Source organism: Papaver somniferum, chromosome 1, assembly GCF_003573695.1.
Source record: "Papaver somniferum cultivar HN1 chromosome 1, ASM357369v1, whole genome shotgun sequence".
Taxonomy (NCBI): domain Eukaryota; kingdom Viridiplantae; phylum Streptophyta; class Magnoliopsida; order Ranunculales; family Papaveraceae; genus Papaver; species Papaver somniferum.
In genome coordinates this window covers 234981864-235053952 of record NC_039358.1, presented here as the reverse complement: position 1 = coordinate 235053952, position 72089 = coordinate 234981864, and the positions used below count along the sequence as shown (strand labels likewise).

At 35.0% G+C, this 72089-nt stretch overlaps 3 protein-coding genes and 1 long non-coding RNA gene across 28 annotated transcripts; 3 read left to right on the top strand and 1 right to left on the bottom strand.

The window, feature by feature from the left end:
• Positions 1 to 15703: 15703 nt before the first annotated feature.
• Positions 15704 to 20234, top strand: LOC113319554. 11 transcript variants are annotated; one of them, XM_026567836.1, is made up of 10 exons: positions 15704 to 16005; positions 16289 to 16351; positions 16461 to 16546; positions 16747 to 16844; positions 16949 to 17013; positions 18013 to 18122; positions 18315 to 18351; positions 18524 to 18637; positions 18827 to 18959; positions 19091 to 19419. In XM_026567836.1, exons 6-10 carry the CDS (start codon positions 18109 to 18111, stop codon positions 19174 to 19176), a joined length of 384 nt encoding a protein of 127 aa, XP_026423621.1. In that variant the 5' UTR covers positions 15704 to 16005; positions 16289 to 16351; positions 16461 to 16546; positions 16747 to 16844; positions 16949 to 17013; positions 18013 to 18108; the 3' UTR covers positions 19177 to 19419. The 11 variants fall into 11 exon arrangements, 7 of the variants coding, with proteins under 7 accessions (XP_026423621.1, XP_026423608.1, XP_026423596.1 ...); XM_026567823.1 differs by having other exon boundaries at positions 17437 to 18122; XM_026567811.1 differs by having other exon boundaries at positions 16949 to 17613; positions 17709 to 18122.
• Positions 20235 to 31479: 11245 nt separating this feature from the next.
• LOC113319521 lies at positions 31480 to 41115 on the top strand. 14 transcript variants are annotated; one of them, XR_003345614.1, is made up of 12 exons: positions 31480 to 31713; positions 32081 to 32207; positions 33576 to 33706; positions 33916 to 34076; positions 34210 to 34252; positions 34965 to 35045; positions 35513 to 35797; positions 36015 to 36104; positions 36259 to 36356; positions 36442 to 36597; positions 36730 to 36876; positions 37609 to 41115. It is a non-coding gene; the product is annotated as an uncharacterized LOC113319521 (long non-coding RNA). The 14 variants fall into 14 exon arrangements; XR_003345596.1 differs by having other exon boundaries at positions 35513 to 35917; XR_003345574.1 differs by adding an exon at positions 34375 to 34803 and having other exon boundaries at positions 33916 to 34040; positions 35513 to 36356.
• A 7477-nt stretch (positions 41116 to 48592) lies between these two features.
• Positions 48593 to 52516, bottom strand: LOC113319512 (probable LRR receptor-like serine/threonine-protein kinase At3g47570). Of its 2 annotated transcripts, none has more exons than XM_026567763.1 (3): positions 52389 to 52516; positions 49671 to 50607; positions 48593 to 49531 (listed from the first exon to the last, which is right to left on the bottom strand). In XM_026567763.1, the coding sequence occupies exons 2-3, from the start codon at positions 50452 to 50454 to the stop codon at positions 49119 to 49121; spliced, it is 1197 nt and encodes a 398-aa protein (XP_026423548.1). In that variant the 5' UTR covers positions 50455 to 50607; positions 52389 to 52516; the 3' UTR covers positions 48593 to 49118. The 2 variants fall into 2 exon arrangements, with proteins under 2 accessions (XP_026423548.1, XP_026423543.1); XM_026567758.1 differs by having other exon boundaries at positions 49671 to 50877; positions 52389 to 52415.
• A 6315-nt stretch (positions 52517 to 58831) lies between these two features.
• LOC113272918 (pathogenesis-related protein 1-like) lies at positions 58832 to 59344 on the top strand. Its single transcript, XM_026522706.1, has one exon. The coding sequence runs from the start codon at positions 58832 to 58834 to the stop codon at positions 59342 to 59344; it is 513 nt and encodes a 170-aa protein (XP_026378491.1).
• Positions 59345 to 72089: the final 12745 nt, after the last annotated feature.

Genomic DNA, 72089 nt, shown 5'->3' with positions numbered 1-72089 from the left:
TCAGTTTTGGGTTCCTACTCAATTGTTCAATTGAAAGTTTTTGTTCAAATTCAATGGTTCAATTTAGGTCAGTCATGTCACGAAGCCAATGAGCCTCTAATCATGTTGGTATCTCAGTTTCAAGCGATCCATCAAGTTCGGCGGCATCACACTTACAAGAACTAGAAGCAAGTATCATGTTGGTATCTCTGTGAGTCGTCCCAAAGGAGAAGCAGAAGATCCACTTGTAGCTGAAGCACAAAAGAAATCATGCATAACAATGTCAGATGTATGGATTGAATTGTTACCACAAAGATTGGATCAGATAGGAAGAAGGTGGTTGAAATTATAAGGGAATGCAAGCATTTTAGAAAGAAAATTGAAGCAGCAAGTGCACAAGGAACTAGCCGCTTGAGATCCCATCTAAATACATTCAACAAGAAACCGGAGAATTAGCCTGGACAAAGAAAGATAACTGCAATCAAAACACATAATACACAATCTAAGATAGCTAATTGGAAATATACCTAATGCTACTAGATTACTTGTTGCTAAGATGATTGCTAAGCATGATTATACAATCAATATGGTTGAGCATCCATATTTTAGAGAGTTTGTTCTGAATCCTTCAGCCAAGTATTACAATAGGAATACAACTAAGGAAGATATCATGAAATTGTATGCCGAGTTCAAAGTGAAATTACAAGAACAACTTAACTTAATTTCATCTAAATGTAGTTTAACAACATATATATATATGTGTGTGTGTGTGGACTTGTAAATATACAAAAGATGGTTATTGTTGTGTGACAATGCATTATATATATGAAGAATATGGAAACTGATTAAGAAAACAATAGCATACATTTTAGTGTCATCACCACATACTGGAGAAGTTCTGTAGATTTTGTGAAAGCAGTAGCTCTAGATTCGAATATAAATACTAAGTTTTTTCCTCAATTGCTGACAATGCTAGAACCGATGATATTATGATGGAAAATCTGACGATTTGACTTGGAAGTAAGGATTGTCTAGTTCTTGAGTGTGATTTGTTGAAAATGAGGTGTAACAATCTTATACTGCATTTAGTTGTATTATGTGGGATGAAAGTAGTTCCTGCATTTATAGAAAGTATTAGAGAGTGTGTGAAATATTTCAAGTCAAGTCAGGCTAGAAAAGAGAGGTTTGCAAATGCTATAACATAAGTTAAGAATCCTGCAAGGTCTGGTTGTTTAGATGTGGACAAAAGATGGAACTCAACCTTTAAGATGCTTAAGAATGAAATTTATTTGAGACAAGGAGTTGTTAGGTTAGTCGAATTAGATTCTGATTTCACAATACTACCAAGTTAAAAGGAGTGGCAACAGGGAATACAAGTTTGTGGATATTTGGAAATATTTGATGTGATTTCAAATAAATTTGAAGGGATTAAGTACCCAAAGCAAATATGTATTATAATGGGGTATGTCAGATTAATAAGAGTATTAAGCAATGGGAATCTAGTCCTTATGTATATTAGAGAAATGGGATTGAAATGATAGTTATTGAATTTTGTATAAGTACGAGAGTGGTTTTACATCCTAGGTATAAGGCTAGATAGATTGAGTTTTTTTATAAGAAATTACATGGTGTGCAGAACTATTGTACTCGTTATATCAAATCTCAAATAACATTGAATGCAATTTTTTCTTCATATTAATGTGAAAGAAACTCAACAACTCCAAATTATTTTGGAAATTCAGCTGGTGTAATGAGTTCAGATGGAATTGATAATTGTACAATAACTAGATGTGAATTTGAGTATGATTAGTTTATGATGGAAAACAATGAGATTGAGGTTCAAAATTCAGAGTTGGATAAATAATTAGGAGAACCAATGCTTAATAAATACAAACCCAAAGAAGAATTTATGTTTGATATATTGAGTGGGTAAAATAATCATGCTCCTAAGTACCCAACTCTTGCAATGACTGTGAGAGATGTGTTGGTTGTTTTAGTGACGAGTGTAGCACCAGAATCCACGTTAAGCGCTGGTGGTAGAGTTCTTTCAACACACATAAGTTCATTAGCTCCATAAGTTGTTCAAGCATATTTCTTTGCTTATGTTATTGGTTGCCAGATCTCAATGATAATGCTAGTATTGTCTAGTAACTTTCCTTTTCATATTTCTTGCACTGCCAACTAACACATTTCACTTTCTTTGAAATGCATATGCACAAATACTTTGAATTTTGCATGTATAAGGACTAAGGAAGGAGGAAAGCATCTTCCGGCTGCTTACAAGTTATGAAAACTCACATTTAAGTCCAACAATCCAACTTTTTTTGAATTTCTTTGTGTTTTCTTTTGCAAGAACATGTAACTAAGAAATTTTGAACATTTGTATGTGTTTACTTTGTGTTTGATATGGATTTTAAACTAAAAACTGAATATTTTAAGTTGAATTTGGAACTGAAAAAATGGTTTTTCTGTTTTCTGTCAGATACCGGAAACTATCAAAATATTATCCGATATCTGATAACTTAAACGTTATGGAATTGGTATTGAATTTCAGATTTCCGTCGGAATTTATTGATATTGGATATCCGATAACTATTATCGTAATGGAAGCGGCTGAGCCACTATCTATTACGATAAGTTCCTTTACCATCCCTAGGTAGGGGAGAGACATTGCATACTTATTAAAGGAACCCACAGTATTCACATCTTGTTGCGTCATACTTGATTTAGAATGATTCTTTTATAATTTAGGCCTGAGAAAAACGCTCGAATCTGCGAGTTTCACTCGACCTAATCTGTATTTCGACAGATGGACACCTGATTCGTCAATTAGAAGACTGGATGTAGATGCATCTATAAAACTCTATTTTAGTGTGATAGATTTCAGTGAGACATCCAAAGTCCATTGGACACCCGCCCACTCACTGGTTGGGCCCGGGAAAGCGTATAAAATTGAAGTGAAATGAAACGCGGGCCTACAGTAATACCGCAAGTGCACGGTCGTCAGTTGTAGCTCGTGCAAGTACGGGTCGATCCACAGAGACTGGGTGTGTTTGGAGTTCTCTAGCTATTTTGGGCTCTAATTTGCTATTGGGCTATGAATAATCAATGGGCTTTTGAGTGCTAATGGGTTATGAATACCCTTGGAATGAGTTGGGCTTTCAGTGGTTTTGATGGGCTGAACTTGGGTTCAGTTGGTTTCTGATGTGAATTGAACTGGGCTTCAGTTTGTACAAACAATGGACAGTGGGGTTAGAGAGTTTTTGGTCAAGAAGAAAAGAAGTGACCATGAGAGACAGGTAACAGTGAGCAACAATGGCTCTGGGCCAAAACAGCAAAGATAGAGGAAGAAGGCAGTGAGGCAATAATACAAAGGCAGTTAGCCTAAGGCAAAGACAATGAAGAAAATTAAACAAGACAATGACTAAACAGCAAAGAACTAAACAACAATGCACTAAACAAAGCAGTGACAAAAGATTGTGAAAGTGATGAAGATAGTAGTGAAATAATGAGGCAATGGATGATAAAACAATAAACACAAGGTAATAGTGAAGTAAATGTGACAGTACAATGAAACTACAAGAACAATGGAAGTAAACCAAGGCCTAAGCCAAGGTCAGGGGAGATGGTGAATGTGAAATGGTGAAGGTGAGCCTAGGCATACTACTAGAGTGGGAAGAGAACTAGTTTGCTCACAGTCACTAGTGAGCACTAGTTTCTCCCCACTGCTCAATCAACACAATGCTCTAAGGCTTCTAGCCTAACATTCCATCACTTCTTGACAGTGAATTGAACCTAACATTTGAGAAGCTAACAGTTGACAAAACAAGAGAGCCTAGGCATACAACTAGAGTGGGAAGAGAACCAGTTTGCTCACAGTCACTAGTGAGCACTAGTTTCTCCCCACTGCTCAATCAATACAATGCCTCAAAGCTAAACTTCTACCACTAACAGTGAACAAAACATGAATTTAAACACAATAACATAACATGGGAAGCACATAACAGTGGATAAACTTAGAACAATTGAGGAACTAAACATTAACATCACATAGTATTAAACATAAAACATCACAGTGAACATAAATGGAACAGCACAAAAAAATTGGAGAGACTGGCTAATCCAGCTCTCCCAAAATCAGACCAAATGACACTGGTTATTCCAGCATAACTTCACATCACACCCACAGTCCCCTTTTTATAGTTATAATCAATTCCCCCAAGACAGGACCAAAACAGTCCCCATTAGGGTTTGGTGAAAATCAAAATTAAATCACAATAATCCTACCTAATGTTGATAACAACCCTAATAGACTAACCCATACCTCAATTTAACATTCAATTGATTTCCCCCAAAAAATTCCCAAATCAGAAAAATTAGGGTTTTAGAAATTAAAATTAGAAATTTACCTAATCTCTGACTCCAATCAAACTTCAACCCATGCTTAGGATTAGTCTTCTCTTGCTTCCCATACCTCCAATTGCTCTCCTAACTCACCTAATTTACCAATTTTTCACACGTTAGGGTTTTGAGAAAAACGTGTATAAAAATGGGAAATTAGGTGGCTAGATAGGTTGTAATGATGGTAGTGGAGATGGGTTATGGTGTTTGGTTGATTTGAGAGGAGATGGTGGTGGTTGAGGTGGTGGTTGAGCGGGGCAGGGTAAGGTGGCGGACATGGCAGGAGCAGAGCTCGACTGCTCGAAGGAGGAAGATGAGAATTTGGGTAAGGTGCGTTTGGCTGAAGGGTATAGGTGTTCGATACTTGGGTGTTAGGCGGGATATCAAAGTTCGATGTTGGCGAATCTGAGTCACTAGATGCGAAGCTGGTAGGTGAATCGGATGGCTACCCCTGAAGAGTCTGGTAGCGACCGTCGGATGTCTTGATACAACGAAGTTAACGGCGAAGATCGAGGTTAGGTGCTGTAGTGTTTAGCGGAAGTATCTAATTTTGATGCACAGGCATAGGAGCGACCGTTGGATTCAAATACAATCTAATCTGAAGGCTTGGAATTTAAGCGCTGTGGTGTTTGGCAGAGACTTCAGATTTTGATGCTCTATGAATGAGCGACCGTAGGATGATGAGTTGGATCCAATCTAACGGTTGAGAATGGAGGCGGGTAAGGATATAGAAAATGGGTTTGGGTAAGGGTTTTGGGCCTTGGATATGCCAAGCCCATATCTTCTTTAAGAACAATTCTTCCTTCTTGAGCCCATTCCTAGCTTTTTGGACGTGCGCTCCATTCTTTGCGGCTTCCTTGCGTAATTTCTTCCGGCTTTTCACCACTCTTCAGCTCTTTTCCGCTCAGCAAGTCATCCAGACTTTATTTATTACCTAAAAATGCAAAATTAAGTAAGAAAAATATTTATTCTTGAAAACAATGAAAATACAGAATATGGGATAAAATGTAGAATTACTGCACAAAAGATGAGTTAAATGCCAACAAAAAGGGATAAATATATACAATATTAGGCACTCATCACTCACTAATAAATGCCAAATTCAAAGTCGTAGCTCTTTTGATCTCTATTATCAAGTTGTTTGTTCGGGAATTTTAGGCAAATAAGTGTTGTAATTAAACTTTGATTCGCAATAAATGTAAAATAAACTTATTTCCGAAGGTATTTACTACCTTTAGGCAACTTTCCTAGTTTATCAAAACTCTTAAAATAAACTTCTAGACTATGTGGAAATTAATAATTTATACTAATATATCACCAGGGAAACACCTATATACTATAATAAAAAAAAGGTCTTTTTGGTAAGAGCCCCCTAAATTACCAAGTTACCCTCATCTGAAATACCCGGCTCTATCAAAATGTGTAAGTTCGTTAAAAAGAAAGGGTAAAACGGTAAATCAGGATTTCAATATATCTTTTCTCTCGATTCTTCGTCTCTAAAGGACCCAATATCAACCGCAACCTCTTCTCTTTCTTCTACCTCACTTTTCCACTGGACCACCATTGCCTGACTTCATTAACACCATCAAAATTATCACCACCGCAATTACCGAGCACAAAAGTAAACCCCTTCTCTTTCTCGCATAATATCAAATCATGAAACAGTTGAAATTTGACTAGAGTTATTTGAGGATACTACAGGTCCAATTTGCGTCATATTGACTTTACATCTCAATCAAAATTTTTTGTTTCTCAATAGATATGAAAGCTCACTTGTTAAATTTGACCCAGAACATGCTCATTGATGATTGTTTCACAAACATTGGTAAGAACTAAGAACTACTTAAATATTATTTGATGGGTTCTATTCCACACCCTAATTCAAAGGTGGGTTAAATTTTACTTAGCTAGTTCTTCAAAAATGGTGTATGTTTTTTTCTTTATTATTTGATTCTTATGGTATTAACGGTATAAATTGGATGAGAATTTAGTCAAGTTTATGGTTCTAATTCTGTGAACATTGGATGTTTGCGTAAATGCCTATGAAAATATTATTGTTTACTGAATTCCGTTTTACGTATGAATCCCTAAATTTGAGAAGAATGGTTGTTTTTGAGTGATTGTTTAATTTAGTCATAATTTTTTTTGGCATCATTTCAGTCTTACAGTATATTTGAGATTCTGGAGTTTGTTTCGCTACCTTATCTTATCTCAGTTTTTTACTAAATAATGAATATTTTTGGTTAATTGTTGTTCACATGTAAAAGTTGTTAACGAAATAGTAAGAGAGAAGCTTACCATGGAATATAGAAATACTTGTTATTTCCGGTGGTCCGAAATTGGAAATAAAGCATGAAAGATGAAACAGAAACAAATAATAGAAATAGGAAGAAAAAAACTAAGTTAAGTTAGTTACGCTTGAATATCAAACAACATAAGTGAAAACAAACGGCATTACATATCTTTATCCAGGTCATGTATTTTTCTAAACATTGATTTAATTAGGAGTTATGTGACTATGTGTACGAAAGAAATTAAATGTGTTCATTTGCACAACCGTTTTGTTGCCATTTTCTTTGCACTTCTTGGTTTTGTTTTGTTCCATATCTTGGTCGGTTTATTATAGGGCGTACATAATTGATAAAAAGCTTAGTAAGGGAGGTTTTGGTCAAGTAGACGTTGGTCATCTCTCCTTCTTGGTTAATCCAGGATAGATGGTTGTTGACTTATGTAAATCTATATGCATTACACGTACTTTCATTAATGTTGATTGTATTCTAGGCGACATCACTCTTGATTTGTTAGTATATGTTGGGAGTTAAGAGTTGTTTGTTCTTTGCTATAGATATTTTTGATCAATGAAATCCTGTGGTTCTTATTGCAGAATAAGTAATAATCGTATTTGTATAATCTTTTAACAGAGGTTCATGTTTATTGTTAAAAGATAGTTTCAGCTCCTTATCATGTTCAAGCATCTCATAAATTTTTTATTCGAATGAGCGTACATATGCATGTTAAATGTATTACATAAACCTGACATAGTTCTTACCATTCGTCATTATATTTAGATTTCCATGTGGTAGGTTCAAGCGGCAGGTGTATCGCGCGTGCGATTTTGCTAGTAATAACAATAACATAATATATTTATTTTCCATATATCTCCCTCTATCATTCTACCGGTGTTAAAATATATTCATCCTCGAATTGATATCGTAAGAAAATAATTCGTTGCTGACAATCTTCATACACATGAATTGATGTTGTAAGAAAATAATTCATGCACACACTGTATAAAAACATGAGGTACGACGGAAACCCATAACAGATTTTTAATTATAAGGTTAATCAACAAATTCCCCTTTGTTAGGGTAGACATGGGACATCATTTATGAATAACAATAATCAACAACTAGTTTATTCTCAGGCAAAGACAACGCATCAATTTCAGGATTTACCAAATCAATAAGTTTATCAGGTTTAGATAACTCACCATAGAACCCTGATAAATCATTGGAAACCTCAATGATTTTTTTTATTTGTTGACAATGGTATATTCTTCAACTTTTTGAGAAGTAAATACTCCTTGAAGATCAAAATTATATGCTAATCAAAAATGTATAACTTTATTTTTGTTCACCTTCGTGACAGCAAACCAAATGATCTTCAACATCGACATATTCTTCGTTATTTATTCCTAGGCAAACATTGATTAGCAAGAAACTGATTGACTTCTTCGAGTAGACTTGTTGGATATTTTCACGAATCTCTTCCACAATCTGCTTCTTTACTTTAATCAGATCTTCATATCTTATCGCATCTCTTCTTGGTGACAATTTATTAACCCTGAACATTTGTCTTAGTAATTTCTTATTATCCCAATAATCGAATTGATCTCTTAGCACTGATCTAACAAGTCGGAATATAAAAACGTTATTCGACTATGATTTTATTGATAAATGCAGTTGTCAAAACATCCTTCACGTATCATCTTTCTTTGATATCATCAAGGCCGGTACTGAACATGGGCTAACACTTTTTCGGATCAATCCCTTTTGTTACAACTCTTCTACTTGACGAAGTTCTTCATGCTCTTTAGAACTTATTCTGTAATGGGCGTTGTTTGGCAATCTTGACTAGGAATTAGATCAATACGATGCTATTAGGAAATACATCCACCAATACTTCAATTAAAGGTTGAGCATTAACGGGGATAATACTTTCAGCATGTTATTCTTGGCCAATTAATACATACAATTTACTTGCATCTTCTACCTAATCTTCAAACTTCTTGGACGACAATGGATTGGTATTTTCTCTGATAGATAGTATGAAGAACAGTATACTTAATGGGTACAAGTACTATTCTACTAAAAACTTTACGTGTTTTTAAAACCCATCATGACGACTTTCCTATCACACTGTCATAGACGACCCAATGACTTCTGACATGCATCCATACAAGTAACCCATCACATACTTTATATGTGTCCACTGAATATATAGATTGCTCACATGAAAATAAAAACATTTGTTTTTTTCTCTTGGCATGTTGTATCGTCCGAACGATTGTGTATGTATTCACCAAAAAAAGGATACATGGAGTCTATGCATCAAAAATTGGATACGTAGTGTATCGGATGCAATTATTTAAAGTGAAGGCATGTTGCATGATGCACTTATTTTTCGTATAATAGATGCATGCACGTTACATGCGTCATGCACACAACGAGATAATATTTATAAAATTTTGGCATACATGTTGGTAAATATGTAATATTATAGTTTTTATGACTATTAAATCCCCAATGAATATATATGAGATTTATATAATATAAAGATATGTCTAAGGACACAATCTAAAATAAAATAAAATAAAATGAGTTGATAGATGCGGAATCCCCTTGAAATCCGAATATTTATAGCACTAATTTGAAAAATCAAAATGAGTTACTAATTATCCATGTTCTTTGTTCACTTGAACTAACTACAATGTTTAGCTCTAGCAGCATGTTATAATAGAGCAATTTCTTCCACTTCATTTAATTTTAAATTCATGTTAGAATTCATATTTTTTGTCCTTATAAATGACCAAAGGTACCATATTTTTAACGGTAGCATCTTTGTATTTGCGAAGTATGAATATAACTGGAAAATTCTTAGCCATCCACATGATGTATTTTTATATATGGCTACAAAAGCAACAAATTCTTGTTACTTAATTTGTTTCTCTATGATGTAGTCATGAATATATGATGACATTAGGTTTACTTAGAGTAATAAAAAGCACAACCGTTAATAATAAAGGATGTTGATCAACTTAACATACTATTTTTTATCATCATATATATATTCATACATTTCTTGGTACTCATATGTGATGCATGTGATACTTTTTGTATTTGAAAATATAAAATAAATGGGATTTATACATACGACAGTATACAAAGACATAAAATACTACATATATTTTGTATTTGAATATGTTGTTCATTTGGTATACAATATGATTTAATCATGTAATTATTTCAAGAATGCAGTCTGTTTTAAAGTTTTTTTGTATTTCAAGTTGCTACCTAGCTGACACTCATTTTTTTAATAGGAAAGAAAATACATTAAGAACTTAAACTTTAAATTACATAAGGGGAGTTTTTCATGAGATCTCCAAACTCTTGAGCGGAAACTCGATCTACTGACCTCCTATTGTGGAGGAACATAGTAACATGATTCTTAGTGATTTCTCATTGGTGGTGGCCGCATCTTTACGCAAATTGGGGGACAATTGGTACTGTTGATAGAAAACTATGCCATTTCATCAAAAATACGGAGATTCGTTTCCCTTGCATGTTCATCACAGAGCTGCTTCCATTCTAGAAGACGGAAAGATATACTCCTGCACGAAGGGTTGGATTTGGCGCAACTCCACCAAACCAAACCCTCACAATCTCACAGGAGCGCTCGTTGGGGGCCCTGACGAGGGTGACCACTTCACGACGCCCGGAAAGAAAGGCTTTTTACCTTACCGACTTTGACAGGAAATGTTTTCCTTATGGCTTCCACTACACCAAAACCAGGATTTTGTATCAGTGCAACCCGTCACAGTTTATTTTCCAGTCACAGATACACTTGTAATAAGTCCTGCAACAGTTATAACTGTTATTACATTTTGTATTCGTGATAATAATTAGGAATATTAAATTCTTTTATTAGTCACAATAATATTTGTTGACAATTTTACAGACAACCACAATTATAATTTAAAGTGATAATTCCACTCAAATATTTCACCACATCTAAAGCAACCCCAAAATTATAACACTTTGAATTTTACTTGTCACTAATTTTTCCACATTTGTACAAACTAACAATTAAATTTTATTTCTATAAATCAAAATACATTTTTCTTTTTCTTTTTAATTTTCTTAATATTAGAAAACAGGATCAAGACCAAGTCAACAAGTCATGACTTTATAGAAATTTGACTTTGACATATCAGCTTATTCTGAAGACGGTGAAAATTACCAGACTACCCTTATCGGAATAAGTGCAATAAATATTCTGAAGATTGTGAATATGACCAGACTACCTTTATCGGAAATAAGTAAAGTAAATATTACAGACTGTTAAAATGACCATATTACCCTTAATGGAAAAATCACAACAAAATATTATGCAGACTGTGAAAATGACCAGACTACCCTTATCAGAAATAAGTGAAGTAAATATTACAGACTGTGAAAATGACCATATTACCCTTAATGGAAATTAGTGCAATAAATGTTATGGAAACTGTGAAAATGACCAGACTACCCTTATCGGAAATAAGTAAATATTACAGACTGTGAAAATAACCATACAACCCTTATAAGAATTAAGTAAAGAAAATATTACAGACTGTGAAAATGACCATTTTACCCTTACTAGAAATAAGTGCAATAAATATTATGGAGACTGTGAAAATGACCAAACTACCCTTATCGGAAATAAGTAAAGGAAATATTACATATTTTGATACGACCATATTACCCTTACCGTGAAAATGACCATGTTACCCTTACTAGAAATAAGTGCAATAAATATCATGGAGACTATGAAAATGACTATATTACCCTTACAAGAAATAAGTGCAATAAATATCATGGAGACTATGAAAATGACCAAACTAACCTAATCAGAAATAAGTAAAGTAAATATTACATACTATGAAAATGACTATTTTACCCTTACTGGAAATAAGTGTAATAAATATTCTGGAGACTATGAAAATGACAAGACTGTCCTTATCAGAAATAAATAAAGTAAATATTACAGACTGTGAAAATGACCATATTACCCACCCTTACTGGAAATAAATGCAATAAATATCATGGAGACTATGAAAATGACCAAACTACCCTTATCAAAAATAAGTAAAGTAAATATTACAGATTGTGAAAATGACCATATTACCCTTACTGGAAATAAATGCAATAAATATCATGGAAACTATGAAAATGACCAAACTACCCTTATCAAAAATAAGTAAAGTAAATATTACAGACGGAAAATGACCATATTACCCTTACTGGAAATAAGTGCAATAAATACTATGAAAATGATCACTTTACCCTTATTGGAAACATATGCAATAAATATTATGGACACCGTGAAAATGACAAGTCTATCCATCGGAAATAAGTAAAGCAAATATTACAGACTGTTAAAATGACCATATTACCCTTACTGGAAATTAGTGCAAGAAATATTATTGAGAGTGTGAAAATGACCAGATTAACCTTATTAAAAATAAGTAAAGTTAATATTTCAGACTGTGAAAATGACCATATTACCCTTACTAGAAATTAATGCAATAAACATCATGGAGACTATAAAATGACCAAACTGCCCTTATCAAAAATAAGTCAAGTAAATATTATAGTCTGTGAAATGGTCATTTTCACGGTCTCCGTAACATTTATTGCACTTATTTCCCCTAAGGGTAAAATGGTCATTTTCACAGACTATAATATTTACTTTACTCATATCCCAAAAGGGGTGGTCTAGTCATTTTCACAGTCTCCATAATATTTATTGCACTTATTTCTAGTAAGGGTAGTATGGTCATTTTCACTGTCTATAATATTCACTTTATTTATTTCCGATAATGATAGTCTGGTCATTTTGACAGTCTCCGTAATATTTATTGCACTTATTTCCAGTAAGGGTAAAATAGTCATTTTCACAGTCTGTAAAATTAAATGTATTTATTTTTGATAAGGGTAGTCTGGTCATTTTTACAGTCTCCATAATATTTATTTCACTAATTTCCAGTAAGGGTTGTATGGTCATTTTCACCGTCTGTGTGATATTTATTGCACTTATTTCCAATAAGGATAGTTTGGTCATTTTGACATTCTCCATAACATTTATTGCACTTATTTCCCCTAAGTGTAAAATGGTCATTTTAGCAGACTGTAATATTTACTTTACTCATATCCGATAAGGGTGGTCTGGTCATTTTCACAGTCTCCATAATATTTATTGCACTTATTTCCAGTAAGGGTAGTATGGTCATTTTCACTGTCTATAATATTCACTTTACTTATTTCCGTAAGGATAGTCTGGTCATTTTGACAGTCTCCATAATATTTATTGCACTTATTTGTAGTAAGGGTAAAATAGTCATTTTCACAGTCTGTAATATTTACTTTACTTATTTCCGATAAGGGTAGTATGGTCATTTTAACTGTCTCCATGATATTTATTGCACTAATTCCTAGTAAGGGTAATATGGTCATTTTCACTATCTGTGTGATATTTATTGCACTTATTTCTAGTAAGAGTAATATGGTCATTTTCATAATCTGTAATATTTATTTCACTTATTTCCGATAAGGGTATTATGATCATTTTCACTGTCCCCATGATATTTATTGCACTAATTCCTAGTAAGGGTAATATGGTCATTTTCACTGTCTGTGTGATATTTATTGCACTTATTTCTAATAAGGGTAATATGGTCATTTTCACTGTCTGTAATATTTATTTCACTTATTTCCGATAAGGTTCGTATGGTCATTTTCACTATCTCCATGATATTTATTGCACTAACGAATCTGATATATTTCGTCTCAGTTCATCCGAACGAGAAATTCAGGTCTAACTCTAGTAATCTTTGAACCTGTGATGTTCGATTCTAATATATTTCGTCTTCAGTTCATCCGAACGAGAAACTCAGGTTTAAATCTAGTAATCTTTGAACATGTGTTGTTCCATTTTGATATATTTCGTCTTCAGTTCACCCGAACGAGAAACTCAGGTTTAACTCTAGTAATCTTTGAACTTGTGTTGTTCCATTCTGATATATTTCGTCTCCAGTTCATCCGAACGAGAAACTCATGTCTAATTCTAGTAATGTTTTAACCTGTGATGTTCAATTCTGATATATTTCGTTTGTAGTTCATCTGAACGAGAAACTCAGGTCTAACTCTATTAATTAGGGCTGTCAATGGGTACCATTACCCGGATCCGGAACCGGACCCGGTATATTAGGGTCCGGTTCCGGGTCCTAACGTTGGACCCATTAGCTACTTAGGACCCGGCGGGTAATTACCCGATTGGACCCGAATTTAAACGGGTCCAAACGGGTAATACCCATTGGGTACCCGCGGGTATCGGGTACCCGTTTATTCATTCTTTTATTCATGTTTTTAGCAAAATTATAAGTATTTTTTCTAGTTTTAGCTTTGATATTTTACTCATTTAAATTTTTTCTCTTACATTTAATATTTATTTAGTACATTCATAAGAAATAATAATAATTTTTTATAATTACTTAAATCCAAGCTAAAAAGAGAAATATATTAAGTTTTTGAGATTTTTTAAATAGTTTTCTTTAGACCCAATGGGTACCCGGAACCGACGGGTACCCGGGTATTTAAACGGGTCCAGTTCTGGGTCCACAAATTTAGGAACCGGACCCGGAACCGTTAGGAACCGGACCCGACCTTTATAAGTAGGGTTCGGGTCCGGGTCTAGTGATACCCGGGAGGACCCGGACCCGTTGACACCCCTACTATTAATGTTTTAACCTGCGTTGTTCGATTCTGATATATTTCGTCTTCAGTTCATCCGAACGAGAAACTCAGGTGTAACTCTAGTAATCTTTGAACATGTGTTGTTCGATTCTGATATATTTCGTCTCTAGTTCATCCGAACGAGAAACTCAGGTCTAATTCCAGTAATCTTTGAACCTGTGATGTTCCATTCTGATATATTTCGTCTCCAGTTCATCCGAACGAGAAACTCATGTCTAACTCTGGTAATGTTTTAACCTGTGATGTTCAATTCTGATATATTTCGTTTGTAGTTCATCCGAACGAGAAACTCAGGTCTAACTCTAGTAATGTTTTAACCTGCGATGTTCGATTTTGATAAATTTCATCTTCAGTTCATCCAAACGAGAAACTCAGGTGTAACTCTAGTAATCTTTGAACCTGTGCTGTTCCATTCTGATATATTTCGCCTCCAGTTCATCCGAACGAGAAACTCATGTCTAACTCTAGTAATCTTTAAACCGGTGATGTTCAATTCAGATATATTTCATCTCCAATTCATCCGAACGAGAAACACAGGTCTAACTCTAATAATCTTTGTACCTGTGATTAGGTTTTTCGTTTGTTTTTTGTATCAAACAACGTTAAATACAATGTGAAAGATTCTGTTGGTAATGGGTGTCTACATCATACAAAGGAAATTGATCTTTAGTGGGAATTACTACAAGTGAACTGAATTACATGTGCAAAAAAACAAGCAGGTGCATCAGAATCCCATTTTTAGTTTGAAGTAATGGTCGAATACATCAACACGCTCAGCACTACAGAACTCCTAATTTGCTAAATGTGGACATCGGAAATAAAACCATTTTTCACATTCCAAGACGCGTAATTCTTACTGGTGAGACTATAAATGAAGAGGGTTTTGTTCATATGTTTCTGCTAAAGAAATTGAGAACAGGTGATCAGAAAATACCAACTGGTAGCGGAACCGTACCTAGTACCATACTGGTCCCAAATAGTACCGGAACCGAGATACAGGTACATGTATCGGTCCAAAAAATTGGAACCGAAATTAGGGAGGTACAGATACTCGGTCTCGGCAAGAATCGAGCCGAACCGTAGCGTGTGCACCCTTAAACTAAACCATATAATTTATGGTTTTGAAACCATAAGAAAAGTTTTAATAAAAAATTAGTTCCAAAACCCCATTTTCAGTCTTCTCGTTCCTACTTCCTATTAGACTAGAAGTAAAGAAAGGAAACCTTATCACGTCACTTTTTCCTTTTTCTCTCTCTCCTTTTTCTTCTTTTCTTTTCTTTCCTCTCCTCCCTCTTTCTTTTTCTCTCCTCTTCTGTTAAATCTGGATCTGTAGAAATCAAATAAAATTTACCGAAAAATCAGAAACTATCTTCTCATAGATCAAAACCATCTTTCAAGAAATCAAACCCAATCTTCACTAACCCAAAATTCGTTTGCAACCCTAGATATGTGATTTTCTCCTTCATAAATTCTAGCAAACTAAACTATTCTCTCTAATCGCTACTCGAATTCTATCCAATCGAAGGAGATGAGTTTATCAAGTACAGATGCAGTGAGTTAAAACCCTAATTTGTTTTTTCTTTCTATGGATTTTTTTGAGTCCATCTTTTTTTTTTTTTTGTAGAGTGAAATTTCCCTGAGAATATACAATTTTTATATTTCTTCGTTCGATATCATGGAGTTTTAGCGCATGGGTTTGTTTTCAATTTCCGTTTCGTAGATTGAGTTTTGAGTTTTCTTACTATATGTAATCACATCTGGTTGTATTGATTAATTCGATTTTGGTTTTCGTTCCTATGAAATTGCTAAGTTCAGGTTGAGTTTTGTGTAAACAGGAATGAAATGAATGATGAAGATACAAGAGAAGAAAAAGACGCTTGCCAAATTTTGATTTCAGGGTTTGTTGTTATGTCTCTTTCTTTACAGCAAAAAGGGTAAAATTATTTCACTCAATCTCGATCATATTTAGGGATTTTAATTATTTTAGGGATTTTTTTATTATTTCAGGGTTCACTGTTAAGGTTATTCTCCATCTCTACAACAAAAACGTTAAATCTCCTTTACTCAAAGTGTGTATTTTTTGTTTAAAGTTTGTAAGTCCTCTTCATTGACTGTGATTTTGATTGGGTTTGTATTTTTTGATCTATATATACAGAGAAGGCTTATGAAGCAATTTAAGGTTTTCTAATGTTGAGAAGAACTAAAATCTTTCATTCAGGTCTTTCATTCAGTGATGTTTCCTCTTTGATATGTATATTTGTGTTCTTACCGATTCTATGATTTGTTTATGTAGCTTGGGAGTATCTAGAAAGGGAAAGCCCCTTGTAAAGGGAGAAACCATGCTGCAAGAAAAATTAGTTTGGATTCAAGGCTCCCAGACAAGCTATCAAGGTTTGTGAACCCTTGAATGCTGAAAAGTGTTATGTATCCTCCAAAGTTGTTATGCTAGTGGGAATTGGTGATACATTTAACATAAATTGTTATGTTTTTTTCAGCGCAAACTCGATTGGGGTCAAATCTCTAATGTTTGGCTTTCATAGGATACTTATAACACAATAAGGTCCCTCTCATTCCACCAAAGTTGTTCCATTTCTTGTTTGTTTATGTATGTAACTTGTAGTTAATGAAATCCTTCCTTGTGGAATTTCCTCTACAAAGAACTCATCTCCTCAAGAACAAAGTTCAGTGGAGAATTCAAGTTATAAACTTTGTTGAACCTATTTGTGGAAACTTTCAAGTGAATAGATGGTTTTGTGACTGAATATGCGCTTGATGATTTGGAATCTTTTAAAACTGGAAAGTGGGTATTAAGTAAACAGCTGGGTCTTATGATTCATCCTCATAGAGTTCGAAATTTTGAGATTATGTCATGCCTCTTAATTGGACTTGTGAATTAGTCATTTTCTGAAAGCTGCGCAAACGACCATTTTGGGGCCTATTTCTGCATCCTAATGAAATTGTTCTTACTTCTTTTTGCTCAAAGGTGTTGAGCAAACTCTTGGATGATGCATCAAAGTTTTTGAATGACAAAGGATGCTGGAAACTTCTGATATTGGTGTTTACAGTTTAGTGTATCATCTCAGCGGTTCATTGTGTTTACAGATAACTGAAAATTTATCTCACTGTTAATTCCTTATTCGCCTTCCTGGATACTATCCGAGTATGTTTGCTTACAGTCAATACAATTTTCATATTTGGTGTATTTAGTTCCTAAATCCTTGTGGTCAGATCCAACTCTTTGTCTTCATTTTGCAGTGTCTGCTTTTCGTGATGTTATTGACGTACCACTTGTTGTTAGGAGGCTACACAAATCCCAGAAAGAGCTATAAATGTATCAAACTTAACAAGTGTTTTCTATGAGATGTTAATGCTTTACACATCATTAACATCTCATTACTCTTAATCTATGAGATGTTAATGTTATTTCCGTGCTCCCTCTCATTACCCTTATGTGGGTGTGTGCCCCTACTTCAGTCTTTAACAAAGTGGTATTATTCTCAATGATGAAGACAATTGCAGATTTTCTTAATTTTGTTTTTAATGATATTTGATTGTGCAGACAAGAAAGGTTTCAAAGGTGTTTGTTCGTGATAGGAACAAATGCCTTCCAGCAATATTTCAACTATTGTATCTGTAAAGCTTGGGTCTCTGTGAGATGGGGTGGCATTGGTAATTGAAGGTCTTCCTAATATCAGATAAAGACGCATGTTTTGAAGACGTATTACTTATAGTAACTAAGCAAATCAAATCAAATCGTTTTTGGTTTCATATCGGTTGTTAGAATAATTTGATTTTGCTATGCTTTTTTATTTTTGGTGTTACATATTTCTTACATATTGCTTTCTTGTGAAATTTTTTCAGTGAATGGGACCAACCTGCTGTATCTGTTCATGTCAAGGTAATAATTGTAGATTACTTGGTTATGGATTGCCACTCTATTAGAAATAATTATCTTTTGTTCACAAAAAATAGATTGATAGAGCTAATATGATAAGTATATCATTGCTTTCAAATGTTGTTATTGCGTGGAACATCAAGATTATGAGAAGTATGCATTCTGTCTATTGCAGATATCTTATTCATTGGGGTTCCTTGACATGTTCAAGTATGCCATTTCAACCAAGATGGAAGTGCTGAATTTGAGTCTAGGAGGCCCTAATTACTCAGCTTTTCCTTTTGTTAAGGTAAACATTTTATGGATAGTTTACTTGGATGCTTAAAATTGTAGAATTATCGTTTCAGAAAGATCTTTATTTTGTTTCTTTGTATTCCTGTGGGTGTTGTTAAATTGTTATGTGAACTAATCTCTCAAACATGTTATGTTCTGCCATTTTCTTAGTTCTAATTTTCTGTAACTGTCCACATTTTTGCAGGTGCTGATGGCAAGAAAGGTGGTGTTGTTCGTCAAGGTACTCCTTACCCAAGGGAGGAAAGACCCCTGCAAGTGGAGGCAAGTCAAACAAATCTCTAAAATTTGGGGTCAGTTCCATGCGATTCTTGTACCAAGTAAGATACTATCTTTGAATTTAATTTTTTTACTTAAATCTTTGTGATGTCCATATATTGGCTGTCCGCTAATTGGTCAGTTGTTTCTGCATTTGTTCTCGTACTTTTGGTTATTTTGTTTATCTGTGTAGGGCATTCGGTACAGTTCACAGTCAAGAACTGCAATAGGTTGTTGGTGTCTATTAGTTTGTTCAGACACTTATTTTTTGGTGCTTAGGAAGTTTGTTTTCTTACTTGCAATCATATTTGTTTCTTTGTTCATAATGAATAAAATGATTTTTTGTAAATGTGTATGTATGAATTGTAAATTGCGGATAGTTTGCAAATTGAGAATGTTTGACAGATTGAAAAATACAAGATTGCAGGCCTGTGTTTCAGGTTCAGTTGTTGTATTGCAGGCCTATGTTTCAAGTTTAATTGTGCAGGCCTGTAAACGGGAAGGCCAGGTCATGAGAATGACCTGGACTATCCATATTTTTTAATTGTAATGGAAAGAATTGTCCCAGGGTTAACTGTGACCAAAACTGTGAAGAAAAACAACACGTGTCATCATCTTAATGTTGTTACAAATGAGAGTAACAGTTTAAACGTTATAGTAATAGTGACAAAAAGATGACAGGTGTCCATTGAAATTTGTTGCAAAAAGTATGCAACACTCATGTGTTACTATAGTCGTAAGAAAAAGTGACACGTGGCAAAACCTAATAGTTGCCTACCTGGCGGGGTAAGACACATGTCATCACCGGATTGTTGCAAAGTTAGAATAACAATTAAGTCTGTTATAATTATTGTGACAAATGAGCTACGTGGCGCTATTCTAAAATGTGACTGTAATCAAATTTTGTCAACTGTTACAAAAACCGATAACAATTAATATCACAGCATGTCTCTAACGGTATTTATGTGTTACAAATAATCAGTAACCTGTATGCTCTGTGACAAAATTCTGGTTTTGGTGTAGTGTTCATTGGAAGCACTGACAACTACTGAGGCTCGTGGTGTTGCTGCTAGTCACGGTCACCCGATGTTCACTATTGTCCCTCCTATCTCCCCCCTTCCTTTCCCCCTCCACCACCATGGCAGCCAAATTAAGTGAATTTGGGGACATAAATCTTAACATCAATGATATTCAATTGCAAATTCAAAATGTCCAAAATGAGTCTCCTTTTAGTAGTCAGCATGATAGGTCAGTTTATCTCTTAGACGAACTAGATAAATGGTTGCATATTCAGAGTGAATTCTATAAACAGAAATCAGGAGACAATTTCATTTCAGATGTTGATAATAACTCTAAATATTTCCATACATTAGCAGATAGGAGAATGTTTCGAAATAATATTGATGCTCTTTGTGATGATAGTGGAAACTGATATAACTAATCTTTTGACTACTCATTTCAATAACGTTAGTACTACTATTAATCCTTGTATAACTGATAATGTGTATGACCTAATTCCTACTGTTATATCTGAAGATGACAATGTTGATCTTTTAAGGGTTCCGACGAGTGATGAAATTAAGTCAAATTAAGTCCATTGTTAAGGATATGCCTTCTTTTCTGCCTCTCTGCAACTCGTTTGATTCTCCGTGATGCTATAACGTGGTGAACCCTTGTTGCTACTCTAGCTATTGACCATTCCAACCACATTATGAACAATAACACCACTGACTTGCTCCGTTTAGCAGTATGATTCTACAACTGACGAAGAAAACCTCTTCTCTTAAAACTTAGTATGATTCAAGAACGAAAATCACCACAAAATCAAATCCATCTCAAGACTAAGACACTAAAAACTTGATAAAACTTAACGTATTCAGATCTTATAAGTGAAAGATGAAGAAAACTCTAAAATTTCTTAAAACTTTAAAATGGATAGATGTAGATATCCAACTTTAAAATAAACCACTAAAACACATAAAAAATCAAAAATTAGGAAGTATGGACTCAAACCATGTTTCTTAGTAGTTTTCCAGGTGAGGGGAAACCCTCTTACTCCTCCAAAACTATTTCTATGCGCCAAAAATGTAACATAGGAAATCATATAGTACACCCAAGCGATATAATTCAAATGAATTCAAGATATAATAAAGATAGCACAAATGATTATATTAAAGGATGGTATTGAATGCCAAGTTTACAGCCCAAACCCTGATCGCTGTCGTAGGCGTCAAAAATAAATTACTTTCTCACTACTCAAAATATACAATATAGCAAGGGTAAGAAAGGATCGTTCCCACAGAGAGGTCTAGGTTGTCAAGTTGTTTCGGTTTCCTATAAATAACAAATGGGAGTTTTTCTGATTTTCAATAAAGTAAAATAAACTAAAAGCAAAACAAGAAATAAACAAGCAAATCAAAGATGTAAAGATATTGATTAAGGATTTCATCTTCATTCACAAACATGAATTTGTAACAATAACTAGAATTGATATTTAATCTCTCATTTTATTAAAAGTCCTAGGATACCTTGATCGCAAGAATATCCCGCTAATTTCCTCTTATCATCAACAAACACATTAAAAGATGTGAAAGTGAATTTTACGTAGAAAACAACCTAAAGTGTAAAAGCACAATTAAGTTTAACTACCTAAGAGCACTAAGTTCTATGAAATAAGACTAATCAATGCAAACGAACGTGTAAAAGCACTAATCCATTTTAACAAAGGTTATGATCCACTTGTGACTACTAGGATGCATCACTACAAGAAATACTCACAATTATGCTACTTGCAATCAGGAATTATCACTTTTCTGTATAATAGCCCTAATCTAGCAATATAGATGAAAACAAACTCAATCGATTCGCGACTCGACTAAACTAGCATTCAAATCATAAAACAATATCAATAGTATATCATAAGCAATAAGTATGGAGACAAAACTAATGCATTGCACAAAACCCATGCTTGGAAATCCAATTTATTCCTTAACCAAAAGAGAATTATCTACTCATATCAATGGAGTTCATAAACAAGAAGAAACAATAAAACTATCATGTTGTAAACCCTAGGATAAAAGTAGAAATTGATATTTAGAATGAGAATACTTTTCTCTTTTATAGGTGTCCAAATAGTCAAAATCCCGTGCACACAATTCCTGCCAATCTAATGCCACGGCTTACCCAAGTCTGGCCGTGAAGTTGAGCCCACAAGTGAAGCCCAGTCAAAACAAGTCCATTTGAGTCAGCTCACCTGAATCGTCGGGTTAACTCGCCTGACTCCGATTCAGGAAGAGTTCTGTCTATTTCTGGGTAATTCACGGCCATTTCAGGCTATTCTTCCCTGCCATATTTCATACACGACATTCATTCCATACCCATTCATTCACTCAGACAAACCCAGGCCTGCAACTCGTACAATATCAATCTCTGCATCATTTCCTTGCCTTATCATCAATTGCAGCCACAGTTTCCTTGCCTCTCTGTTCTATCTTCATTCCTGCAACACAACCCACCAGCACCAGTTGCATTGCAACCAGCACTTGTAACTCAGCTGCCATTCTCGACAGCAACAAGGCCTCAAACAATTCACTGTCAAAGCCATGTCCATTCCATGCCTTCATTACCAACACACGCACACACTTGCAACTGCTTCGATTTTCAGTACTGCCAAAGACTTAAATAGTCTTGTACCCATATACTCATCAAATATGCCTTCTTCATTCTCAGATTCTTCTCTGTAATTGCTCAGTCACCACCACAATTTCAACCAAACCCATGATCGTAATATCTTCAAATCTCTTCCTTGTTTGATTCACAACCTCCATCAACAAAACCCTAATTCATTGAATCATTTCACCAGATTTACAGCAAATCAAATCCTTCATATCCCCTTGAGTTACTCTCTCGATCTCACCATCAAAACCCTCAATTCTTCAACTTTGGTTCTGCTGCTGAAGAAATTGGGGAAGAATCAAATGATAAACTGATTCCCCCATTTTAGGTTGTGTGTAATAAATCTGGAAGGACTATCAACACCCATGGGTGTTTTTAGTAATTATCCATGGACTCCATTGGTTACCCCTTATCCTTGACTGGGTTTCAGATAGCATTTGCCTGTAAAATGACCTTTTTCTCCTTTTCGCTCCATGTGACTCCATTGCACCTGATAACTCAAAAGTAAACATAAGACAGATAATTCACACGAAAAGTAGTAAAGAAAGCATAAACAATAGATAAATATCAAGGTGTTTTAGACACCTATCAAACCCTCACTTAGAACTCACAAGATTTCTCTCTAAATATGTCACTTGGATATAAAATTACTCAACCCTTTTTACATTGCCCTGTTATTCCTTTTATAGACACTTGTGGAAGTGGAGTACAACTCACTATTTACCTCGCAAACATTCAAACTTTTCATGTGACTTTATTTTTCACTTCACTTCTTGAGATTCATCCATTGGAAGGACAAATCTGAACCACCACTTTCATAGGCTAACTTAGCCAAACTGTGTTTTATATTTTTGAAAAGTCTAACTCGTTACATTAAAAAGAAAAGAAAAAAGTCTACACGTCCCAACCGTGTACTTTTTGACTGTTAATAATAAAAACGGTCGATTTTGTCCTTTTACCATTGATAATCAAATACAAGACTATGAGTACTTATTATGAACTTGGAAAATGTTTGTTCTAAGAATCCTAAAGGGCCAAAAAAACCGATTAGTATGGTGCCTATAGAGATTATCTGGGGTTTATCACTACGTGACAAAATTAGGTAAAAGTACTAGGGTACCCTCATTTTTAAAATTCAATCCTAATTTATATCCTTTAAATTTAAAATCATACAAAAAAAAAACCTATTGAAATCATTTCTTTCACAAATTAAAATTTAAACTCAAATTCATCAATCGATTCTAACAAAATCGATCGATCTAAAAGAAATTTGATCATTCATTTTATTCTTAACATAATCGGCCGACGTACATGTCCATATTTACCGATTCCTATGGTTGACGTTCATGAACAAAAATCAACCGATTGTCCTGAATATGTTTTCTGGTCGAAGAAAATTTTAACGAGAATCGGTAAAAGTTAATTCCCACAAAAACTTATTATGGTATGGAAGAGATACTGGTTTTATATATGTTTTCTTTTTGTTAGAATCGTATTATGTGGATGTTCACATAAACCGATTATATGAAACAATCGCTTTATATGTCACTAGGAAAACCCGGATTGCTAGAATCGGGCTTTAGTTATGCATGCGTGGACCTATTTCGGATATCCTTTGTGAATCCCAAAACACCAACCCGGAATCAGTTTACGAGTGAATCCCAAACCTATTTCGGATATCCTTTAGTTATGCATGCATGAACGTAAACCGATTCTGGTTTTTTGTTAGGGAAAAAAAGAAATTTTTTTCACTTGTTTGATGTTTTGGAGTTCGATTTGCATTATTTGATCGAACATCTAATACAGTTAATTAATACCTAAAATGATTAATTAACACTAATTAATCAGGGATAAAATAGGTTAAAAATCAATAGTTGGAAAAGTGATTGTAATAATGACCGTTTTTTGTCATTTAGTAAGGGTGTTCCTTTATATACCACGGAAACACTAATGGTACCCCTTTATCTACGTACCCCAACACTTATCTACCTACCCCATCAGAACTTCTAAATACTCGTACCCCCTTAATAAACAGAAACATAAACCTTCTCCCGTATATGCGAAATTGATACAACTATGGAGTTATTTTTCTACACTCTTCACAAATATGGAGTGAGTAACACTTTCTATTGTAAAAGCCTAACTTTTCAAACGTTATGTTTTCTTCAACCCCATAGATCATAACCAAACAAATCCTTGTTTCTCATCTTGATTTCTCCCCTCCAGGTAAGATGAAACAAAAACCACAACAATTGTTTGTTGTTATAACATCTCAAGGTTATGGTTTCATTCAACACATCACTGTTTAATATTTCTCTTGTATTACAAACTCTTGAACTCTAGTATGTAGTACCATATAAATGTATAAACATCTTTTTGAAATAATATTAACAACCTTAGCTTGTCTAGGTAAATCATGTCGTTGTCTACCCAGCAATGCCCTCATGATTCCATTTTCGTTATAGTTCAAATCATTTCTTTTCTGTGAAGCTGTATACGTTGATATATGTATGAATGAGACTTTATTTTGTGATTCTATGCTTAACTTTTGTTACTGCTAGAACTATTTAACATTTAACATGAGGCTAAAAGTAAGTTATGATCTTTTACATACACATACTGAAAGATATGATATTCAAATGGTCTCAGCAAATAAAGAAGCCAATTTGTTTTCTGCAAATTTGTTTCCAGAGTCGCGTGATATTGTTATTGCAAAAAACAAGAGACAGCTGCTAGAACAAGAGACGGCTACAACCAACTTGTGCGCCATCCATGCCATTAATGGTCTCTGGAAGAAATATGTTTTGAATGGGCAATTGTCTTGCAAGAAAAAAGCAAGATACCTTTATGGGAAATTCTCTTGCAAGACAAAAGCAAGATACCTTTCTTTTTTCCTAATGAATAAACAAATTTCGGAAACATTGTAGGGACTCGGTTACAGATTTTTTCTTTCTTTTTACTGTTTCGCAATTTATTTATTTTAAAGAGGGGGTATTGGTTTTTAACAATTCAACAATTTTCATGTTAACCATATTAAAACTAACTTAACTTACCGATGGGGGTAGCGTTAATATTTTATGGGGTATATAAAGGAACTCCCTTTAGTAACAGTCCCCAAATAAATTCCCTAGGCCCCAAACTAGGCAGGCAAAAAAAATTCAAGACAAAATCATCAAATTAGAGACGCGCGTAAAAGGAAAAAATATACCAATGTATGAAAACATGTCTAGGTGTACTTTGATACAAATATATTTGATTGTTGGAAACTCACGCCAAAACATGTGAGAATGATGCAAGGGCTGATTTACAACATATTCCTTCCTCCATGGAACTGCATCTAGATATATTAATTCCAAAATTCAAGTTTCATTGTTATGGTTGTTTCGTACAAGAAAATCCCATAACTAGATTTCAAAATTAAGTAGGCTAATATATGTACCTACCAGTCTAACTATGTAGTAGCGTTCTAGAGTGTTTGATAGAATTAAAAAGACCTATACATTTTTTACCAGTTTTTGTTTATAGACGATTAGGAAACAAAAATTTATACGGAGAAACCTCACAACATTATTAGTTGGTTATGCCAAGACTAGCCTAATTTTTTATATACTTTCAAGAGCTATGTTAGCAAGTTTTAAACGATCCACATAACCTAACAAAAAACTTTCATTCTAAACGATCTACATAACTTAACAAAAAACTTTCGCTAGAACAAGGTTTCGGATTTTCGGACATATATGTCAATGACATGTCTTTTTATCAAAAAAATTGGGACATTGATGGCCTTCTACCTGTTTAAAAAAAAACTCCTTATAAGAGCAATTCCTATGGAATGAACAAACATAAACTTTGTTCATTTTCTCCCACTATGGACTCAACAAACATGAAAAACGGGTGGCCAAACCAATAAATTTGATGGTTTGTTCACTACGGACCAACACGAGAGTCTCCTTATGGTCCGCGCTGTCAAAGTTAATCCGCGAGGTTTATATTCATCCGCGGGCGGACATTCAAAATCCGCACACTATTGATTTTTGTCTGACAATTCCTACTTTCTAACTTTTAACAATGTTGGATAAAACATCTTCGTTATCGATTCTCCAATAATAAAACTCGTGTTTTATCCATCGATCCATTACAATTTTTTGTAACATGGTTTTCATTTATATATTAAATATTTACCAACAACAAAACAAGAAAAGAAAGATAGAAAAATAGATAATCAATCAAAACTTAAAGAAACTTACTTGGGTGTATTGAGACGAGTAATCTCTTTACTTAAGACATTTAATGACATGTACTTAATGTTGTTATAGTGTACGGTATATGTCTCCAGCATTCAACAATACCTTTGGTTGTTCTCGCAGCATTCGAGGATCACCAAACATCGAAGGCGAATAGATGTGGACAAACTCTTCTTAGACTCCTGAAGACAATATGCAAACTACAATTTTCTAGTACAAGTTCTTTTTTTTTACTCTAAAACTCATAAGTTCAATGAAGAATGAGTGGGGTTTATATAGGTTTAGAGGTGACTCTTGGAGAAATCCTTACACGAAGATTAACATCCGTTAGTGGAGGGTCACATCCTTTGGGATAATACACTACATATTGAAAAGGTTTAAGTGAGTGGAGACATCCATTCACACTAACTAAATGATATTTCTATTCAAAAATCCAACAAACAATAAAATAAATATTATTATACTATAATTTTTTTAACTTTATCATATTTAATTAATAAATATTTAACTATATTATATTTGAAAGTGGGCCCCAATTTATCAAATCTGATTATTTTGAGTGGGATTCCCATAGTGGAAAAACATGTTGTCCTTCCACGTGGCTGATTTTAAAAATTTTGATTTGCCAATAACTATAGGAATTGCCTTAAGAAACAAAGTGAAATAGAATAAAAAAGGTTAAATAATACAAAAAAAAAAAAACTCATAAGAGCCGACTATCATGGATTTGTGTTATACATGATAGATACTAGTTACAAACATTCACTTATTAATACGACTTGGGCCTAAGAAGACCTCAATAATTAATTCAGAGAACTTAACCCTGCCACCGTGGTATTACAAATACAATAACCGTTTAAGTATTTATTTCGATTTAAGCAACACAGTCACTGGGTCTATATGCTTCTTGTTGAAATAAGTGGAAGGGATTTTTTTTTTGATAATTTAATAATTAAGTTCCAACTTCAAATAAGAAAGACGATTCATACGAAACCATCTTAACTACTAAGTACCAAGTATATAAGGAACCCAAGCCTTATCCAATGTAAGAAATTTATTTGATATCTTCCTTCAAACAGAAACAAAGTTTTAGGTGCAGCTACATCTGTAATTCATTCAGATATATATTTGATCTAAAACTGATTTGATTTAAGAATTGAGTTATTTGTGATAGACACCCACCTAGAAATAGGTTCAAAGGGAAAAACGATTCACAAATAATATGGATAAAGTTGTTCACTTGGACCTCTAACCTATAACCAAAGATCCTGGAAACAGGCTGAAAGGGACCAACACATATTGGATAATACAAACACTTAGAATCATGTTTTGAGAATCGATTCACCCCATGACACGGTATCTTGAAACGAGATAATGTTAAGATATTTAAAGTTTCAATGATATGTATATCTTTGTGCAATAATATTTTTGATTGATTGATTACTTGTATGAATGTGAAAGTATAGTCGTCTTCGATGTGAATGTGGGAAGTTAACTCTCTAAATCATTCATTAAACTAGGGCACAAGCACAAGACTATAATATGTCGTCTTTAGACTCTACACGACTGTAGTTATGTGTATTACACAATCTTCTTATCTCATAGAGTTCAAAAACTTATACTCAATTTGTTGTCATTTTTTTAAAGAGTCTAACACTATGAAAACGTTCAATCAAATAATACATTTTCTTATGTACATCACCATACGGTTTTTTCCATATCGTTTCAAAACATAAAATGGTTTATCATCAAAATTATTTATATTATGGTCATTCAGTTTATCATAAGAAGAAATCTACTTTGGGGAACTCTTTCCCTAGCCCAATTTATAATTTTTGTATATTAGAAACCCTTCATTAAGATTCCTTACATAACAAACCCCTAATCATTTTATAGTATGAATTGTTTACAAAAATAACCTTTTACCTAATAAGGAAATTAATTCTATTTAAAAAAGAAAACGGTTATCATAAACTCTAATCCCTAAATTAACTCGTTTTTATTTGTTTCGCAAAATGGGTCATTTGTCCAAATATTTTTAAATCACGGTTCAAATGGACGAGTAAAAAATAGTTTGGGTGAAATGACAAAAAAAATAAATAGTAAGCTTAAATTTAAAAAATAGCAAGGATGAAACTGGATACATCCTGTGTAAATTAAAAATAAGAAAAAATATTTGAAAATGGGCACGATGAAACTGGTTACATCTTGCCTATTTTTACATTTTTGTCCATTTAAACAGTATCAAAATCTAACTGTCCATTTCACCCAGAAATTGTTGATTTTGGTCTTTTTAACCAATTTTGTGTATTTGTTTATCTCCCTAAAAGTTAGTTATCCATTTAATTTCTGCTTTGAAAAAAAAAACGGTTGTTAAAAATTCAAATCCCTTAAATAACTCGTTTGACTTTCACTAAAAATAATTTATTTTATACCTCTTTGTTTATTTCCCTAAAAATAGCAAATTTCATTTTTTTGACAAATAATAATGCCATGCGAGATTACTACAAATCTCAGTTTTTTTTTTGTGTGAAAATTTTGATTCTCATACTGACAACATAAGGTAAACATGTGTGATTATTAGATCTAGAAAATTTTAATTTTCACTAATAATAATGTGATTGGTGAAAATACCAGTTTTCACAATCTTGATTATTGAAAAATTACAATTCCTCCGCTACTGTCATACGAGATTGGTGATAATTCCATTTTCCACAAACGCGATTTGTGAAAGTTTCAATTTTTCGTCATGCGAGATTGGTGAGATTTTATGTTTTCATCCGTAATAAAGTGGCGTGGTTAGAATTATCGGACTTAAAATTCTAATTTCCTACGCCAGTGTCATACGAGATTGGTGATAATTCCAGTTTTCACAAATGCGATTTGTGAAAATTTCAATTTTTCGTCGTGCGAGGTTGGTGAAATTTTTTGTATTCATCCATAGTAAAGTGACGTGGTTAGAAAAATCAGACTTAAAATTCCATTTTACGAGATTGGTGGTAATTCCAGTTTTCGCAAACAAAATTTGCGAAAATTTCAATTTTCCGTCATGCTAATTGGTGAATTTTTTTGTTTTCACTAGTTAACCAGTCGGTCTAGACATATTTTGTGAAGATTGCAATTATCAATTATCACCAATTCTTTCCAAGACAACCTAAAAACATAAAACGAAAAAAATTATATGTATCGAGATTAGAATAACAAAACAGATGAAAAGTCTAAAGTAGATTGATATGGACAATATGCAATCACAATGATTATCTTTAGAAGAACTATAAAAGTTTATGCTACTATAGCTGAAGATCAAAACATGGAACTATAACATAATGCCGTATTGTGTTAACACCAAGATTTTTGGTCCCGTAGCTTTATCCAGTTATTGTTTTGTCTGTCTGATTTGATCCTAATAAAATAATGGAAAGTACATGAACTTTGAATCAAAATCTATTGTAATGGAAAGTGCTCGGATTGGTTAAAACATAGAAGTGATTTCCTAACACTCTATGCACGATGGTGATATTTAGGAAAAAGGTGAAACAATGACAGATTTTAGTCTGATAAAGAAGGAAATAAGAAGACAACAAATTAAAAACGGTGTAATCTAAACACCGGTTTTGTTGTAATCATAAACTTATTTCTTAAATTAAAGAGTATAAGAAATCTAATGAGGAAGAGAAAGTGATTGGCGAGGAGGATACCCTGCTAAAGATGAATCTCACCTGAGAAAAGGAAACAAAGTGGTAGCATGATCTTTAAATTTCCCAATTAATAGGAATAACTTTAGCTGGCCGTTATGGGAGTAATCTTAATTGGCTACTTAATTGTTGAAAAATATGGTAACAAATTTTGACGGGATATTTTTTTTAAATGTTTATATTAATAATTCATAACTAATTAAGGTTAATTTAGTCTAAAACAAAATATGAAAATTTAAATTCAATCTAAACTACTAATCTCAACTTTAGATCTTGTTATTTGGGCTACACATATATGTAATTTTAATGACGGGTTTCTGGAAGAGAGAGGAACCAAACTTAAATTTCTCAGAAATTTCCACAATTTACTTTTGTTATATTTTTTTTAACCATGTCATGTTTTGTTGTATTAATGGTGCATTTACATTATAACTATTTTGTGTTTGGGTCATAATTTCGGTCCTAAATTTGTCCAACTAATGTTCCGATCGTTAAAGCGTTAGTCAAGTAGGTTAACTAGTGGTTCTAGTCAAACTGTTAGTTATAGATAACCTTCCATTAGTTATGGTTAACATCTTCTTAAACACGTGTGTACGAGATGGTTTTCATCGAATGGATTTCACTCACAAGCAAGATCGACAAACATGATATTGGATTTGTTCTCATTAATTCTATACATAACAACAGTTATATACAAAAAAAAAAAAAAAAAAAAAAAAAAAAAAAGTTTTGGGATATTTCAACAGATGGCTTTAAGATATTTCCATTAGTTTGTGTTTTATCCCGGCATCAAGTGATAAAGATAAGTTTGAAATTTGCGTAAAGCAAGAGTTTCAAAGAGCTATGTTTTGAAATGGACCCTTCTTCCTAAACTAGCAGCCCAAGCCCAAGTAAGCACCACCCACTTAGCATCAGTACATCGATCTAATGTTTTGAATCTAGTTTCTCTTCAAAAATAGGGCACCAGTTCTTTTCAGGTCTACTGAAGAACAATCTTCTTGAGACACCCTGAAATGAAGTAGGATGTGATACTGAGACTCGGCACAATCATCACAAAGGGTACAAAAACTGCACTCCTTTAGTTATCGGTGTTTCATCTTCGGAGTTAATTAAACAACCCAAAACAAAACCTTAGAGAAATTTTGAAGATGATGATGATTCATCAATGCTTGAGAAAGCCATAGATCGAAGATCAAAGGCAGGTATCCTATGTTAATTAAGTTGATTTTTAATAACTAAAGCTCAGTTTTTTAATAGTCTGTAGTTTTATTGGATTGATTAATGTTGGGTTTGATTAAAGTTTGGATTTTTATGATTTGGGTGCTGTTAATTTGGTCTTGTTTAGGCTAGTGGTTTACTGCTTTAAAGGGTTTTGGGATTTTTAATTTCGGGATTAGAGTGAATTGGGTTTTACTTTGTTTAGGTCACTGTTGAATGGTAGAGATTTTGTATGATTTGGCCAAGTTTATGTTTGGGGGTGTTCTCTTACTACCTGATGTGCCCCTGCATTTGACTGAAGATTTATTATGTAGTTCAATGTTTACTTTTTAATCCGTTTATGCAATATAGGTTCGAGTTTCAACAGAAGATATGGAAAAAGAAAGAGGTGCTGAGATTGGAATTTGATGGAGGAACTCGCAATGCCAATGGTCGGATGCAAAATGCACACTGGAATTTGATAATTGAAGGATCAAAGGTATTACTAAGTATTACTAATTCGCTGTATCATATACTTGTCTTGTTGCTTCTCTAGGATTAGGCTGTATCTACATATTTTTGCTCATAGTAGACACACATCAATCGGAATGGGTATGCATGTTGAGAAAAAATGGTCCTGAAATAAGTGTCGGATGATTACCAAAAGAAAATTGTTAGTACTCATAAATTAATTTCTTAACTGATCTCCACCGCATTTTTATAGAAGTAAATTCACGGACATGTATTCCTTTTTGTTTGCATGGGCATAAGTGCTTTGGTGCAACCTACAAGCATGTATGTGGTTATAGTTGTATCTCATGATCTGTGTAATATGGGTGCCTATTTTCTTCTATCTTGCTGTCATTCCATTTCTTATTTTCTTGGCCAAACATGCCGTTAAATCAATAAATTTCTTATTTTGCTGCGTTGGTGTCAATGGAGGTGATTCGAAAGATTCTACTCTAACGTTTGCATAGTTTGCAAATCCAGTAGCCTGCTATTTAAATCCAATGAGGTCCTTTGATCACAATAGTTTAAAAGAAGCAAAAACATCGTGCAAGTAGCTTGTGCTCCTAAGTAGGTTAAGTACCATAACACTTATAGATCCATGCATAAACGCCATAATTTGTACTCTCTATCTCAAGAAATTTTTGTATATAAACCAGTTCAATCAGATAGTTGAGACATCCCAACTCAAGAAATAGAAAGACAAAATCATATATACTATACTATTTTTACCAGTCTTAGCTGATTCGAGCTCAATACAATTTCTGAAAACACTCTATCTCTTCCCCTCTTCCGCCTCTCTCAAGAAAATTCGAACTCAACAATAAAAGTTTCTGTAATTTCTGCTTGATTTCTGAATCTAGTAGTTTTGTATGGATCAATTGTTATGATGTAGTTCTTCGAAGAGGTCTGAACTGAAAATAGTTGAAACAACAAATCTTTCCCAGTAGATATCTGGGATTTTTAATTCGTTGTTAAGAAAAGGGATGCTTCAAGTTGCCGTTTTAGTATTTCATCCATTGCTCGGGAGAGCTCCAAACAATCCATTGGTTCCTGTGTCAAAGCAATCCAAATCTTCTGTTAACTATCTTATTCTCTGAATCTTGAATGTTTCCTTTAAATTCACTAAAAAGCAAAAACCTCAATTTCGGTTTTTCTTCGTCCATTATATTTTTTTGCCAGATTCATTTGATTTCTATTTGGTTGGTTTTTATTTCGAGGGTCGTTGTTTTTGTTGTGAAATTTCAATTAAATTTTGTTGTTGATTATGGTATTACTATTGTGTGATACAGGAAATTCTGAAGATAGCTTAAGCAATATGTTTTATGAGAATTTCAATATTTATTGTGTTTCTATACAGCAAATAATTGGACAAACCAACAGAATCTATGGTCGATCCAGAAAGTACCAGAACTCAGCAATGGAACCATGCGAGTCAAGATCTCGAACTGGCTGCATTATCACTTCTCTCTTTGTTCCATATAAAAAACGGTTATAAATTTTCCTTTTGTTCCACCATTTATTTATTGTATTCAACTTCTGAGAATCAAGCATGAAATTGATATCCTCCAATGAGTTGTATAACTATAAACTCCTTCTAAGAAATACGGATCTCTTCAAGCATATAGTTGAAATTTTGGAACTAGCACAATATCAGACTCCACGACTTATATTTAGAATTTTGATATATTTTGTTGCAGGGATGTCCTTGAAAGATCAAGGATATGGCCTTCTTGCTCCTTATCATGGATGGGCACAAGGAAAGCTGTACATACAAGGGCTCAGGATGTATACCATTTCAACAAAGACACAATTCTTGAAAAAGGTGAATAAAGATGATAAGTTCAAATTTTATTGTGAGGTAATCCTCTCAAATATAATGGTAGCTTTGAAATTGGCTTTAGTTTTCTGAGTTACATCTAAGCCATATTTTTCATGTAAAGGGTATATGTCAATGATGCAAATAGATCTGTCTTTCTTGTGTTTTCTTGCAGAGGCCTCGACAAGAAGTTATTTGCAAGACTGTGTACATTCAAGGTAATTATGTTATAATAGTTCTGCTGTAGTTTTAACTTTCTTTTGTTTCTCTAAATCTTTTATATTAGATATTCATCTATGTTTCAGTATCTTTATTAAAGATTGGGTTATTAACTCTCCAGACTTGGTGAAACCGTATTGCTAATACTAGCTGATGCATTATTCTCATCTAAAGCGTACATACTCTGCCATGCTATCACCGTTGGTGTAGTGGTGGTATAAATATTTGACTGCTCACGACTACACTCTATTACAAGTTTCGGAATCTGATATTGGATCCCATTTTGGTATGAACTAGACAATAAGGGTGGTTCAGATTTTGTTTTGGTATGTAGGGAGAGAAATTTTATGCTCTGTATACTGGGGACTGACTGTTGTATTCGCTCCCAAGGTACAGTATCTCCAGAGATTCATTCTCAGTAGCTTTAGTGGGCCTGGCACGTTAAAGTGATAGATAAAAACATATAAGTGATAGATTCATGGCAATAGGTTGCTTCAACGGTTGCTTTAAAGAGCTTGACAGGAGGAAAAATGAGAAGCAATAAATTTCAGTAAGATCAAATTTAGAGAAAGCCATGTTCGTTTCTAATATTATATATTTACATTCTAAAATATTTCACTCTATGTTGAATTGAGATTAGCGATCTTAATGGTTTACGTTTAAAATGTGGTGGTATTTAAGCTTACCTTGGTTTTATATTATTAATTACAGGTGCCTGACATTGTTGGTGGCCATTTCTTGGAGACAGTGGAGCTGTGACAACCCGAAAAGTCTCTCTGCCTGAATTCAAAGGTGGGTCAATGAAATTTTCACTTAATTTGCTTCTTTGATCAAAAAAATACTGAAGAAAACAAAATTTGCCATGTTCCTCTATGTGAAATAGTGTTCATGGTGGGTTTGGAGTAGGTACTGAATCACATACCTGCACCCGAGTAATTAATGTCCAGGAAATTGGGGCAACCTATTTTTCTGTGAAGTTATCAGTCCTGGTACCTTAGTTCTTAATACACCAGGAAACGAATCATTAATGAACTTCCGTTCAGTGGGGTCTGGTTTATTTGGTAGTACAATTTGGTTGACATAATGCAATTATTGGAAGGACATACTAATGGGTTGTTGACAAGGCATTTGGGTGTCTTTGTCGAACCCGAAGTCGATCTTGGTTTTAGATTGTTTGAGCAAGGAGTCTTAATTGCTTTTACAGTTTTAGAGCAACTTTTTCTGGCATATTCTTAGTTTCTTTTTTGTGAATCTGACAGTGGTGAAGGCACCCCGTGTTGCTGCTACCATTGCTTAGCTGGATTGTGAAAATTCTGATAGAGAAGCTTATGTTTGTCAATGAAATTAGAGTTAATTTGTGCTATTGATGGAGGTGGTCGGCAGCCTTTGGACCAAGTGGCTGATGTCGATACACGAAGCCCTCTTAGTCAGGTGTCTCATCTTCGGTGTTCATGTACCTGGAGGCAATTGAGTCTGAACGATTCCCTGTGATATCCTGGATGATATAGCCATCAAGTACTTTGATGGTACACTGGCCATGTGAGGTTGGTCTTATCATCTGCTTTAAGTCTCTGCACCTAATAAGAAATACTAATCATCTTCTTTGTCTCAATAAGAGCATATTAGTGGATCGATTTGTCTCAAACTTTGAGACCTCACATTAGGTATTACTTATCTGACATGTCATCATTTTTTTACATCACGAATAAATTGCCAATATAATTTTAGTCTGTCTTAACATATCTTTTTTAATCTCTAAAGGTCGATAGATTATTTGGTCGGAAAACATGCAAACCGATCGACAAGGCCATGAAGAAGTTATAAATCCCAATCTTTGGTGGTGTCAATGCGGTAGTTTCACTAATGTGGTTGTTATTTTCCTTAATCCGGTCACTACTCAATTTAAAGTGCAGGGTATAACAAATATGTAATACAACTATCTCTATGCGTTTCACTGGTTTTGGATTTCTGATTCTGAAACAAGAAGTCTTAATTGTTTTTACAGTTTTAGAGCAATTTTGTGCTGGAAGATTCTTAGATTCTTTTTTGCGAATATAACAGTGCCATCCCAGATTTACTGGAGGAGATAACGAATCTTAAAAAGTAAGCCATCCCATCTTATTCTGCTGTTGTTTTATTAGCGTTTATCATGAATTTGGGGTTTTCTTATTGCATTGAAATTTGATAGGGCGAGAATCGAGACAGAGCTAATAAACTTGGAGAAGTTCAAAACCCTGATTCTGAACAACCAAATGAATTAGGCCTTTCTTCTATGTTGTGGCTCCTCTTGGTATTGTTGATCTTAGGCCAGAAAATGCAATGAGGATGTTGAAGTATCTTGGAGGTATGCCTGTTATAGAGTCACCGAATATTGATGGGTAAATTGTCTTAGATTTTTGGTATTCCAGTCGTAGGTGTTGAAGAGATGCTTAATTATACACACATTTTGTGCTAAGTGGTTGTTTAATTTTTGAAGGTCATGTGAAACATACACATTTTCTGAAGGGTTTGAATTATGCGTTACTGAACACAGTACTTAGTGAGATTACGAAACCAGACGATGGAGAGGAAGGCAGAGAAGTATCTAATCCAGTTTTTGGACTGAGCAGGCAAAAATCTGGAGGTGAGAATTTCGGTTGCTTAACTTCCAGTGTAGTACCATCCAAAGATTTGTGGGGTTTCGAGTCACTTAAACAGTTTAACATCTTTCTCCACGATTTGGTCCTTTTAGTTTTATTTTTAGAAACTATCCACAGTATATTTCGAATAACTAAAAGAGTTTGTTGTGCTATGATTGATAGTTAATTTTGAGATATCACCAATTAGTAACCATCACGGTACCAACAACCCAATTAACTCAAGCAAAGAAATACAGACACGGTGGAAGACATCTTTGCATTTTTGCCTAATTAGTGGGTTTTATTATGTAACAACCACAAGAAAATAAAGAACAGTATTACTGCTGCACTCTGCAGCCAGCAAATTTGTCAGAACCCGAGTGCTACATGGTTATCTCATAGCATAACAGTAGCTCCTTCATGGTTAAAATAAGAGAAAAAGGAGTTTTGACATGACCTATAGCAAGTTAGCTTAGAGAGATGATGCCACAATCAATACCAAGTACTAAAAGCCAACAAAGATCATATTATCAGCTTCAAATGGTGAGAAGTCAGAGGTTAGAGCCTTAGACCTTATCAACATTTTGGACATTATAAAGATACATCCATCTATTGACTAAAGCATACATTGCATCAAGCATTACTATCATCATATTACCTCAGTCTTGGCTTCATAAAAACAATTTTTTTTTTAACCTCAGTCTTCAGTCGCTATATTTTGAGTTTTTCTCTTTCAGATTTTTGGGGTAAAGCCGTAAAGGGAGGGGACAAGTTCAATCCGTGAGAATTTTCAGAAAAACTGACAGGTTTAGATCAATTGGTGTATCTCCTATTGACTGACATATTTACTGAAAAGTACGATTTTGCTGAACAGTAGATTTAGACAACGGTTTAAGAAAAGTTAACTTCTACGCAATGATTTCTCTTATTTGTAAGTTTAGTTTATACTTAATAGAGAAGTAGTGATGAACGTTGTTATTGGTCCAGTTGCATTTGCATGCGTAACCCAGTTTTTGGACTGAGTAGGCAAAAATTTGGTGAGAATTTCAGTTGCTTAATCTCTTAACTTTCAGTACCATCCCATGGGGTTCGGAGTCCCTTAATCAGTTTGACATCTTTCTTCCCGAGTTGGTCCTATTACTCTTTTAGGTACCAGTTTTTTTTCTTTTTTCCCTTCAATTTAATTTCATGCTTTTAGCTCGCGACAAGCTTATTCAGTGATTTTACGTTTGAGCTTAGAGTTGAAAAGCCTAGCAGTGAGTATAATGGGGCTAACTGGGTTTCATTTTACTTATGGATACTTTTAAACCTACTGCATACAGTTTGGTCATAGATTCAACTTTGGTTAAAGAGCAGTAAATCTAATTTCTATTTTTGTGTGTCTCTCTTTTAGATTTTTTGTTTTTAATTAGTCTTCAGATTTTTTTTTACCCTATTTGTTCTCAATTAGATAAGGCTAAATAGATGTACAAAAATAAGGGAGAGCCAGGATTCAATATCTTTGTAAAGCCTAAAGGGGTTGTTTCTACTGCAGTAGAATTGTTGCGCAACCAACATATACTGAAAAGAAAAGTGGCAGAAACAGATGGAGCGGTGTCTTCCGATGCAACATTAATTATGACTCCAACTGAATTGGGCTAATGTTTCTACATCTATATATACTGCTTTTTCAAGCATCTATTATTAGATGTATCAATACTAACTCAGTATCAGTTGGAAAAAGAAAAATGACACGCAAATGGGTAAGTTGATGTTCCCCGTTACTGTTATGGTCTTTTATGTGTGTGTTAGGGGCTGGGTAAGTCGGCGTTCTCCATTACTGTTATGGTCTTTTATGTGGAACAAGATAATAGCATTTCTCTGGGTAAGCTGACGTTCTCCATTACTAAAATCTCTATCCTACTTAATGGAGGTCCTATTGGATATTTTGGTGTCAGTAGCGGTCTATAACAGGGTGATCCCCTTTCTCACATATTATTTTTTCTTGCCGAAGACATTCTTAGCAGGAAGCTATCTCAGCTGATTAATAATGGTGGTATTCAACCTTATGCTTATAAGAAAAGGCATTTAACTTTCTCACCTTCTTTTTGCCGATGATATTTTTCATCTTTTGCAATGGTGGAACAAAAGTTTAGATAACTTGAGACAATTACTTGCTATTACCAAGTTTCTTCTGCTCAAGTGATTAATGCGGTCAAAAGTAAAGTTTTTGTTGATGGTACTAACAACAGATTGCTGCTTATATGGGAATGAGTCTGGCCAACTTTCCAGATAAATATTTGGGTGTTCTTTTGATGCCAGGAAAAGTGAAGTCTGAGCATGTATGGTGCTTGGTTGATTATCTTCATCAACGACTTGCTTCTTGGGTTGGTAAGCTTCTATCTTTTCAAGCTAGATTAACTCTAAAGCATGTTCTTAGTAGTATTCCCGTATAGAACATGTCCATTTATAAATGGCCAAAAAAGGTTATTTTGAAATGTGATAAGATTGTTGGAAACTTGATGGTGACTGCTAATTGGGATGAGGTGTGTACTCCACTAGATGAAGGAAGGTGGTTTAGGCATAACAAAATTTGAAGATCTGAATAAAGCTTTGTTAACGAAGCTTCTATGGAAAGTTCAAAATTCTGAAGCTGAATGGGCCAAATGTAAAGATGATAACAGATGGATTACTTATTAAAAGAAATCTTCAATTTGGACTGGTATAAAGTGGGTGATCAATGATTTGAACGAATATACAAGATGGATTGTAGGAGATGATAAAAACATTTCTATTTGGAACGATGTTTGGCTTCAAAACTATTTCTTCTTTATTTCCTAACAACTCTTTCATCAATCAAGTAGTAACATGAAAGTCAGTGAATTGATTGTCAATAGACAATGGATGATTCCCGAAATGGTTTTGGACTTCATTGATTTGGCTGATCTTCCTATTCTTCATCATGGGGAAGACAAAATGATCTGGTGTGGTAATTCCAAGGGTATATTTTCTGTTTCTAATGCTCTGGAGAAAATAAGATTTGTTATGCCAAAAGTTAGCCATTACAAGAAAATTTGGAGCTCTTATGTGCATCCTACAGTTGCCAGCAATGTATGGAAGATTGTTAGAGGGGCTATAGCTGATGACATGAACATGAAAAAGAGAGGCTTTAATATGCTGTCAAGATGCTTGTTCTGCCACAAAGAGGAAGACATAACTGATCATCTTTTATGGCATTGTGAAGTGTGAATTCAGTCAAGAAATTTGGAGATGGCTAGGAGGTATTTTTCCCTTCTTTATCTCTACTTCATTTACTGATATTTTCTCATTTAGTAAATATAAAAGTCCTGTGGTAAAAGAAATTTGGAGGATAGCTGCTTCCAAAACTCTTAAGAAACAGAGTTTTCTATGACAATGAGGTTCCTGATGTTTCTAGATTCAAACAGAAAGTATTACAGTTCATTCATGACTTTGAAACAAGACTGAAGGGTCTTATGTGGAATAACAGTTATGACATCTCTGTCCTTCAACATTTTGATATAAGGAAAAAGAAAATTGTAACATTATGAAGTGATTGAATGTAGATTTTCTCTCCCTGATGAAAACTCAATCCTAATCTGTTGTGATGTCGCTTCAAGAGATAACCCGGGTATGTCAGGTTATGGCTTTATGGTTAGGTATGCTGAATCTGGTGGATTGGGTTTGGCTACAAATCATCTAGCTGAGGTATTTGCAGTTATAAGAGAGCTTTGAATGGGCAGTTGATAATTAGCAGTACAGAGTGATTCTCCAAACTGACTGTAAAGCTACGGTGACTTCTTTCATGTGAAAGAATCTTCCTTGGATTGTTTGGTCAAGATGGGAAAGGATCTGCAATTTACTCCAGTTTGTCCCTTACCAAACATGTGTGCAAGGACATCTCTGCGGATTTCTTTGCCAAGAAAGGAGTTTCCTTAAACAAGGACAGATATTGCGCTTCTTTTCAAGAACTAATGAGTTGCTGAGACTTGAATTCCCGGATTTGACTTATCTCCGGTTTGCTTGACGTTGATCTCAGTTTAGTTTCTCTTTTGGGCTTTCTGGGTTTATTCTCTTATTTTTTAGTTTGTGGGCTTTGGACATGTTGTCTCTTCTTCTGCCCCTTGTTTTTGAACGATTTTTTGGGGACCATGATTTTTTTTTTTGGGACCATGGTTTTATTTTGGTTAAAGACATTAGAAGTAAATCTAAGTCACCCCTTGTCTAGATATTTATATTAATACCTAAATTACCCTCCTGAGTAATTTTGGGTGATGATTAGTTAGTGTAATGATTAGTGAGATGATTAAGTTAAAGATAATTAGTGAGATTAAAAAATCAGATGGATTTTTTTTTAAAGAATTAAAATTATTGAGAGATTAAAGTTAGAGAAGATGAAGAAGGAAAACATGAAAAACGATGGATTTTACCAATCACAACCGGAGGAAGGGTATTTGGGTACCCATGTATGCTTCAAACTTAGATAATGTTGGTTGAATTGCTCCAAACTTTTTTAAAAATGAAATTTTTTATGTAGATTTGGGCCAGTTCGGTTACCATATGTCAAGAACATGTAACGGAACACACCTGAAAGTGTAGTTCGGTTACGTTTTCCAAACACGAAGGTTACCGAACTCGCTCGTTAATGGAGGTTTTGGTCGTATAGTGTAATGCTCGGTTACCGAACTCGCTCGTTAACAGAGGTTTTGAACTTAACAATTTATTTGGGTACATCTTGTGTGTTCGGTTAGTTCGCAAACTTCAACGCAACCAAGTTCCCAACCGAACTGCAGGTTAAAAGTAACCTAGTGTTAGAAGTTCGGTTGGTTCGCAAACTTCAACATATTTTGCGAATCAATCGAACTGGGCTTATATATGCATATATGCAATTAGGCAAACGTTCGGTTACTACGAAATTTATTTCTTGGCGAATTAGGTAGAGTTCGGTTACGAAGTTTCAAAGGTAGAGTTCGCTTACAAAGAAAACTTAACATTTTTGCGAACGAACCGAACTTGTGGACTTCTCATTATTTTCGTAAACTAAAGTTTGGTGATATCCTTATTTTGCGAAGGAACCGAACTTATGGACTTGTGTTGTTCTAATACAAGGAGTTCGGTTAAAAGTATATTTTTGCGAATCAACCAAACTCTGAGTTCGGTTAAGAAAATATTAATTCGTGATAACCGAACTTTTCTCTGAAAAAAAAACTCTCCATTAAACCTCTCTGCAACTTCCATTTTCAACTCATTTTAATGATTACTTCTCATTTATTAAAAAAAAAACGAATGACAAGTAATGAGTTTGTGAGAATATCTTTGTTAATGTTTTAAATTAAGCTATATATATATATATAGTGGTGGTGGTGGTTGGTGGTGGTGGTAATCGGTGGTTGGTGGTGGTGATAATCAGAGGAGGTGGTGGTGGTAATCGGCGGTGGTGGGCGGTGATGGTGGTGGTAATCAGTGGTTGGTGGTGGTGATAATCGGAGGTGGTGGTGGTGGTAATCAGCGATGGTGGGAGGTGGTGGTGGTTGTGGTGGTAATCGGCGGTGGTGGTAATCGGTGGTTGGTGGTGGTGATAATCGGAGGTGGTGGTGGTGATAATCGGCAATGGTGGGAGGAGGTGGTGGTTATATATATATATATAGGTGGTTATTGAGTTGGTTTTAAATTAAATTAGGTTAAGAATAGGTTAGTCATTTCAATGTTTTAGGACACACTTTATAACTATAGAGAAGGTGGCCTAATAAAACCATGGTCCCCTCAGAAAAATCATGGTCCCTAAAAACTCGTTTTTGTTTTTCTGTTTTTGTTTCGGTATTTTCTTGTAGGTTCTCCCTGAACCTTTTCTGTTGAATTCTTTATTCAGTGAATGAAATTTTTGTGGTTTGTCTAAAACAAAATTCCATATGGAACAAGATTGAGATCAGTTCAAAGATTCGACTATCAACTCTGACAGCCAAGACATAATGTGTCATAGTAAAGAGTTGACGAGAGACTCTCAGCAGAAGTAGGTGGCGGATGTCAGGTGTTCAGGTTTATCAAGGCGTTTGTGTGCTAACTCTGTTCCCGACTCCTCTTTGCAGCTAGATTGAGCAGTTAAGCTGTGCATTCCCCGTTAATGAGATTTTGGACAATTCAAAATGTGGCGTCCAGTTGAACTGTGCTTCTTATGGTTTTGAAGTTAGGGTTTTGGTGGGAGGATAGGCTATTCTAAGACACAATTGTCTCATCATGTTCATGAATATTGGTTATGGAAATGCTGCAGAATTATTATCTTATTGGCCATGACTTTCAATATCTGCAAGTGTGTAGGTTTTAGTCATGGCACTTTGAAGGTGAACTCCTGGTAATACACAGGGCATATTATATTTTGCATCATTTTATGTATTACAAGTTAACTACATAGAGAGAGTCTAGAGACAGATGACGAAGGAAAAAAGCTAGACATACATGGATTATGAAAAGAAATCTTCATTGTTACATTTCAACACGAAGAAATTGGTTTTTTACCGCTTGTATGTCCACACTAACCTCATCCATGTTCTTTCTGTCCGAAGGTAACTCGGAAGAACATTTAACTCCAATTTGAATTATGGAAGCTGTTCGGATATATGGTTTTTTAAAAGAATTTTTTTTGTATATTTATATCAACAATTCAACCTTGGCCCAGTGGTTAAGTATTTTCGGCCTTGAGGGTGAGGTCTCAGGATCAAATCCCTCCCCTTACTGATTGGGTGTATATATATATATAACTATATATCATTAGTCAAAAACGTTTTTTACAGGTTTTAATTACGGTTTCAATTGTATTTATTTTGGCACAAATTACTTGACCGTTTTTGGATTGTTACACAAGATTTTATGGAGACAATTAAAACCAAAATTTATTTCCATTAATTTTGTCTTAATTGAGAAGGCTATAATAAGCCAGTTTTGAGAGGCAGAATGGTAAGAGTTTTCCATATACTGTTTTTGTGAATCAAAGAGACCAAGTTTTTTTGAGCAAGAATAAAAGAGTGAAAGTGATCGATTTCTCACTGTGTGCATGAGAGATCGACGAGAGTTTTTTCTCGGCTGTTTTATCCTGGGGACGTTGTGACAAAGAGAGACTGCTTGCACAAAACTCAAGGCAGAGCCAAGAAACGTCTTAAAGAGAGCGACCTGGTCGTGACTCAGCCGATACCTTGGATTTTGTGTTTAACCCTTGTTTTGCAGGTGTGAAATCGGTAACTGTTCCTACAATTTTAAGACGTATCTTTTTGCCATGGAACCTAAAAAGAAAACCGTTGCTGATATCAACAAGCCGTTCAAGTTTGAAGGACTTCATTTCAGAAGATGGAATCTAAAGTTGTTTTTCTATCTCAAACTGATGAAGTTGCACATGATGGTGACCTCAATCAAACCAGCTAATCCACAAGATGCAGAAGCTGCGAAAAAAGCAACTCCAGCCGCAACAACTGCAACTCCTCAACCAACTGAAGAACCTGTTGAAACCCAAATTGCTGAAGAAAAACAAAAAGCCTATGAAAAATGGATTGATAATGACTTTGATTGCAAAAACTATATTCCGAATGCTTTGTCTGACGATCTTTATGAATACTACTCCGCATTTGATACTGCTAAAGATGTGTGGGATGCCTTACAGAAAAAATATGACACCGAAGAAGCCGGATCGAAGAAATATGCTGTAAGCCGCTACCTGAGATATCAAATGGTGGATGAAAAATCAGTCGTTTCTCAGGCTCATGAACTTCAAACAATGAAAAAATATTGAATATTGAAAGTTTGATTTCTAAGAATTTTTCGTAGTTCTTTGCGTCATAAAACTAAGGAATTTTCTCTTGAAAGTTTGATTTCTAAGCTCAGGGTTGAAGAGGAAGCACGGAAACAAGACAGAAAGGAAGAGATTCTTATCGTTTCCAACAATTCTTATCTTGACATATGGTAACCGAACTACGCTTTCAGATGTGTTCGGTTACATGTTGTTGACATATGGTTAACCGAACTAGCCCAAATTTATATAAAAAATTTCATTTTTTTGAAAGTTTGGAGCAATTCAACCAACATTATCTAAGTTTGAAGCATACCTGGGTACCCAAATACCCTTCCTCCGGTTGTGGTTGGTAAAATCCATCGTTTTTCATGTTTTCCTTCTTCAGCTTCTCTAACTTTACTCTCTCAATAATTCTACTTCTTTAAAAAAAAAATCATCTGATTTTTTAATCTCACTAATTATCTTTAACTTAATCATCTCATTAATTATTACACTAACTATTATTAACACTAGCTAATCATCACCCAAAATTAATCAGGAGGGTAATTTAGGTATTAATATAAATATCTAGATAAGGGGTGACCTAGATTTACTTCTAATGTCTTTACCCAAAATAAAACCATGGTCCCCCAAGAAAAATCATGGTCCCCAAAAAATCGTTCCTCATTTATTTTTACTACTGCGAAGTTTGCCAAAGCCCACCTGTTTGTGTTCAAGTCCAGTTTATTGAGAGCCCACTAAAGAATACCAAACAGTAAATAAGCAATCAACTTAAGATCGCACATCATCATCAAACACAATATGTCAACCACATCAAAAGACGATATCTACGCACCAAGAGGAACTCACATCAAGAGAAATAGAATGCTACAACAACAAGAAAGAAAATCAAAAAAGAAAAGGAAAATATAAGTCCTTATAATAAGACCTTAATACAAGGAAACGAAATATATAACCACAGAAGAGAGGCATCCAACTGCGGCATGCACCCTAGTTCGCATACATTCAAGAGGCAAAAAGTAAGACCTATCGCACGTCACAGTCGGGGAAAACCTGGTAAGCATGACTCAAGGGAAAGCTACATCGATACTGGAACTTGAGTCTTGGAGATTTGGGGTGAGAAAAAACGAAAAATCCCATCCAGAAGAGGTGCCTTAAATTTTCTGTCTAAGCTTATCGCCTTAGATTGGAAGATCAAGGTGAGAAAGTCTCTCCTAAGGAGTGCAGAAACTCGATCAGGTAGCCGAGGTACACGGTTGAGTCAAGAGTGCCCGGGACGTCTGCAGCGTACCTTGCCACTCTTGACAAGTCCTGACTATGATGCACTCAGTCCGAAGAAACCCTACTTAGGGTGCGGTCTCGTAACCATAAACCATATTGGTGGAGGGATAAGAAACTGCGAAATCAACTGGTTGTTGTTTTACCGGATCGGAGGATCCAACCTTAACCCGGTTGAGGTAAGCTTCCTTAAAGGGGCAACCAGGGGGAAGATAAGGACGACACCCTCCATTAGGGAGCTGAATTGTGTCAAAAGACGGTAATGTCATGGGGCTTATACTCAAGGGAGTACTTAGGGCTGTCGCATTGTCGCATCAATATATCCTGAAGAGGTAATAATATAAGAATAAGATAAGGCGAGATCAATGGGTCAGTACATTACGGTGTAAAGACTTCATGCGATTTCGTCGCAAAGAGCAAAGAAATCTTTAGGCAAAATAAGACCTTTAATTAGGAAGGCAAAATAAGACCTCATGAGAAAAATAGAACACAAGTTAATATTGTTTTGCAGGAATTGATAAAGAGCGGATAGATTGCGAAGAAGATCGCATAATAAATGTGATTGAGGCAAAGCCAAAGAAATAAGGAAGAGAAGAAACAATAAGTACGCGAAGATGAACGCTTGTACTAAAGACAATGCCAAAGAAATGAAGAATGGAAGCAATTTGAAGTGACATCAACATTAGTGCGGTAAAATAAGCTAAGTAACACCAACATTATCTATACATTGCATCAACAATAGATAAGCATTCTCATCATATAAGCATCGCATAAGTATTTCATGACATAAGCATCGCATACACATTTCATGGCATAAGAATCGCATACACATTTCATCGCACAAGTATTTTCGCTCAATTATTTCCCATAAGGCAGATGCAAGATAAGAGTAAAGGGAAGAGGCAGAGCCATTATACCGCATGAGGCATTATCTCGCTCATCCGACACTTTCTCAAGGATTCTCCCCTCATAGATAAAGAACAGAGACAACTATGGATTATCAAGAAAACATTTTTTGATCTTTATCTTCTCGGTCAGAATTATTTCCAAAGAAGAAGCTCATTCATGAATAACAAGAATTCTCACCAACAATGGAGTAAGCGAAATAGAAGACATGTCATAGAAACCACATACAATAGTTCATCAATAACCAATGAAACATCATCTTTGCAAGATCAAACACACTCAAGTTCAACATCATCTCAACTACTCCAACGCCGAGTATGCAGAGGCAAAATCGAAAGCAATGAATCATTCCATGAAGAACTTGTGATCAACAACAACAATAATTTCGCATGATTAGTTCGCAATACTTCTTATTCATATTCAAGGACAGATACTTCTTATATTTCGAGGATTAGTACTTCTTATACTTCTTCAAGGATACTTCATACTTCGCATACTTCAAGAAATGATACTTCATATATACTTCTCAAAGATTCGGAACTTCACAAAAGAATAGAGGAAAGTACGTAATTTTCAAGAAAAGTATTCTTTCGCGTAGTTCCTTCATCAACAAAGATCAAAGACTACTACAACAACGGATTTTTTCTTAAAGATCGCTCTTCAAGCAATATTAAAGAAAAAAGAGGCAAAATGTAGGGGCGAAATATCGCGCCTCTTAATTTTATGCGAAGTTGTCACTTCATTACCAAGCGAAGCCGACCGCGCAAAGGATATTAAAGATTACATCACAAAGTCACACTAAAAGCATGAAGAGTCGTGCGACAATGAAGAGCACGTGCGAGAACAACCAACGTGAGTGTGCGAGAATAACGCACGCCAGATCCAGAAATAGGGGAAATATTAGCTGTACCCCACTACACGTTAGCTGTCATCCACTATGTAAACACCTATATAAAGAGAAAGGCAGGAGAGATAAATGGAGGACACATCTTTGTAGGGAGAGACACATTTTGTACAGAGAGACTTTATTTTCTTACCATCTGCTTCCCCAAAAACTAGATCTAGAGCTCCAAATACCCATTAATGGAGATTCTAAATGTAACATTCATGTAATCCCAACAATCATAGTGAAGAACCATGGATGTAGATCACAATGATCGAACCATATAAAAAATCCTTGTGTCCATTTTACAATTTTAGCACTTTTATCATCAATTTTACAAGAAATATGTTTAGATCTATAGAAATCATTAAGGGGTGTTAGTTGTGGGATTTCCTACAACTACACAAATACAATATGAAGTTTCTTGTTTACTAATGTCGTGAATTAGATTTTGTGTTTCTTTCTCTAATAGTGGTTCCTGAGTAGGTTGGAGAGTTGGACAAACAAGCCAAAGTTAGTGTTTCATCTGCATTGCAGTGAATTCTCAACCAGTTTCTTGTTTTACAAACTTGACTAGTGGTAATATAGTAACAGTTGACAACTGAATCAACTTAGAAACCAACTAATATAGTACAATTGAACTCAGGTCACTCACCGGCGGAGTCAGGATTTAAATTTTGGAGGGGGCAACATAAATTAGCTTGTAAAAATAAAATCATTTATAATCGAATGCAAGCCAAATATTTTTGCGATTTTTTCTTTTAATATATATACACAAATAAGGAGTCATTTATGGAATATATATATTTTTGATCCAAAGGGAAAGGGAAGCTTTATTAAGAGATAAAAGGATATACAAAGATATCTACCGGTGGTTGAACAAAAAGAAAAGAAAACATCAAAACTTACAAGAAAATAGAATTTCAGTTACACATTACTGTATTTGAAGAGTTCAAATGAACCCGATGTCCTACTGCAGCAGCCCATGCCAATATTAACGACTTCGCATCATAGATAAGATCGTCGTCAGTTTTGTAAAGATATTGTTCCTCAAATCTTCTACAGCTCCTTTCTTTCCAGATGGTGCTAAAAATGGCCGCTGGAATTAAACCCCAAATTTATGGAATATATGTGTAGTTGTACATAAGATTTTGAAAATCTTGGGGTGGCCATGACCATCCACAAGCAACATGTGGCTCCGCCAGGTACTGATATTATCACCCAATGACTTTACCACCGTAGTACAATAACACTGGCATAATTTGCATCATTTTATGCATTACGAGTTTACGGAGGGAAATACTAGTGAAAGATAAAGATGGAAAAGGGTTAGACTCTAATACAGAACATTCATATTGATTATTAGCTAGAGCGAATACATGGATTATCAAAAGGGTTCTTGTTCCTTACACTCCAACCCGAAGAAATTGGTTTTTTACTGCTTGTACATCCACGTTAACCTCATGCATGTTGTTTCTATCTGAAGGTAACTCAGACGAACATTTAACTCCAATCTGAATTATGGAAGCTAAAATCCGTCTCATTGTATCTCTTGTTATGTGTATTTTTTCGTTCCGCAATGTATCGTAATTGATAATTTTAGCATTATTAAGACCTTCCGTCAATTCCAACAACAAACGTGAGTCAATAATTTCCTCAATGCGCTCTGGTAACTCATGCATCTTAGAGTAGTTATGAATGTTTAGACCATTCGTAAACATATCATCAGTGGGTCGTTTTCCTGTAAACATCTCAAGCAAAAGGATCCCAAAACTATAAACATCACCTTTTGTAGAAACTTGGCCACCCAATCCGTATTCTGCATAAACCAAACAAAAGATTAGACTCCAAGTATTATATTACAGGATATAATTATTTCTAAGTAAAGTAGTGAACTACTTTCATTTAATAACAGTAATAATAAATTGGTAATTACTAATTTGGAAAAAAATTCTTACCAGGAGAGACATAGCCTATGGATCCCATTATTGCCATTGAGGATGCATTCTGCTCATTCAGTGAACGAGAATAACTGGAGGGAGAAGATAAGAACTTAGCCAATCCAAAATCACCCACATGTGCAGTTAAATCATCATCAAGAAGGATATTGCTTGGTTTCAGATCACAGTGAACAATTGGAGGTTGACAATCATGGTGAAGATAATTTAGTGCAGAAGCAACATCAATTGCAATGCTCAATCTTTTTTCCAGGTTCAAAATCCTCAGCTGCTGCTGATCGTTGTTAGTCGTGGCACCCATTGTCGGGTGCAACCAATTCCTTAAACTCCCCTTAGCCATGAACTCAAAAACCAGAGCGTTGAAAGGATTACCTTGATAATCAGTACTGGAGCAACAAGTTATGATCTTTAGTAAGTTTCTATGTCGAACTTTCTGTAGGGCAAGACATTCGGCCATGAAACTGTTGGTTGCACCTCTTTGCTGAAGGTGTAGAACAACCTTTACTGCAACCGGTTTGGATTCATCTTGTTGAAGAATAATACCCTTATATACAGAACCAAAACTTCCCACACCAAGCAAGTTGGAAGAATCATTAAATCCGTTGGTAGCTTTAAATAGTTGACTGTAAGAAACCCCTTCAAGCTGATTATCCACGTCGATAGACGTCGAATGTGATATGAATTTAGACCTTCTTCTCCAATAAAGAGTGACAAAAAACAGAATCAAAGTTGAAAACAATAAAGCTGCAATAACTATGATGATAACTATAACTTCGATTGGCATTGATTTCTTCTGTTTCCAAATCCGTATGGGGATTTATTGGGACAGAGCAACTCGGGAACTTCAAGTCAGGTATACCACCGCAAAGCTTACTATTTCCTTCAACCGAAAATGCACTGATGTTCTTAAAGACTCCGCCTTTGGGCACTTCTCCCTCTGGATTATTATAAGATAAAGACAATTCGATGAGCGCTAAATTTTCTAACCCTTTCGGTAGTATACCAGACAAATTATTATGGGAAAGATTTAATTTTTCAAGACCGTTTAACAAAGTGATGTCTGGAGGAATAATTCCTTGAAAGAAGTTATTCTGCAAATTCAGATTTGTTAAGCATAAACACTTGGAGATGGTACGTGGGATTTCACCAGATAATTTGTTTCCCGACAGGTCCAACCCCGCAAGAGCTTCCAAGTTACCTACTACCACTGGTAGTGCACCGGTTAATAAGTTATTAGCTAAGTTTAGAACAATTGATAAAGAGGGAAGTTCAAAAACTTGTTTCGGTATACTGCCCCTTAATTTGTTGGCGCGTAGGGCCAAGACTTGCAAAGATTTACAATTTCCTAGACTTGATGGAATTAAACCTGTCAAGTGATTGTCTTCCAGAATGAGGTATTTGAGTTAGGGCTGAACATGGTTTCGGTTTTTCGCTGGAACCGGACCAAATCAGACCAATTAGGAAGAAACCAAACCGAACCATTTATTAATGGATTGGTTACGGTGTAGAAAGTGGAAAACCGATAATGTTGGTTTTGGTTTGGTTTGACCTCTAAAACCGAACCAAAAACCATTTGAAAACCGATTAATTTTTAAACTTAGTTTCTACCTTTAATTTACAAGTATTAGATTCTACCCATTGATTTAGAGGATAAATAGAAACCCTAAATTTAATATTTCATTATGATACTCTCCCTCTTTCTCTTTCTCCTTCTCTCGGTCGCCTCCCTTCTCCACCCCCAACTACAGCCGCTGCTACTCGACTTTTTTCTTCCCGTCTTCCTTCTTTTTTATTTGTCAATAACTGAATTAAGATATATTATATATCTTCTTTTGATCTCTAGAATTATAGTAAGCTTTAAATATTCTTGATATTTTTTGTATTTTTTTTGTCTGTAAATTTGTGTAAACCAATATTATCGGCAACTACGATTTTTTTATCTGTAGATTTGTGTTTTTTTTTTTTTGGTTTGACATAATTATTGGTTAACCAAAAACCACTGGGACAAACCGAAACCAACTGGAACCATTTGGAAATCAAACCAATGGTTAATGGATTGGTTTGGTTTAAATTTTTAGAAACCAATAGTATTGGTTTCGGTTTTGGTTTGGCTAGAAACCGAACCAAAACCGACCATGAACAGCCCTAATTTGAGTTGTGTTAAGTTACCGAAAGAGGAAGGGATTGAACCGGATAATTTGTTAGATCGAAAGTCCAATCTTCCCAAATTTCGGAGGTTCCCAATACCTGGAGGAATATTTCCTGATATCTGATTATTTTGGAAATCTAGTGTACCAAGGTTTGTTGTGAAATTGGCTGTAGAGCTAGGTAATACTCCACCGAAATTGTTAGTTCCTGCAAGCAGAGTCTCCAAATTGGGACATTTGGTTAGGGAAATGAGGGAATTCAGATCGTTAGCTTTTCCATACCCAAGATTATTTTCTCCCCAAAGTAAGAATCTTAGACTTTTTAAGTTACCAAGATCATAAGGGACTGATCCCACAAAATTGTTGCTTTGCAATTCTAACGCTACAAGTTGGGACATATTGGAAAATGAACTTGGAATGGTTCCAGTGAAATTGTTACTTGTAACCGAAAAAGAGATGAGATTTGGATGTGTGACAGCAATATCAAAAGGGATATTACCATGGAGTTGATTATACATGAATGAAAGCTCTATAAATGATGAGAGATTGTAGAGTGAAGAAGGGACAATACCTGATAACCTATTCGAAGTTAGATCCAGAATGTTTAAGCTTGTTAGCTGGCTCAGAGAGTTTGGGATTCTTCCCTCCAAATTGTTATAACCAAGATGAAGATCAGTAAGAGATGATGAAAGGTTTCCTAAAGAAGCTGGGATCTCCCCTGAAAGATTATTACTATCAAGCCGAATGATTTTTAGATTAGATAAACAACCTAATTCATTTGGAATTCTTCCCACAAGCTTATTTTTAGAAACATCAAGGTACATGAAATTGGTCAATGAGTGAAAAATATTGGCTGGAATTCCCCCCTCCAAAGAATTGTACGAAAGCTCCAACCATTTTAATTGAAAGAGACGACCAATTTGCTGGCGGATTTCTCCATTTAAACTGTTGTCGTGGAGAGTGAGTTCCTTTAAGAAGCTAAGGTTTCCAATGTGAGGAGAGATGGAACCTACCAATCTTTGGGAATTAAGATCTAACCCGGTGACTCTACTACGACTACATGTAACACCTTTCCACTCGCAAAAATGAAGAGAATTATTCTTATCGTTCCAGGAACTCAATATTCCGAGTGATCTTGAGTTATTTCATTCTTGAAAGCAAGTAACGCCATACAGTCATTGGCTTCGTTATCCCTAATCGCAGCAACGCAATTAATATCTGTGGACATGTACGAGATGATGAGAATAAGTCTACATAATAGTAATACTACGGTACTGAACTTGAGATTGAGCAGCTGTGGTAATAACTTCATCTTTGTAACATGAACTTGTAACATGAACAAATTTAGAACTTTAAAAATTGGCAAAGAATTTGCAACAAATAAGAAAGAAGGTTTAAGTTAGTCGGATTACTTAGTTGTCTCCATTAACTGGATTTTATAAGTTAATGTTGCCTCATGAATCTATAAGGAAGTGTGTATACGTTCAAACATGGGGCATCATTTGAAGTCTTTGTGATGATTGAATTTAAGTAGACCCACTAAAACTAGTCTTTGTGATGATTGAATTTAGTAGTGCCTAAAAAGAGTGTTATGGACGCCTAATCAAATAAAAAGAGTGTTGTAGACGTTCGCATTAACAGTAAAAGTGCACTCATGAAGACTAAAGTCTCTAAGTTCATCATTAGCAGTTTCGGTGGAGTAATTGTGGGCCAGACACCTTGAACCCCCCACTACTACTAGTACTACTTGACTAGACATTGCTGTCAATTCAATCTAGTCAATTTTCTATGTTTTTGGCGGCCTGAACTGGAAATCTAGAAAAGACTATTGGATACGTTCATTGTAAAGCGCCCCTTAATGGGAAACTGAAATAACAAAGAAACGGAACTTGCCTTTGCGCGTTGAGATGTATTTTTTTCTTTTTGAAGCATATGATTATTGAAGTTAGGACGAAATTACATGGGTACGTTGTACCGAATCTGCCATTACAATAGGACTAATATATGGTGGTGTTATATGATCTCAGATGGTTGTCGATGGGTTTGCTATTGCGTCGTCGTCCGTCGTTTTGTTTGCTAGTCCATCTGTCGCCTGATTTTCTTCCTTGTAATTGAGCTTTATGGTGCAATGTGGAATTAGGGTCATTCTAGATTTGATTTCTGATATCATTTTGATTAAGAACCAAGGTGGTTCGGTTGTTGAGGGTAAAAATCTCATAAGGTTTTCCGAATCCGTTTCAAATAGCACCTTTGGCCATTCGCGATCTGTAGCCGATCTTGACGCGATAAGCATGGTCCAAGTTTCGGCAGTGGTTATCCCTAGAGGTTGTGTGATTGCTAAGATTGTGATAGCTTTGTCGTTTCTGCATATAATACCCGCTCCTGCAAGACCCGGTTGATCTCTAGCCGCCCATCCGTGTTGATTTTGATCCAGTCTTCGTGAGGTTTTCTCCATCCCGCTAATATTGTGGTTGAGTTTGGGATCCTGTGAGCGAGGTTTGTAGATAATTCCATACCAGGTAGCACCAGTGGGAGGTTGTGTTGAGCCCATGTATATTCCTGCTAAAGTTTGATAGCCGTTTGCATTATGGTTGTTGGGTTTGTTTGCTTTTCGTTATATACAACATCATTTCTGGCTAACAAAAGGACCGGAAAAGAGAAAACAAAATTTTGTAGTGGCTTAATTTCGAGTTTTTGTTTGAATGAGCTGGGTTATAGTTGTTTGACGGTTTACGGATGTAGGTATGCCTTGAAGGGTGTTTTGTGGAGTGGACATTCGGGGGAGTAGGAGGTTCCACGAATCTGTAGCGATCGAACAATGTAGTAGGATGTGTGTTGCTGTTTCAGGATCTGAATTGTATTGGGGACATAGGTTCGAGTTGGTAAGGTGGATCCGATTAAGGATTTGGAGGGTTGGTAGCCCCTCGTTAGTGCTTTCCACAAGAAAAATGTACTTTTGGTGGACATGGTAATGTCCATAGGTAGTAGGATGGTGGTAGTGGGTGGTGTTGCAGCAAATCTGAAGTTTCTGTTAGGTATTTGTATCATGAAGCCGTTGTGTATTTTCCTGATTTTGTGAAAGGCCATATTATTTTATCTGGCAGGTTCTCGCGTGGCAGGAGAAGGTTGAGGATTCTGTGCACTGTGGGTGGGGGAAGGATATTCAGTTTTTCAGACGTGGTTGAAGGGTCAATGATATCAGCGACTGATTGTATGGGGTAGCAGAGTGGAGGGCCAATGTTATTTTCAAAATATGGGATCCAATTTGCTTGAATCAGGATATTTGAATTTGGCTTCTCATGGATATTCCAGATTCTCTTCATAAAGAAGGCCTTATTATGCTCTTTGCTGCTGCCAATTCAAATAGAATGGTGGTTTTATACATTGAAACTAATCCCCGCAAGTGTTGCGTTGTTGTCGGTTGATTAATGCCTTGGTAGTTCCATGCCAAGAGGGTTGGAAGCTAGCAGGTGAAGATGGGTGCGTTTAGAGTGTTTGGTTGTGGTAATGGGTTGGATAGTTGGGATATTTGTTTTGGGCTTTTGAATCGTCTTAAAGAACGGAGGTTTTGTGTGTCTCATGGTAACTTGATATTAGCGTGAGATTAGTGATGATTGTAGAAGCAGCGAAGGAAAGGGGGGAAGACGATATTTATGGACTACTGGTGGATGTTTCACATTTATGGGCTGTCTGAAGAGTAGGTGTATAACTGATATCTTTTCTTTATAATAAGACCCAAAAGTCGCCACATGTCAATCCGGTATTGATTCTTTATTCCGGTGAAGCCACCTAAACACTAACTATCCATGTCATCGCTATGTGATTGGCTAATCCTATAAGACCCTTCCCTATAGGCAAACCCAACAGTCACTTCACATTTAAAAGACACGGTAAGGAACAGTCACTTAGAATGTCTAATGAATGCAATTTCTAATTTAACAACATAACCCTTCACAACCAACAGTTACAAACTCACAAATGTTCCACGGATGCAATACATAACCACACCACCAACAGCTGCCTCATTAGAAAAAAACATCTCCTTATATTGCTTCCATAAGGCCCATAACCACCCAAAAACAAAGTGCTCTATTTGGATCAGATGAAGTGAAACTTGGGACGAAAGTCATTACAACGAACCAAGCGCAGAGAGGTTAGTTTTCATTCTTCATAATCGACTTTGCAAATGCTTTCAGACTAACAAACCTAATGTTTTCATACTAATAATCCTATAGATCCAAAGCTTTACACAATAGATGAAGGTAAAATGAGTCGGAGAATGTTGGCAGCCTTTACTAATAGTGCTAGATCAACACTGTTTGAAATGAAGGTACGGACGGAGGATAAAGTAATTGTCATCCCGCCATCATAAGACAACTTACAGTAAACGTGTTCAAAACAATGGTATGTATTATAGGAAGACGGGAACTGGAAGAGAAGATAGAATAACGAAATTAAGTGTGTGAAATCAGGATTCTTTGGCGTAAAGGTAGAAATGAATGAAAAAACTTCTGCTACTCAATTTCCATGTCAATACACTGCCATCATCTCTCCTTTGACCCATCTCTTCACGTTGGACACATCTCTTTCCATAAAACTTCCATAATAGACAACTAATACAAAAGACACCATACTACCCAAGCGTCTCTTCCAATAGATATGTCTGCTAAAATGGTTGGTGGGTAATTTGTAAAAAAGGACAAATAGATGTGAAGTACTGCTACTAGACGATCGGCACACTGCTACCAGACGATGGAAAAGATCCAATATTTACGCTAGCATACATGATATAATTGGGGCATGAAACAATAGAAATAATCTTATCAAAATACTACATGAAAGTAATCTTCTTGCACAAGTGTTCAACATGGAAAAAGATAGTTTTCAAGAACCTGAAACGGTGCCAGGTACATTGATACTCATTGCATCATGGAAAAAGATGGGCGCCAATATTACTCACCAACTGTATTAGAGGTGTTTGCTCTAAAATCCCAGGAAATAGTAATAGCAAGAATACGTACAGAGATATAACAGTCGACGAAAAGAGACCCGGATAAGACAAGATCAATAAATTTTATCCAAGTTTTAGGGCATTGCAAACCAGTTTCTGTTTCCTTACGTTGAAAACGAAGATGGATACCCAATTATACAGAGAGGTAGCCTCAACCAGAGAGGGAAAAATAAAAAAGCTTACAATAATGCGGGAGCACTTTGCATTTAGGGAAGAGCAAACTGATCATTCGCTACCGGATAAGACAAGATCACATGAATGCCTCATTGTAAGTCATGGAGGTTGTTTGTTCCAATAGTATTTGGCTAAAGTGTCCAAACTGATCATTCGCTAGAAAATGAAAACACAATCGAAGCTTAACTTTACAATGGTTTCAAAAATGCGGTCATGGCAGGCGAACACATTACATACATTCGTCCGAAACAAGGATTGTTTACCATCATTGCTTAGTGAAGGGTCAAGATACATGGTACAACACTATCATGATGCAATAGCCATATGCAGATTTATGGGACCTCCGGATTTGTTCATAAGTTTCACATATGAACCGATGCGACCATAAATAAAACCGCCTCTGAGTTTGATGGGAGGACAAAGACCGGCATGATAATTTTTCGAAGGTTTTCAAGATTAAATTAAATCTAACTAATGAAGGAATTTGGGAAAAGTTGGGGCTGGTATGTAAACTATATTATCTAACTTAAAATAGAGAATGCTGCGTGGATGATGTCTTACTTATCTATCTATTTTCCAAAATTTTACACAAATTTCAAAAGCGAGGGCTTCCCAATGCGCTAATTTTGTTGTCCTTACACATCACAAAGATAAAACAAAGTCGCTTTCAGACGATAATAAAAAACGTACCAGAAGGAAAGCTGCGGACCCAAAGGCTACGGGGTTATAGTTCTAATTAATAAAGTAGGGTAAGTTAATGCCAATTTTAGGCTCAAAGTGTTACACATTTCCGGTGTGTATGCACCGGGTTAGAGGCTTGTATTAAAAGCAAGACTTCAAGCGGAATTATCTTAGTTCTGCAGGTGGAGCGTTGCGTTTGGTCACGCTTCAGCTCTCAGTCGTTCGAGACATCCAATCTCTCTTTGACATACTCCTGGAGGTTTTATCTGGCCCTCTAGGTTGTCCTACATTTACAGCTTTGATAAAAACAAAGCATCAACTTCTTGATGTGTCTTTCACTTGCATATATATATAATTTCCCAAATTGGTTTGATCCATGTACGTGCAACCAAATTGGTTTCACAGGTAGTAGGTTAGTCCAATAGTTACTTAAGTTCGGGACGACTTACCATCTCATGAATCCACCTGAACCTCTTTTATTCCCTGGGGCCTCTTCACAGATATCTTTTCATTTGATAAAGGATATATGCATAACTTAATTAATTCCCATAAAGGGGCATATGCTCGTGCAACTAGAACCTAAATTACTTAAACTTGACTGATCTAGATAAGATAAGATCAACGACAAACTTAATGTAACGCGCAGGTTTTAAGTTAATGTATTTCTTGTAATTCACGACTGCTTGAAAGGGCAAGTTCTCTATCTCAAAAACTCAAACGAAGGCATGAGAAGGCAAGACAAGAGGCACGTATACAGCTACAACTTGACAATAAGCAATAACCTAATGAAGCAAAAAAAGTCGTCTCTGATCTAAATTAATTAGATATTTGCACCAAAATAGAAAATTTAATTCTTCATTCTTCGTCCCAACACAACTGTCGGTCCTATCTCTTTCTCCAAATGTTATTTATCCCTAATATCTGGTATGACTCACGTGACTCGATTGTGGGGATAAACTAGTGGTGATACAAAACTATATTGATCCTCAATCTAAGCGGATATACTAGCTAGTCATGACTTGCCATAAGATCAATAGTACCTATGGGCATTAAAATATAAGAGCAAGTGTATTCCTCCTATAAATACATGTATCAACAAACTTGATTTTTCATCATCTGTTCTCTTCTCTATTCATCAGTGATATAAAATGATCAATATTAATAAGTTTGTATCAGTTTTCATCATGAAACTCATTCTCTTAACGGTAGCAGCCTTGTTAGTCCGTGTGTCTCAAGCCAGTCTAACTCCACAGGAACAGCTAGAGTATCTCAATCCTCATAAAACAGCTAGGGAATCGGTTCCTAATTGTCCTGCAATAACTTGGAACGCTACGACAGAAGCATTTGCTCAAACTGTCGCTAATTCAGGAAAGGTAACTTGTTCATTCCCGCCGTTGAGTGGTTGCAACATCATCTCTGGTAGTACCATTACTGGAGGGCAGGCTGTAAACAAATGGGTTGCACAGAAACCCTATTATGTTTACGCAACAAATACTTGTGCAACAGGAACTGTGTGTGCACATTACACGCAAGTGGTTTGGAGTGCCTCGATTGGGTTAGGGTGCGCAAGAGTCACCTGCACAAACAACGCTGGGTACTTAGTTGTCTGCTGCTACAATCCTGCAGGTAATGTCGCAGGCCAACGTCCTTATATAGAGTGAAAACTTCAAAAGATCGAATGGCGGGTTATCGTCTATCCTGGGCACATAGTGGTTTGCACATTACGTACCAGGTATTTAAGGAGGATAACATACAACTTATAGTGTAGCAGTTTCTTTTCTCTTGTAATAAAACTCTGTTAAGATTTGCTCCAGTGTATGAGTAGTACTGTATCTACCTGTCTTTGTAGAGTTGTGTTGTTATGTGATTCTGATGGGACATTCTTGCATCCAAATTTCAAACTATTAACTCTTCCTACAGCTTGGAGCAATCACAACCTTATAGGCAGATGGAAATAACAAAAAAATGGTTAGAAAACCAACAAGGCTAGCTAGGAAATATAGACACTTGGATAACATCTATGGATTGAGCTTAGAAAAATTATACTCCATGCTACTGTACTTGTTCTCTTTTCACTCCACATAAAAAGAGCCGGAAATGCTATTCAGTTTTTAATAAAAGAAGTATTACAACACGTTTGTTTTTTCCTCTATATAGGTAGAGTGTTTTATATAGAGGTTTACCTCTATATCTATATAAATATCACTATAAAATCTCTCTTAAAATCATGTTTGTTTGACCACTATCTAACAACTCTATATTGTGTATCCAATTTTATACATTTCTCATTTTATCCTTATAATATTCAAAAAATCCATGAATATCCATTACAACCAAAGATGTTCAAAAATTCCAAAAGGAAAAAAATGTATTAGAAAATACAACCAAAGATATTCACTTTTTCTGAAACGGAGCGAAAGTATAACTTTTTTCTGAAACGGGGTAAAAATATCACTTTTTCTGAAACGGATCAAAAATATCACTTTATCTGAAACGGGCGAAAGTATCACTTTTTCTGAAACGGGTGAAAGTATCACTTTATCTGAAACGGGCGAAAGTATCACTTTTTCTGAAACGGAGCAAAAATATCACTTTTTTTCTGAAACGGGGTAAAAATATCACTTTTTCTGAAACGGATCAAAAATATCACTTTATCTGAAACGGGCGAAAGTATCACTTTATCTGAAACGGGCGAACGTATCACTTTATCTGAAACGGGCGAAAGTATCACTTTTTGTGAAACGGAGCAAAAATATCACTTTTTCTGAAACGGCGCGAAAGTATCACTTTTTCTGAAGCATGCGAAAGTATCACTTTTTCTGAAACGGGGCGAAAATATCACTTTTTCTGAAACGGCGTGAAAGTATCACTTTTTCTGAAACGGGGGAAGTATCACTTTTTCTGAAACGGGGCTAAAGTGTCACTTTTTCTGCAACGGAGCAAAATATCACTTTTTTCTGAAACAGCGCGAAAATATCCCTTTTTCTGAAACGGGCGAAAGTATCACTTTTCTTGAAACATGTAAAATTTTAGATTTTAAATTAAGGAATTATTTTTGGACATTATAAGTTTGTTCGAGGATATATTAGTCATTTGAAGGTTTAATAGAGGTAGAGGCTCAAAGATAACACATTATTGGTGCTATTTGATTTCCTCTATATAGATAGAGATTTGCCTCTATTTTTGTAGAGGTAGTGGAAAAAACAAACACCAAATAAATGGGACCCACCACTATATAGAGGCTAATAGAGGTTAGCCTCTACATAGAGGAAAAAACAAACATGATGTTAGTCTTGATGTGGTTTGATCTAGTGATCTAAGGGTCCAAGGACACTTACTCATTTTATGAGTGAATGAAATGTTCCTTTAGTCCCACATAGTGGAAAACTAAAGAGGAATTCCACTATATAACCATTTGCTTATACATTGACGAAGGAGGGTGGAATGGGTGGGCCGAAATATACATGTTTCGACCCATGCACACGTGCGTATACCAGAGTTTTATTTATGGGAAAATTCTTTTTACGTGTTTTAATTCTTTTACAAGAAACAAAATTTGTTTTTGAAGGAAACCAAAACCTAACTTGATTTGCAAGTATCTCTTCCTATAAATACTAATCGAAAATCTGTTTTAAAATATAATAAGTGACTACATTTTAGTCTTCTATTAATCATCTTCTCGTTTTGTTTTTTGTACGGCGTTTTACTTCCATCCCCTTTGCTGAGTTCAAGTAGGTAGCTTGCGTTGTGCTAACACAAGTTATATCGGGCAGTCTTATCCTGAACACATATTCGCACGTTGAGATTTAACATTGCTCTTTTCGAGTATACTCGCGAACTAATATGTTACGGAAAACTTGTTGAACCTGCGATTCTTCCCTTGTCAAGTTGTTTTGGCAGAGTTGTTTGATTCAGTTCTTTAAATATTATTTTGATACATCTAACGTGTTGTTCATTGTTGCAAGATTCCAACATATCTCTCCTTGTTCTCTCACTTACCTCAAAACCTACCCTTTACCTAAATACCTAGATGGATATTTATAGGCAAAAGTGCTCATATAACAAGGTTACAGTGCTCAACTATGCTATCAGTTTTGATACGTCTGTCGGGTGGTTGCTATTAAACCTCCTGGTCATGTCTTCTCCCGATAAGCACTACACCAAATCAAGGTTTTTCTAACAATAGGTTTCCTAATTAATTTTATCTTGGTAACTCAAATGATCCATTATAATTCTAGTAATTCTTATAAAGGGTTACCAAATCAATTAATAGTTAGCATAATTAGAAATTAAATCATAAAAACTAAATAACTATTCAAAGTGTGAGGTCATTAGTTATACATACCTAACACATTTTCTAGTAAATCACTGTTACAACTATTCTTACCCAAAAGTAGATGTCTATTAAAATCAACCCCATTTTTGTAACTCTTTCTCACTTTCATTTATAACACACTTATACATATCAAACACAATGATTTATTTAAACTTTAGAAAATAGAATTTTAAGATTTTATAAATCTTTTGTTTGGAACCCAAAAATGGTTCTAAACCCTGGGATGACCTAAACCCGGAACTAATTCTGTCGGTGTGGGAACCAAAAATTGAGTTCCACTTTGAGTCGTTGACATAACCAAACCAAAATCGAGTTCCTTAGCAAAAAAAAAACAGTGAGACACAACAAACTTTCTCTCTTCTCCTGCACTAAATCAAACCCTAGGCTTCTTCCTCGGATTCGAAAGAAAACTCAATCAAATTCGAATAAAACTCCAATTGAGTAAATACCCATCATATTGGTTTCTCTTGGTTTATTAAACTCGCTAAAATCTGAGGAACTTGAAGAGAAATGATAACGATGAAGGTAATTCTGATCAAATTTCTTTTCTTCAACCCATTCATAAATTCTCTGGTATGATTTCTCGTATCCTTCTTCGATTACTCTTGATGCAGTTTTTCAATTATGAATCTAGGGTTTAAACATTGAGGGATTTTTAAAATTGGGTTTAATTGGGAGTTTATGATTCTGATTTTTTTAAAAAAAATTTCTGTTTGGGTGATTATGTTTAAAATTTAGAGGAAAATTGGGATAATTTTATGAAGATTAGATGGGTTTACCTAAATATCAGTTAGGTTAATTTTGTATGAAATTTGTGTTGTTGTGTTTAATGTTAGCTAAAAGATCCATTTTGATCATGGCTTTTGATTATTACTTTGAATTATGATATGAGCATTGTAAATTAGGCTTCAGAAAATCCCACATTTTGATCTGAATGGTAGTTTCGAAACCCGTATGAACTTCTATTTTTCGATTTTAAGCCTAAGGAAATCCACTAATGAACAATGTTTGTATTTTATTTCATCGTTGAAAATTTTGGATTAAGTTTGGATGGTGATAAAGCTTCAACCTTTAGAATTTTCTCTAGATAACCTAGGTTTGAAATAATCAGTTGATGGTGTGTAGATATTGTTTAGACAGATTTTGAGGTGCGATGACAATTGCAGTTGTTGTGGTTAATTAGGTTTTGCGGTTTGGGGATTATTCACTTGTATGATGTTATCCAACTATGTGGCCAAATAGAGAAATTACTAGTTTACAATCTCTAAGGTTATTCAAAGATAAATTTAGACCCACTTCATGTTTACGCAGGATAAGGCGTTATGTATTCACGATATAGAAATATTTGTATGACTATTTTTGCTGTGAAGCAGTGTCACTAAGTAGGATATTCTTTCAAAATGATAGAGGTGTATCTCCATGGAAAGAACAAGAGTTACCTTATGAATCTATTGGGGCTTGCGCGTTGTAGAGTAATGATATGGAGCATACCCCTGCTATTACTATATGTATTTCAATATCTAGCCTGTTGATTTTGTATTCAAACAACGACCTCTAAAAGGTCGTATTTCGATTCTTGGTCATTCTAGCAACGTATTTTAGATAATGGTGTGTGCAAGGGATATGTCAATGTCATTTAGGATTATAAGATTGGGACTATTAGTGAAATTGCTTAAATGTTTTCCTTTTGATTTAAATTTCATCGAGGTCTAATTTTAACACGATACATTTCTCTTTTGGCAGGCCAGGTTACTATGAGTATAAAAGGGGTTACGTGCAAGGACCTTGCAGTGCCTATTTTAAAACCTTGGTCAGTATTACCTCTCTCTAATTTTAAAGGAATCCATTTATTTTTTCGAAACACTCCGTTATTTCCAAATACATTAGATGGTCGTAAGACAGATCCACCTTATACTTTTCTAATGAGAGTTGGATAATACCATCTTTTGGTGGATTAACTTTTGTTGTTATGAGTTGAGTGGGATATCTTTGATATGATGAACTAGCATCCCAATGCTGGATTTGATTAGCTTCTTATTCAAGTTGTCACTCTGGCCAAGTGTTGTTGACGTCCTTGTTTATAAATTTGACTAGTGAGTTATCGTTTTGAACCTCATTAAGCAAATCTAATACTAAGAATATATAATTTTCAGAAGTATCGTACTCTTTCAACTTCATCTGGGAATACTGCTTAAAGGGGAAGGAGATAAACAATAAAAGAAGTAACTTCTTGCTGACTTTACCATAATTGTGATAGGTGTTTAATATGATTGTGGTTATTAGCTTATTCAGTTAAATGAGAAAACTGAAAAGTAGGTTAGCCTACAAAAAGTAGGTTAGCTTATTCATATCTGGGATTACTTGTGGGAAGGTATGTATTTCAAATTTAATCACTTAGCTTTACATTGAGTGATCATGTCAAAGATACTTCTTAACACACTCAACAAGCAATTAACAAGCAGATGCCATGAAATAGACTATAATTGCTATATGCCTATATGTCATATCGTGTCAGACATGAGAAATATGGAAACATAGACAACAATTGATGCTTATGCCATTATCTTCCCGTTCAATAGCTTTTAGGCAGTTTAAATTTTGATTAACAGGTTGACGGCGTTAGTGGGAATCCCACTATGATTGTCGACGAGATAGATTCTCCTCATTAAGTGGTTGCTTCTCCGGTGAGTTTACTTTATAAGATTTATTGCTTTATGAAGACAGGCTAAACTCCTTAACAGAATTGTTCATCTAGGAGTCTTGGCTTAGGTGTCTACAGTTTGTCAGGTACTCAAGTTACTGTAATGATCCCAAAGAACTGAGTTTTCGCCTCAGCAGCGCAATGTGTCTGTTATTCAGATGCTTGGTTCTGATAATGTAAAAATTCACCTCATCAACCCAATGTGTCAGTCATTCAGCTGCTTTGTTTTGATAATGTAAAAATTTCTTGTTGCAGGAAGATACTGTACTTGCCTTGGAATCCTAAGAGGTTAGTGTAGAATCCAAATTGTGTGCCCCCTTGTTGCGCAACAGTTCTGTTTTATTTGCAATCTTGTTTTCTTACTTATTCATCTGGAGATGATAATGTGTGACTGAGATTCATATGGGTGGTGGCTCAGAGTGCCGGGAGAAGTGTACAAGTCTTGGAGAACTATTTGATTCTGAACCAGATGCGCAAAAACGACATGCGAAGTACAAGGTTTGGCTGAACAGAAATTGTATCCTACTTCAGAAGCACCTGTTATGTACCTGGCCAAGGTCGAACTTACCACTACACCTTCGGCTATCTAGTTTTGAGTTTTGTTTGTTGAAACAACTATAACCAGTTTATACATTCAGACAGAGTTCAGTAAATAAATTTTGTGTAAATGTAACCCCATGTTTGATTTTGGTTCAATAGATAGCCAAGGGCTTTAAGTCTATTTTAAGCTTGGCTTTGGTTTTGTTTACCTGCAAGTCTGGTGGCTTTGGTAGGCCGATTAGTTCAACGGGACCCTAAACCTATGGATATTATTCATAATATCCTTATTGACATCTTCCACTAAGTCGGATAATGATAATTATTGAATTCATTTATCATTTTTGATCCATTCTTATGTTCGGATTTTATGTTTATCCAAAGGTCATACTGGATATTTATCATTGATATTATTTGAGAATGTTTCGAATCGATTAAAAGAGATATATAGAGAAATTATCCTTTGAGTGATTAAATGTCTGTAGTTGACAAACTCGGAAGATAATCGTATAATTCTATAAAGTATATGTGTTTGAATACTATTGAATCTGTGGTGCAATGGTAGCACGTCTGACATCAAGGCGGAGAATGCGTGTTCGATTCACGCCAGGTTCACTCATTGTAATGCTTTACAATGATTATTTAAATGTGCGAAATTGTGCGTGAAGGTTCATATGGAATGGTGACGTGTTTCAGTAATTCAAAACAACTTTGTCGTCGGATAGTGTGGCAATCGGTTATTTGGATAAGAGATTTTGTTTTTGAACTAATCTGTAATAACTTCGTAATTCTGTATAGTGAATTGATATCTATTTTGTCAATCTCTTTCAAAATTTACCAATTTCTTTGAATTATTCGTAAGAATTTCATAATTGTATGCAAGCGGAGGTTGGTAATAAAACCGAATACTCGAGTTTGTGGTAGCACACAAAGAAACACACAAAGAAACACGCGAAGAAACACATTTGTCATCCGGCACCTACTATTTGGTTTAGAAATTAGAATATAGTGACTAAAAATTACCGATTTTGTGCACTTATTTCTATTTTCTCAATCTCGTTTTAAAAAGGGATTCCCGAATAGAAATCAGATTGGCCTTGTTATCCGAAACCTACTGGTTTAGACAAGTGCATCTCATTCTAATAATATTCCATAGTATGCAACACAATTAGATTTGTGCCTCAAAAATGGATTAGTGACCCAAAATCTACCTATTTTACGTATTTACGTCTGTCAAAATCGAGTTTTCATTATTTGGACTTCATATTAGAATTATAATTGACCACAATGATCCGAAAATTACTTCTTGATATTTGTACGCATAACTTAATTCAGTAATATCCTTTCGATATTTGTACAATCCAAAATACATTCATGGATGAGTGTTCGACTTTTCTCAAAATCTTGTTCTTAAACAATTCATTATCTTTATTTTTGACCATGATAATTATCAAAGTTATAGGTCCGAATTAAAATAGTTGGACGAATGTTCAATTCCTAAAGTCGGAGTCATTTAAATAAATTAATTTTCGGAACTCATTTTTTTCTATTTACCAGGATAATCCACATTATTTCACAAATTCATTTCGTTAATTCAGATTCATCCTCGTATAAGTTATTTGGATTTTTGTCTGGGACGAAGGTTGATACGCATCTCTATTACTTTTGTCGTGATACCGAATTTGAAGTTCAAATCGACACTGAGGTTCATATTTATTGGTTTCGATGATGTATCATACTAAGTTTGAAGTCAGAACCCTCCCGGAGCTTCGTGGTTCATAGTTTGTTTGCCGTTATACCACATTTGAAGTTGGAATCGACATTGAGCTTCATATTTATCGATTTCGATGATGTATCATGCTAAGTTTGAAGTCGTAACCCTCCTGGAGTTTCTTGGTTCATAGTTTGAAGTTGGAACCCTCCCGGAGCTTCATATTTATCGATTTCGATGATGTATCATACACTAAAGCTACTTCATGAAATGTATGACTAGTCGAAATTATTTCATGACCTATGTGACTCATCTAAATTCCAACCAGAAGCACAAAGAGAAATCACAAAGAAAACACACTTCCCCTGATGCAACTGCAGTCATTGATTTCATTTTTCTTTCTTTTGATTCATTCTTATACATTCTTCAGATTTATATATAGTCGAAGGTCGATAAAAATATCCAAATTTATTCTGATTTATATGTACTCTATTGATTTTTTCCTTGACGAAGGTTGAGAAGAAACACACTTTGTCTTGAAAAGAAACACACTTTCTCAATCGGTATGAGTATCCAGAACCAGTTGTCCACCATTAGATATCTCCACAATCCGTATGAAAATTCATCTCAACCGTCCAAAATATTTTATACAAAAACCTAAAGGTGATTTCTTCTCACTTCCCCTTTTCTCTTCTTTCTTTTCTCTCTTTCTCCGTCTTTTCTCGTCTCTACTCCAAAACCCTATCTTCGTAACAAAATTTCCAAATCGAAGTCTAATTAACATGAACTACAAGTATGTAAAGCAATGATGATATACATGGCATTGGATATGAACTTTAGGCTTGAAGCAAAATATAAGGTTTGTGTGATATTCTCTTAAATCTGTATAGATTAACCTGTTCTTTTGTAGTTTATTTTGTTTTTTCCATGGTTGATAATGATTATTTCATGATTCTGAACTGTTTGAGCATGTATTATGCAGATTTCACCATGTAAAGGGCCTAAAGAAGGGTTTCCATTTTAGGTTATTTACCATTATCATCAGTGGTCTTAACTGTTCTCGTAGCTAATTAGAATTATAAGGTTTCTGGTGTTAATTTCGTTTGTTGAATGATGCAGATGTACTCTTTGGTACTGGTGCTTTTGGGATCCGGTAACAAAAATGATTCAATTTTTAGTTTCAATTTCAATATTTCTTCATCAGTTTTGTAATTTGATTTCTTGGGATTTTGGATTTTGGATTTTTGTAGGCCAGGAATGCTAAAAAAGAAAAATTGTGACCAATGTTCAAATGAATTAGGAGGAGATGGAATCTGCAGAATGTAATTTTCCAATTAAAGAGGTTTGATTTAATTACAGTTTTCGTCTTCTTAATATGCACTTTAGTGATTGAGGTTAAAATTATTGTATTTGGTTAAGTTCAGGAAGAGGAGAAGCTTAAGCCTGACTTACCAGTTACCAATCTTCAACGAAGAACAAAAGAGAGTAAGTATTCAGGCAATCTTATTTTGTTTTTGTTTTTTGTTTTTCAAACTCTTATACTGATACTTGTTTTCCTTTGGTTTCAAGGTTTTAGTTGTTGGGTACTTTCCAATTTTAAGGGTGGAGGAAGGAGGGACTCCCAAGAAAGGATTATGTTGAGCAACTTCAGTTGGATTTGATTTCTTACTACGGTTTGAATGAGTTCCTGATTGGTATTCTTGTTGAAGCAATGAAAAATCGTGGATAACTGCTCATTGTGAGTTTATAAATACCACTCATTTTATTTTCATTGCTTTATGTTTTTCAGCTTTCAACAGTTAGCACAACTTTTTTACATTATGAGGTCTGTTTATCTTTCTAAGGACAAATACCCTAAAGGTACCTACATATTTCACTTGCGTACTGATCGAAATTCTAAAACATACTATAATAATATGATTTGGTATATGAAGTGTGTCTATTTTCTATTGTCAAGTGCTTCAGTTGAACAAGCTAGTAGTCATTCTAACATCACTATCTCTTGTGTGTTGCAGATTCTTTTCAGTGTCATTGTTATGATGATATTGAAGCTTTTTGGGTAGTGGAAACAAGTGGATTGCTTGGTTGGACTATTGATCGGTTTCACCTCTGTGGTTTTAGTGATTTTCCTATCTACAATGTTCTTAAGGAAATAAATAAAGTCTAGGAAGAGCAGCAGGTAAAACATCAATTCTTGTTTTGTTTGCATCGTTCAAATTGTGGAGTTTTGTAGTGCGTAGAATATGGTATTGATTATGTTTCTTGTTGATTTTTCAGTTGATTAAGGAGGTGACCACTAGAAGATCTAAGAAGTATGGTTTGATTTTGAACTACTTTTTATTTTCATGTTATTCTTGTAGGTGATTTCTTGTAGGTGTTGTGCAGGGAATTATGAACTAATCTACCAGACTGTTGTGCAGGGAATTATGAAGCGTAGGACGAAATATCTCGGGGAATGATAACTGGTCTCAACTCAAGTATGGAGAACTCACAGTTCCTACTATTACTACCATTGTACCAGATTTACTAGCTAAGGTTTGAGTTCTTTTTTTCAGCTTCAATTATGAAAGAGATATCTCTGATGTGTTGTCGTTCTAACATCAATATCACTTGTGTTTCGGACTAAAAAATAAAATTATAATGCCACAATATGTTTTTTTGCTCTTTTTACAGGTTCTGCAGCAAGTTATGGCGGAGCAGCAACAAAACCAACATCCTGCCAATAACAATCCAGTCCCAGATGTTGAGATTCCGAACACATGTTGCTTTTATTTTGAGGATCAACCACTTTTTGTACTCTGTAGTCTTTAATTTGCGACATTTTGCATCTCTTATCCTCTCCAATGTAAATTTAAGCAAGTGTCCTGCGCTCCTTGATTGTGATTAAATATAATATATATAAATAGATTTTTCTTGTGTTCAATCACTTTGGCTTGTTGACTTCAATTATTCATGGATATCAGGTTAAAGAGTGTATGGATTTAGAAAAAAATTCAGGCTATGGTCACCTGAAACTTTTCGGTGACCGGGAAAGTTCAGTTTCAGGTCACCGGAAACTCTGTGGTGACCGGGATTTTTTAGTTCAGGGCACCTGGAAAAGACACATGTCATTTATTAACTGGTCATTTTTGTAGTTATATAGATAGTTAGCAATGGTTATAACACACTCTCTACATTACAAACTAAATATGAAGTGTAATAGGTAAATAGTTAGGATAAATATTATAATGAAGCAAAGGTGTTAACCTATTTAATTTCCCTAATGGATTAAAAGAGTTAGACAAGTTCCTAACACAATATATAACATCCTATAGGTAATCATTTTTTTTAGTTAGGAAAATTAGCTTGTATTTTTTGGTAACACTTTTCTTTCATGAGGAAATCCTTGATTTGGTGTAGTGAAGTTCATATCCCGATGGTTCTCTGTAGTTGGTGTATCTTGATCTCCCGACCCGAATGGTGTGTCCCATCAGCCTTCTATTCGCTGGGCGCACCTTGACTTGACCCTTCTGCAACCATGCGTGCTCTGCTCGCCACATTAAATGCTCTATCCCTTAACTCAATCAGAACTGTTGATTCGCCTTGTGCTTTATACATGTTCTTCTTCTGTTCGGATGTGGTAGATGTCTCTTTTACCGAACCTGGCCCTATGAATTTGATCTTATACTTCGCTTCTGCTCATCTTTGGGTGTCTCATAGCCTAGGATACTGCCATGTGTATCTGTAATATATTTACTACTACACCCTTGGTGTCCTGTAAGGGCCTTGGCAGTTGGTTAAAGAAACAAAACGCATCATTCTAGTCTAATACTGGTTTTCGCCAATTGATTGTATATACTTTTTTGTCGGCTCCACAAAAATTCGCTCGAGCAGCATCATCACCGATTACTGAACGTATAGATGGTTGTCATGATACTTACTAAGATATTATCCAATTAAAATTAATAAATTAAATGCGGTTCACATTTTTCAATAGCTGGTAGTGTTTTCTTTGCTAGATCAAAGCTGCACGAGAAAAAAAAAATCGTCATAAGAGATTGTCATTTGCTAACCAAATTGGTTCTTGTCCTGGTTGTCCAGTCGTTCTATATCAAGTAATTCGTTTACTCGGTTTTGAGTCTCTTGACCATGTTTTATAGGAAGTTGCCGCAGTTCTTTGTTAAGAATTTTTTCTTTATAAATTGTGGAAAGTCTAGGGTGCAAAAAGGTAAGAATATAATATTCACAAATAATATCTAAACAATATTAATCCTAATAACTCCTTTACCATATTTTGTAAATTTTACCTCGTCTTCTCCGTCCCTCATTTTGTTTAATAAGAAAATGGGTTATATAACCAAAAGCGCACATTTTCTGGGCCATATGGACAAGTAGATATTAGGCCTGGGTCAAATGACCAGAAGATTTTTTTTTAATGGGAGAGACCTTACTACCCTTCCCCTTCGTATCACATTACTTCTCGTCTTCTTCGTCACAAAAACCAGATCTGAAAAGCTACCAGCTTTCGTTCTCCATCGCCGCCATCAACACCGCGGAAAATCAAACTCCCTCTTCAAAAAAATTTCATCACCACCACCAGCACCACCATCAATTCCACCACACCAAAAATCCTCGCCAGTATCAACACCAAGTCGACTCAATCAGAAGTATTTATCACCACCACCACCACCAAAACCCCGGATCAAATCTTCTCTTAATCGCCACCATAAAAAGGGTAATTACAATTTCTATCTACTAATTTTAGGTTTTCTTTCGTTTCATTTTTTTTACTGATTTTGAAATTGGATTCACCTGCTTCATAATTTCTCCATAATCTTATCCCATGCTCAAGATTATGGCAATTTTACTCATTACCCATTTAAAATTGGACGAAGCTGGAATCATCCATCTAGGTTCAATTAAATTTGGTCTAAATTGTTGTCAATGAGAAATTTGTTACGAAATCAGCGTGTATGTTGCGAAATTGGTTTGTGTGATGTGAAATTGTGTTGATTCCAGGATGAAAACGACTTCATCCATGTTTAATCTGCAGTTTGAGCTGATTTAAAGTAGGATGAAACTTGTTTCAATAAGCATATTGCCTCTGTATACATTCCATTTTACAAAATTGATTGAATTCAT

Excerpts from the sequence above, each read along its gene's own strand:
- LOC113319554 (XM_026567836.1), top strand. Across the intron at positions 18,638-18,826 it reads CAGCTTTTCCTTTTGTTAAG|GTGCTGATGGCAAGAAAGGT; the intron begins GTAAACATTTTA and ends ACATTTTTGCAG. Across the intron at positions 18,960-19,090 it reads CCATGCGATTCTTGTACCAA|GGCATTCGGTACAGTTCACA; the intron begins GTAAGATACTAT and ends TTATCTGTGTAG.
- LOC113319512 (XM_026567763.1), bottom strand. The coding sequence starts at position 50,454 with ATGCCAATCGAAGTTATAGTTATCATCATAGTTATTGCAGCTTTATTG. Across the intron at positions 49,532-49,670 it reads CATAGGCTATGTCTCTCCTG|AATACGGATTGGGTGGCCAA; the intron begins GTAAGAATTTTT and ends TGGTTTATGCAG.
- LOC113272918 (XM_026522706.1), top strand. The coding sequence starts at position 58,832 with ATGATCAATATTAATAAGTTTGTATCAGTTTTCATCATGAAACTCATT.